This window comes from Molothrus ater, chromosome 2 (genome assembly GCF_012460135.2).
Source record: "Molothrus ater isolate BHLD 08-10-18 breed brown headed cowbird chromosome 2, BPBGC_Mater_1.1, whole genome shotgun sequence".
Classification (NCBI taxonomy): Eukaryota; Metazoa; Chordata; class Aves; order Passeriformes; family Icteridae; genus Molothrus; species Molothrus ater.
Window position 1 is genome coordinate 71,999,632 of NC_050479.2, and position 62,813 is coordinate 72,062,444.

General features: G+C 43.5%; 1 protein-coding gene across 1 annotated transcript; it reads right to left on the reverse strand.

Moving 5' to 3' along the window:
* Window positions 1–30,698: 30,698 nt before the first annotated feature.
* FGF9 (fibroblast growth factor 9) lies at window positions 30,699–60,507 on the reverse strand. The gene is made up of 3 exons (XM_036404128.2): window positions 59,388–60,507; window positions 52,780–52,883; window positions 30,699–34,171 (listed from the first exon to the last, which is right to left on the reverse strand). Exons 1-3 carry the CDS (start codon window positions 59,662–59,664, stop codon window positions 33,926–33,928), a joined length of 627 nt encoding a protein of 208 aa, XP_036260021.1. The 5' UTR covers window positions 59,665–60,507; the 3' UTR covers window positions 30,699–33,925.
* Window positions 60,508–62,813: the final 2,306 nt, after the last annotated feature.

The following is a 62,813-nucleotide window of genomic DNA, read 5'->3' on the forward strand; positions in this document are numbered from 1 at the left end:
CTCTACAGAGCTACTTGGGAAACTTTACATAGCATTGCAGTACACAGCGAGATAAATCCTGGTTATACAGGGCCAGCATTACCCCTGCTCATTGCAGCAACTGGGAACTGAAGTCACTTAAAATGTAGAAGGAAGCATCAGGTCACAGAATGCCTCAAAATACTGAGGAGAAAAGAAGGGTTTTCAAAAAGTATTCATCTTCTCGGAAACTATTCCCAAGTTACAAAATAACCAGTGATAGTTAAAAAATCTTCTTCTAAAATTCTCTATACTTAGGGCCTTGGTAGTTCAATTATGAAAACAAACAGAATTCATCTCACTTTATGGTAACTCAGAGTGGTTAAGGACAAAATTTCCAACAGTGTTTCAAAGATGGTTTTTTGAGAGCATCTGTATTCCTGACAAAGAGTTTGCTCCACTGCTTTTCTTTGGTGGGATTGAAGGAGTTCTCTTATATTAAAAGTTTTATATTTTGATGGATACTGAAATTAAAGTCACATTTATTAAATCACTGGAATATAGTAAATGCAATTGAATATGGTTTAAATTAAATGGTTTTTGAAGGAAAATCTGTGTAATCATTGTTAAACAATATTTCTTCAAAAGTATAATTGCTGTTTTAATATACAGTTCTTTGCATGTCTTATATGAATTGTACGGGTTTGCTGTGTTAAAAGACCAAAAGAACCATACAAAATATTCATGTGGAAAGTACTCTCTTTCTTTGCTTTTTAAGCATTTTTCTCTTGCTAGTTCAAATACTAATTCAAATTGCATAAAATGGAGAGAAAATCCCTGAACATCTGCAAACAGGGAAGAACTTCCCAGATTACATTTATTGGATGTCCTTAACACAGCACAATTACACATTTTCAATGGAAAAGATGACCAATCAGCTTAAACTGCCCAACTGAGTGAATGGAGTCAGCTTCTCTTGAACCAGGAAAGGTGGATGAGGCCTGACATAGATATTTGTTTTATTCTAATAGGTTTCTCCAGGATGTAACCATTATTTATTTAAAATGGGAGTACTGACACATTTACAATGAGAGAAAAATCATTTCACAGTTTTATTGAAAGGACTCCATCAATAACACTGAGAGAAACAAATTAATACTACAGGCATTTAAAAACTAGTGATAACAACTCATGAATCAAATCACAAATGTAATGATTATTTAATGACAAACTGCACAAATAAAATGTGTGTTATTTCTTCTGCCTGGTTTCTGCTGAGGCACCTGCTGTAGTGTCATACAAGATATGCTACATGGATGGGGATGAGATGGGCAGAGAATGGGCTCATGGAGGTGCAGTGGGTTATGCAGGTCAAGGAAGCTGCAGACCCAAGGAAGACAGGGAGTAGAGATTTTCAAGGCCTGGTTTTGGAAACATCTCTGTGCAGCAGTGCCAAGGATGCCTTCAGCACAGAAAGGAAGAGCACATAAATGAGATCCACTGCTTACACTGGGAGGCATCTCACATGCATGGGAGGCACTTTCTCCTTCAGTGGGCAGGGACCACTTAGAAGGTCTTGTCTCCATCAGTGAGAAGCATGGACACCAACATTGATAGTGGGTATTGTGGCAGGGCCAGTGGCTCAGTACTTCCAGGGCATGGCTAACTGCTGACCCAGGGATGTGCTACCTCCTGCTTGAGCTTCTTTTAGTCTTTCTTTCTCCTGCTTGTGTTCTTCTTGTGAGAGGCTTTGTCTATCACAGCATCAATTCTCCCTCTCTTCTTTGCAGCCAGTTTGGTGAAAGTGCTCTCAGACAGAACTGACGGGCACTTAGAGGAGTGTTTGTGTCAGTACTTCCCAAGCCCTCTCCCTTATCAGGTACTCAGAGTTAAGCACATGCTTAAATATTTTACTGGATCCAGGCCCATTCTCACACACATAAACCAGACAGGGACAACTAGAAGTGGTCAAGAAATGATGGGACACTGCTCACCAGGAAAGCATGTGAATTGCCATTAAACAGGCGATAAATTGCAAGAATTCAAAAAACACCAGTGCCATAATCCAGCTGTTAAGTGACCATGTTCCCAGTGTGCACACACTTCCAAGAAAAATTAAAATATGGACATGAGGCAAGCAGTTGCCTAGCAGACTGCTGAGTGCACGGGATTTATGTCTCAGTAGTTAGTATTATATTACACTCACAAAGTAGTATCCAAATATCAGCAGCTGTGTCTTGTATCCATTATTTCCCTTCTCCCCCAAATATAAACCTTCCTCACCTTTTTAATTAGAAAAGCTGTTTGTTGACTATGACATGGAAACATTTTACGTGTTGTTGTCCAAAACTGCTGTTATTAAATAAGCAGGAAAATATGTTTGGTGGTAAATAGCAATGACCTTTAAAACAATGTCAAGCCCACACATCCCATAATTTGTGCATAGGTATGTGTTCCTTTAAGTCGCTGTATATTACCAGTAATGTGACATAGAAAGCTGCTGTGGAAAGTATCTTTGGTTGAAGAACTGTAGAGTAAATAAATAATTTAAAACTGAAGTGCATAGCCAACTTACCTTGTAAACTGCTAAATTCAAACCGGTTCATGGGAGGACTGACTCGAGATGTATAAAAATCAATTTTTTTTTTATCATGAAAAATATTTACAACAGTTAACTGAGGTCAGGACATCTCTTATTTTCTTGGCTGACTCATCCATCACTTGTGCAGCAGCCTTCTCATGCATAACAGAGGAGCACCAGTGTCACGCAAGCAGAGAAGTGGCCCTGACAAATGCAGGAAGAGATGCTGATTTCACCTGTGTAAAATAATGTCATTTTTCATAAAACACCTACAGAAGAAAACCCAATTAGGCTAGAGTGCACCCTAGCCTTCCTCCAGGCCATTCCAGTGAAATGCAGAGGTTGTGTGGTGTTGCTCCAGGAAATCAGCAAAGATTTTTCATGTCATTATTTTTGTTGGTGCCATTTGTTTCAGTTTCATTTTGTATTTAGAGAGGAAGGAGAAGAGACAGAGAAGGATGAGCAGGAAAAGTTGTCCTTAGGGCAAAACACTTACTGTATGAAGGGCAAAATTATTTGAAAAGTACTGTGAACTTTTTTTAAGAAACCTCAGCAAGCTGATTAGATGCAAATAAAACTGTGTAAGAGACCCTGAATCTCATGTCTCGCATTTAACAGACCCTTTTATAAGGAAGGGTGTGCCAGGGTGTGCAGGTCTGCACGGACAGACCTTGAGCTCAGTGCGAGCATGACGCAACAGCAAAGTGTTTTACAGGACACTTGTACCATGGGAACTGCACAGGCAGGGCAAGGGTTGGTAGGAAGAGCTAGCAAGGTATAAATAAATATATGTTTGTTAATGTGAGAAATTCGTGGAGAGAGGGCCTGTAGCGCTCTCTTACAAGGGATGGACAAGAGAGCAGTGCAGGTGTGTAAAGGTGGGTCTTCCTAAGTACTTACCCACTGGTTTGGTAGAGAATTTTTCAGCTGAGAAATTCTTTACTGGGAAACAGTGATTCAAGAAAATCACTGTTTTTCACAGACACTTACCTGTTCCGGTTAAAGTTTACTCAGGAACAGGCTCTGAAGGACTAGATGAAAGCTAGGGACAGAGAAAGGGAAGGAGCCCTTGCAACATGTTGGTATTCAAAGCATCCAGTTAGCAGGAAATAAAAGGGTTTGGCTCAGTCTAGATCAGAAGTCAGAGCATGAGTTTCCCTCCTCGTGAGTGAGTCCAGTGACAACTATGAGATCCAGGAGAGCTCTTTTTTTGTGCTTTTCCCAAGAAAAGCAGCAATATATCTTGAGGATATGTCAAACTTTTTTTAAGTCTCAGAGCTTCACAGGATAAGAAGATCATTTCTCAGCAAAGATATCCAATCTCTGGTAGTTTTCATACTGTAGTGTAGTGTCTCTTTGACCAGGCACCCAAAAGCCACAACCAACCATTCCCATGAGAGAGTGAGAGAGTGTGCTGGGAGCATGCAGACCCTCCTGAGGGGGCCCCCACTATCCTCTGGATGCACTCATAGTGGCAGCAAATTTTCTGACAGCTCTACTTGGGCCGTTTTGAATGGCGGCAGGTCATAACAAGCCGAGGATGAAGGAGCTGTAGGCTTCATTTCAGCAGAGGGGACATTTCAGCAGGGGAGCTGCTTGTACTGAGCAATGCAAAAACCCTCCAATTTTCCCAAACTAAGAAGGAAGTTTGGAGGGCTGGCTTCTTGGTTCTACAAATTACCTGCATTTTGAACTGCCTTTATCTCTTGGTAAGCATCATGAACTACACTCAGATGCAGATGAGATGAGCAGAAATGAGACACGTGCATGTGCTATGCCTATTTCCTCATGCTGAACGTCTGGTCCTGTGGTAAACACCAGCCCAGGAAGGAGCAGAGAGGTAGAAGCAAAGTCCAGGAGCAAAGGCCATACCCTTCAATGTACAGCTCATGGGAAATGCAGCAACAATCCAGGAGTCAAGATTGAACCTTGACTTCTTCAAGCTGTGAACAGTGACACATGGAGGACAGCCATGCATCTGTAAGGCTGTTATTCCTTCAGTTACCTGAAATTAGTTTTAAGCTGACCCATGGTCAGATCATTGTGGCCTTCAGTTGATACATATAAAAGGTTGAGAGAGATTTGGAACACTAAAAACCAACTGGACTGAAATTTTTCATTTTCTCCCCACCCAGACATTTTTTTCTTAAGCATGTTTCTTATTTCGGTCATACCAGAGATCCTGGACAACCCAATCATGTCCCAGTATGACCTCTGTTGCTATTGCTCAGGACTTTGCTTCTTCTGAATCACACTCTGCCACCAACATTAACTTCCAAACACCCCTGTCTTGGTCAAGCTCCATTTCTCAGCAGAACAGCTCGCCCCAGCCACTGAATGCCATTGCTTTTCTCCTTGAAAAACTGTCTCTCCTGTAACTATTTCCTGACTAAGTTTCTTCTCCATTGCTGCCTCCTCGCCTGATTTTTTTTGCCTGTTTTGCCTCTGCCTGTGCTAAATAACACACTCTTACTGAGAACAAGACCTCATTTTATTTGCTTAGTAAAATGTCCATGTACGTGGATGGATATGTATAAATAATTAATACATGCCTTAATCTAAAGATTATGAAGAAGAAGGTGGTGATTGCTACAGAAAGATTAATGTGGAAAAAATAACCAGACTGTAATTTTCTCTAGAGACCTATGAAAGAATTAACCCAAAGAAGGCCCCCTTAAGTACTTTTGCAGATAGACCAATGAATTCCAGGTATGGCTTTGCTTTGCATTCATTTTCCTTTCTTCCAAGATATATCTGCCTATCTTACATGCACACGTTCATATCCTTGCCTCTTCCTCTGTGAATAGTTTCTCCATGCCATTTCATCCTGCAGCAACTGTAAAATAGTGTAATTCTTTTCACAGTGCAGGCAGGGTAGCTAAAGGGCTCTTGCAGAGATCTGAAGTTGTACAGCATACAGCTCTTGAAACAAGAACTGTGAGCTGCAAATTGGATGCAGAAACACTTGCTGGTCCTCAGCTTCTTCTTTTCTAAATGTGTACTCAAGCCTCGAGCTCAGTTCCTGCTGGGAGGTAGAATGGGCAGATAAGCACAAGCAGGGCCTGTCAGCAAGTGGCACAGACCCCTCCAGAACAATTTGGTCAGCCCAGAGTTCTGCTCAAGTCAATAAATCTTGGAGAAAGACAGAACTCATCAGCAATAAGTAGCCTTGTGCCCCCCAAGCAGCCTCTGTGCCTCCCAGATCCCAAACCTGGCACTTTTAAGTGCAGCTTACTTGGACTCAGCTCGAATCTGCTGGACATTTAGGAGACTGGAGGAGCTGTGTGGTTGTTGGAGTGTTGGAGTGTGGTTGTGGGTGTTGGAGTTGTGGGGAGTTGTGTGGCTGTGTGGGTATCAGAGAGCAAAAATGCTTTGCCCCCCGGCCATCAAAAGCTCCAAGAATTCCCAGCATGACTCTTCAGTGACCACAGACAGCAGCAGAAATCTCAACCTTGCTTTCTTTCCTGGGCTGAACCCTCTGCTCCTTCTGTAAACCTTCCACTTGCTTTGTCCTTTCCTCCAAAAAGCTGCAAGAGCAGAGTCTGGCTGGGCCGAGGGGACTGGGGGACACAGAGAGGAAGCACCTGCAGCTGGGGCAGTCAAATCCAGCCAGTCCAACATAGCTGGGAGGGGAAAGGTCTCTTGTCACCCTTCAGTCTTTCTCAAAGTGCCTTACAGGGAAAAAGTAATTTTATAATGGCTGGAGCTTTTTGATGCCAAAGAAGAATGAAGGAAAGTTACTTAAAAGCCAAGATCAGCCTGCACCAGACATCATGGTAAGAGCAGCTGAGCAGAGCTTGTATACCTTCCACCCACAGTAAGACCTTCACACTGAGCAAGACTGAAGTTGTTTGTCCTCAGGGCTGGCAAAAGAGCACATACAAGCCTGAGGTATTACTCCTAGGACTGGATGTCAGTGCTGGTGAGGACTGTAGTGTGGGAACTTGGGGAGAGGGTACACAGCCGGATCAGGTACCTCAGGGAAAGGCAGCTGTGCCTCGTCTCATGACCCCAAGGAAGAGCAGAGGACAGGTAAAGCTGGCACAGAGAAGGGACAAATCTGGAAGGATTCCAGGCAGCCCACCAAGCCCAGCACCCCTTTTCCCCTGGGTCCCTCCATGAGCACATCACTTCCAGTTCTTGCTTTCCTTCTCTTTATGCCAGCTTAAGTCTGGGGTAATAGTCAAACAGGAAACTAGATACAATCAGGGAGCACAGGCAATAATGCAAAGCACTGGGGACTGCTTCCACAAACCTGCCCCCCACACTGATATCCCTGTGAACCCTTATTTAATCAGGTGTCTGGTAGCCCATGCTTCCCTTCTAGCCCTTTTGAGGGTCTCATTGTTCCAATGGCACAACTTGCTATTTTTCTCTAAAAGGATTTTGGTCTTCCTTTCCGATCTTTCTAGAACTTGCTCCTGATGTCACAAAATCACCTTCAGTATTTTGAATACAGTAAATCACCTAAGCCTACTGACTCCACTTTTTTACAAAAGACATTCAACTTCTTTTGACTGAAGTGGGAGCTAAGGCTATTCAGTGCTTTGCAAGATCAAACCTTAAAAGCAGGCTTAATGATAGCAGCTGAAGCTCAGCTTTCTCCTTTGGTTTACATCAAGTGATGACTACCATTTGTTCTTTTTTCTATAAATTTTCAAATCTTCACCAAAGATACTGGTTTCCTTGCTGGTGTAATCTACTCCATTCCATTTATCAGCCTATTAAAAAAAGATTGGTACAGTAATTTCTTATATGGATTAGGTGTTTCAGATAATTCCCAGATACTGCTTTTCTATTTTGCTGATTTCTGGGCTCACCTGCAAGCTTGCCTTGATCCTTTTCTCTGCTTAGCTCCTGTACATAAAAAGGGAGACTCAAGCACACATTCCTCAGTAACAGTTTACATTAACATCTCTCTGCTTATCCTGTAATTACAGTGTAGGTACTCTGGTCCCTTGCATTCATGTTTGTCAGAGTAGAGGGATCTTGTGTGTACCTGTTTTATCTATCACAGCACCAAGAAAACACAGACACTTTGAAGTACACATTTGGAGAGTGCACAACCAAACTGTTCATAAATATGCCGCTTAATCACTCCACCCATGGGTGAAAAAGGCTGCCTCGGTCTTGAGAAATGTTTGGTGAATAGGGCATTCTGTGTTACTACTTTTCAAGATCCAGAAGACAGATGAGGCTGTGAAGATTGTTGTTATGTATAATTTTTGGCCTTTTGGTTTACAATCAATGCCAGTGTTTGGGATACAAAAGAGTCACCAGCAGTAAATAACGGTTTCTGATCACACAATTAAGTTCTCATGACTACATAATAACTGAACCGTGTTGCAGTTTCAATTAACGTGATGGTCTCTGTCTCCAGTCCAAATATGTTGTCTAAGTCATGGTGCATTAAGTTAACTAAACTGAATAAATAGATAATGGCATTAAATAACTGCTAGGGTAAATAAAATGTCTTTTAAATTAAATGAGAGGACCAGTGCTCCCTATGTGCTTGGCTATACTGCGCATTGTAGCATGCCAATAGAACAGTTTAGGAAAGAAAGGTTCCACCCTGCAATGTGCTGCATGTTCTGGATGTTCTCCAGACAAACCCTAAGTACAGTCTGGAATTCAACTAAATTAATTAGCTTCCAAAAAAATACAGCTATCTATGCACTCTTGGAGATGAAGACCATGTTCCCACAATTTTTCAGGATCCAGACCTTGACAAGGAAAATTTCAATATTGCAACAATAAGCCCCTCAGACTAACATCATCTGGAGCCATGGAGTGGGAGAGAGGGAGGGACCTGCTCCCAGGAACAGCCTGTGTGCAGAGGCTCCTGTAGTAGTCAGTATTTCAGGGTCAGATCAAAAGGGATTTAAGCTATAGCAGAAAAACAGATGGGGAATTGGTGAGGTGGAAAGAGAGAGAGTGCAATTAATCCAGACAGCTGGCATGGCAAAGAGGCAGGCCTGACCACCAGCAGTGGAAGGGAGTGTGGGGAGAGCCAAGGGGTGGCTGCATGGGATGTGCTGGGTAGCACTGATAGGCCTGAATGGATGTGAAAGACACGGGCACAAGAGGCTTCAGAGCGTGATTTTTAGAGAAGAAAATGAAAATGCCAAAGCTCATACTAATTCTGAAGACCTTGTTTTGCTGGAGGTGGGAACCTCAGATCTCAGTGAACCCCTGAAACAAATATGGAGACCTCTGCTTGTGCAAACAGCAAGGGGACAGGCAGCATCCGCAGCAGCCTGGCTGTGGGGCTCTGGAAGAATGCCCAGGAAAGGAGCAGGAGTTAGGAAAGCATGAAGTTTTCAGCATTCAAACAAGTGATTGTCAGGCCATACACTAAAGGTAGATCTGGATTTGTAGAAAGGCAGCTTTCCTTTTAGCAAACAAGGCATCAGTCAAGGCATCCTCCTGTGACTGCCATGCAGTGTCTTGCACAGGGGCCACCAACACAGCAACAGGGACAGACAAGCAGAATTTATCTTAAAGTCCACACTGACATGGGGATGCAAAGCACTGTGAGAAAAATCAAATGCAAGAGCCACTCTGCCCACAGGAAGCTTCCTGGTATGCCAGGAAGCCTGTAGGCTTCTCTGGCCTTCTTGGGATAAGTTTTTACTCTTGACGCACAGAGAAGAGTTTACACAGTGGAGTTTGAGCTATCGCTTTCATAAAAGCAAATGGGGCCCTGCTGTCTATGGAGAAAAGCTTGAAAATTCTAAATCAAAAGCTTCAGGATCCCAGCCTAAAAAATGACAATATTTACTTGTTTGATGACATTTATGGTGCTTGTGGTGGCTTGGGAGTGTGGGGGACAGGCATTACAGCAGCAGCAGACAGGAGGCTGAACCAAAACCTCCTACCCCAGGCACGTGGGCAGCTGAGGTACTCTCCAGGGATGGTAGCTAGTGATCTGTACACAACAAGAGCCTGCAAAGCAGTTCCTGTCTTTGGCTGTACTGGGCAACAGAGCGAGCTCTGATTAATCACATTTTAGTGGGTGGAATGACAGTTTCCACTATTCAGCAAACATTAACTTTAATCAGCAAAGACTTAAATTTTTTTCTCCCTCTCCTTTTAATCAGGAATGTATGTGCTAAACAGTTAGCCTGCACTCAATATCAAAGGCTCTGCATAGTGGAGAAGGCTTTCTGAAGACCTATGAATTGCTGTTGAAGGGGACCCTGTGATGTGGTTACTTGCAATAGCAGAGACCCGATTCAGTGACCTTAGAGGTTCCCTCCAGACCTGTCTATTCCTTTCTCCCTCCATACAGTTACATTCTGGGATGTTTCATTTTTAAATACAAATTCCAAATGAGCTTTCATGAAACAGTTAAAAACTGCTGAGAAATGTATGAAAACACAGATTGTGATCTAATTTGTGAAAAGGACTTCAAAAGATGGACATTCCATCATCTGATTCTCTAGCCAGTCCTCCAGAGGTAGCAGCAGAGCACTGTGTCACTGTAAGAACATTAAAAGGTATCTTCTGCCTAGTAAAATGACATGCAAAGCTAGGGAGACTTGGGAGACAACAGAGCTGTGAGGATACAGGTAAGCGGGACTTCGCCCCTCTAGTTCTTATTAGAGCAATGTTATAATTCATATTAGCTCAAAAAATACAGCAAAATCAAACCAAACTATGTCTTCAAGTTCCTGGTTTAATAGGATTCCTTTTGATGAAACTCTCTAGAATTTCAAAATCCAAACATAGTTAACGCTATTCTAGTTATGGGTTTTACCAGATGAAACTCGCCAAGCAAATATGTTTGCTTACATGTTAATTTAGCATTCTACAGTAAAAATTATTTTTTGGAAATAAATTAAGAAAAGAAAACTCTGTGAGTCTAAATTGTTAATGGTTTATGCCAGTAGTTTTGCTGAAAGCAGCATAATTAATCCAATTTTCACCAGTTGTATGGTGTGAAGTAAAGCCTATATTCTAAGCTGTTAAATCCTTTTTAGTAGTATAAAAATCAAACTTAAGCAAATTTTCTTTTGTGCCACTTCAGTGTAGAAATAGTCATTTTAAATTAAAGCAGTCAAAATCAACACTAAAGGGGTTTTGATGTGCAACTTAATTCTAATAAATTTTAATGGCTCTTACTTTTCATACATAGCATGTGGAACTTGTTAATTAAAAGCTACTTCCTTGTGTTAGGTCTTGATCACGTTCCAGCATCTCTCTTAATGTACTACTAAAATCTCTCTTTGACAGCCCAGAGCTGGGAGGCACTGAATGCCATCAGCTCCCAGTGAGCTTTCCAGGTTGCTTTGCACTTCGGAGGTTTTACATGGTTTAAAAGTCAGACTGAACTGCTGTGATCATCCCTGTTGGATGGGCACCTACTCCCTGGCTCTGCACATCCCCAGAGGGCTCAAGTCCAGGGCTCACCAAAATTAGATTTTGAGTAGTTAGGAGCAGACACAGAGTACACATGTTAGTCACACTTACCTGATGGCTCACTGGTTTTGCTCTGGTATCCACCAAAGAAGAAATGCAGTTACTGATATCAAATCTCAGAGCTTTTGAAAATGAAGGTATTATTTTATCAGCTATAGCGAAAATTTTGAGGAAAACAGGCTACAGAGAACTATATATATATATATATATATATATATCCTATGGCTCCTGCAGTAGCTTATTGACATCTGTTCTCTGTCCTCATGCAGATCTCCAAAGGCTGTTCCTCCTCTGGTCAGAAGGCCCTGTCCCTGGCAATTCAGGTTTAAGTGCTGACTGCACAAACCAAGGGAGGAGACTCAGCATAAAGCCTAGCCAGGTTCCCAAGATGCCTCTACCTCCTCACTGCTTTACCAGAGCTCACTGTGGCTTCTGCTCTTTTTGCACCCTTTCCCTTCATCTAGGCCAAGAGTCTGCCAGAGGGAGAGGTGAAGCTAGGCTCAGGTATTATCTCAGGTCAATGCATGGCACTCCCAGACCTTGCCAGAGCAAGCCCAGCCATAGTGCACTGGACATCCACCTGGAGTCCCTGCACAAAGCTCAGCACAGGATTTACTCTGATTGTTCCTCGGTTAAAAGCACTGCCTTCCTAAGGAAACCACAAGTAGTGCTTTAAGGTTTCTAGTCTTGATTGAAAGCCATCAAATAAAGCCCTTCCAATGATTAATTGCCCCTGTGAACCCAGTGCTCAGGGCCTTCATGCACAGATTCCCCATCCTCAGGTCCCATCTTGGACTTGCATCTGCCACCAGCAGCACAGTGAGCCTTTCATGCAGATATCTGCAATACCAGTTTCCAGCCCTTCCTCCTCCAGCCACTCTAACCTGCAAGGTCCAGTTATTCCTTGGACTGAGGAACAATGATTATGGCTCTGCAGCTTGGGCGCCATTGGAATCACAGAAAACGAGATGAAGTTTCTGCTCCTGTGCTACTCTAATATGAAACTGTAGAATAACGAAATAGAAATTCAGGTCTTTATCTCAAATCTCTTCCTGCACAAGTAAACAGCTTCCTCTGTAAGGAAAAAATGCTCCATGAAACCTCCTTTAATTAACTCAAACTTGGAGGTAACCTCAATTCATAAAAGGGACTAAATTAAATACTCTTTATCCCTGCAATTTGAGGTGGGGGGAATCAGTCAACATCTACAGTCTGCCCACTTGCCTTCCTCTGTCTTTCCTGCCTTCCCTCACTTCTGAGCAGTTCAACTTTGCTTAGCCAGGTACTTGGAGAGCTGGAAAACCAGCAGCACCTGGCACAGCCAGATATATTTCGTGGAAGCCCAGCTCTGCACACAGTGGTCCCTGGCAGAGAGCAGCAGCCCCACGTCGGTGCCCGCTGGCCTCTACGCGGTCCAGCGAGGGCTCTGCTGAAATGAACTTTCTTGAGGCGAACCTGCGGGTGAGTGCTAAAGATCAGGATGCTGGCAGGGAAGATGTGCAGCAAAGCATAAAGGAGCTTTTCTGCGGAAGTGCTCTTGGACAAATATGCTTAACTCTGAGCAAATGCCAGACTAGGCAGAGAGGGGAATGAAAGCTGCCCCGTTAACCAGGGAAGAGGCAGAAGTTTCCTGAGTCCCAACCAGCAGCAGCTGGCAGGGCCACCTGAGCAGCAGAGCACCCAGCTGCATGACCTCATTGGTCCAAGGACAAAATCTATTAAAGAGCTTGAAATTGTTAGCAGGATCACTGGGGATGTGCTAACAAGTGAGCTCCCAGCATGTACTCATTTTCCTACAGCCACTTAGCAGGGGTCATCAGATAGTGATATTTGCTTACTACTGAGCTGCACTGGATTAAAACACTCTTCCCAGTGACATGGGGGGCTTTCTGGCACCCAAAATATTTTTTTTTTTCAATAGCAAGTTACCAAGATGTATTACACATGGCAGGTTGAGATCAATGCTATCGTTTTTACCAAACAAATAGCCATGCATTGCAAAAGGTCAATAAACTGGCAAAGGAAAATGTACAGCTAGTCATAAAGAAGCTTTTCTGTGGAAGTGTTCTTGGATAAATAAACATGAGTTCTTGTAAACACTGTGTACTTTCCAGATGCAAATATTCAGAAGGTGTGCTCAAAAAGCCTGAGATGTTGTCCAGCTCAGCATTTTATTAATTGGAGACGGTGAATTTTCGGTCAGTTATTAAGTGAAACTTAATGTGAAAAAGTGTTTGTTTGCCTAGTCAGGCTTACTGCTTACACCAAGATGTTGATAAGAGCATTCAGAACAGTAAAAGATACTTTGGATGTTAGAAAACACCTTGTGCAATATAGTGAGATTAGATATGGAGCAGGTTGCAGGACACAGGAAGGAAGGTAGAATGGTGGGGTAGCAGTTTACAGAGTTCAGACAGGGGTAGGATTGGTTTGGTTCTGCAATATTGTTTGGTATCTTTAGAAAATTTTAATTATGTGCTTTTTCAAATTTTAGTTTTACTCAAGCCTGAGAGTTGTTTGAAAACAGGATTTCAACTTGTGTGAAAGATGAAAAATTTAATCACAAGAAAGTAACCCTGCTGGGCTGGGAGGGTGAGGTATTGTTTCAGTTTAGGGGCACACCTGAGGGCACAGGTTTAAAGACTCTGGGCTCTTTCAAGAGTGTAGAGGAGGTCTGAAGCATCATTGGAACAACCAGTCCCTCCACCAAAGCAGACATCTGTCAAGGGCTGGCACCTCTGCCACAGCCCCATGGGGAGTTTTGGTGGGGGTACACTGTCCCACGCTCAGTGGTTATTAAACCCAGTGGCTGTTTTCCTAACTTGTCCTGAGAGTCTTAATTACTCTTGCTTCAAGCACACAGCCACCCTGCTTCATGAAAAGCTGGACAGAAAGCACCTGTTGGGGTTATGCAGTTCACCTCCCTCCTGGTTTGAGATTACTCCTACTGCACGCTTCCTGGTTTTTATTTTCCCCCAGAATAACTTCAAAACCTCCATGCAGCACATCTTCTGCACCCTCCTCCACAAGCTTGGCCCTAAGGTTTGGGAGAGCACACAGCTCTTCTCTGCTCATTCAGAAGCTGGAAATGCACATCCTGTACCCTCTCAGCTCAAAAACTGAACTCAGTTTGCATGTCCGTAGAGACTGTGTAAAAATAACTGAGTGTGTTTAGATCCAAACCAGCATAAGATGCATCATACAGAGGTCATCTGCAGTCTGCAGCTTAAATACAACATGGGTGTAAACAGATCAGAGATGCATCACAGAGCCTTGTCATGCAAATAACTCCGACATCCATGTATGGCCTTTCCTCAGGTTTCCTTCTCCAGCAGGAGGAATTTGAGCCTACTTTTCCCCCCTGAGCAATTCACAGGGGTTCCCAGCAAAGGCACTGCCAAAGGGCTGAGGTTCAGTGGTGTGGGGGAGCGAGCCTCTGCAGAATGTCCAGCTGTGCACAGAGCCCTCCAAGGGGGCTGCCTCAGGTGTCATGTAGCAATACATCCCAAGACTACTCCTGGAATGTCTCTGAGGCACTGTCCTGGCCCCCATTGTAGATGTTTCCCAAGCCACTCACATCACTCTGGCAGTGACCAGAAACAGAAGTTGTTATCCTGCACTGTAGGAAGCTCTGACCAAAACCCACTACAGTGTGTAACCCAGAATGAGGCTCTGGTGCTCTCTGGCTCCTGCCAGCACTGAGTGGTGCCACAGTCCTGCTGCTCCATCAGCAGAAGCTTTCAATGTCCTGCCTTGGTCCCCTTGCTGCTGCCCACATCCTGCCTGGCCATCCCAACACGCCTCACATCACTCATCCCACAGCCATGCCAGGAAGACCCAAACACAGGACTTCCAAGAGGAAGCTAGCACCATTTTAGTCTCAGTGTAAATAGTTTTGCAGTGCTGTTTTTGGGCCCAGGGAATTTCCCCCAAACAGGGAAGAATCCAGGAGAAGATGAGGAAAGCATGTGAGACAGGATGCTGAGTCAGCAGCCTGACATCTCCATAATGGATGCCAGAGGAAACACATGCACCCACTCCAGGCAGCAACTGTCCAGTGAGGAGGGATCCGTGCACACAACTTCAAAGTCTTCAGCCACAAGACCCATTTGGTGCTGGCAGATTTGCTGGTGGCAAAGCTGGGCAGATCCAGGACACCCGAAGCTGCTGCAAAGGGCACATTCTTGCTCAAAAAGGTCCAAAAACATCTTCTACTCCTGCAGCGTAGGCCATGTCTCTGCTGCAGTGATGGTTGACCTTGGAGGATGGAAGTAGGAGGAAAAGTTGATAGACACAAGGGCAGCTTGCTTTTCTTCTTGTCGTGTGTGGCTTTTTTATTTTTTAATCCATTTTTGTACCAACCATTCCCCTACTGCTTCTATGGCTTAAGAAAAAGCTCATTTCCTTTCTTCTTTTAGTCAGAGACCAAAAATATTCACCAAACTCTAAGAAAAAAACTCACTGTACTGTTTGATAGAAACACATTATCTTTATCTTATGAAGGGTCATGCTACCAGGGGTCCCTCTTCAAGGTGAAATGAACGTTTGATACTGTCCTACTTGTTCCCAAGATGTGAGGACTTGAGCCTCAAGGCAGTCTCAGTATAAGAAACTGCTGAAAAAATTGAAATATCTGTCTAGATCTGGGGATTTAACAGATTTCTAGAAGTTCTCTTTTGCTCACAAGCCCACATTTGAATCAAAATCAATTCTTCCTCTCTCTTTCCAAATATTAAATCTGACTTTAAGGAAAGCCTAAAGGAAAAGCATAAAGTGAAATAAGCAGAAGCAGAGAAAACATAGTTCTCACAAAGAACAGCAAAAGCAGGAGAATAAAAGTGTTCATTCTGAAAGCCAGGTAGGCTTCATGCACCAGTTGTACACTCAGTCCCTCTTTAGATCCCACAGTTGTTCACCACCCACCTGACTATTATCCTCCCCCTCCATCTGGGGGACTTTCCATCTCTTCCTCCCCTGGATGATTACATGACCTCTCATCACTAGGACGAGCTGCCTTCCATTAGCCCAGTCTCTCCTCCCCTCCTTATCCTCAGAAATCTGGCAGAGACTGCTGACTCCATCCTTTTCTCCAGAGCAAGGCTGTCCTCCAGAAAGTGTCTCTGCCTCACCTCAAGCATGTCCTGGAGGTACCTGCCCCAAGCAGGCTGAATTGTACCTCAGTTTAAAGCCCAACATAGCCTGAAGCAGACAACAAGAGCCACCTCCTTCCTATTTTTGACCCTGGATCTTATACTGGTAAACTCCAGACATCGCTTATTACACTACTTTAGGTCACAGCATTCAAGATTTTTTAGTTTATTGACTGCTGACACAAATTCTTTGTATATTGTGACATTTTTGGCTCATTCCTCACTTCTTTATGTTTAGAGCAGAGAAACAAAGGAAGGGGAGGGTGGAGTAATCTTACACTCTCTATTAAAAGCAGTGATGGAGCATTCAAAGCAAAGCACATAGCAGAGGGAATCAAAGGCTGGAGAAAACAGTTGGATGTGTGTCTCCCATGACAATTTTTTCCCCTAATGCATAGCAAAAGAAAAGGGGCTCAGAATTCACACATCATGCAAACTACAAAAATTGTTGAGAATGTACTAATGAGAATTAAATGCTGGTAGGTGCTCTCAGATGTCATCTGAGAAACTGAAGTGGTGAGTACCAGAAATAGGTTGCCAGCTGTCTCTAGTCATATTCTTTGTACAAGAATGCTAACAGTTTCCCCCTCCTATACACCCAGGGACAAACTCTGCCATCGTGTAAATCCATGCAAGCCTCCAGCTTCTCCAGGACTGCACAGCTGTAAAAGGAATCTCACAGTTTTATTAAAGGCTGAGAAAAAACATTTGGCAGTGCTGCCTGCTGTCAGCTACCGCCTTTCTGGGAAGCTCTAGCAGCCCAGCCTGGCTTGCAGCATCTCATCCCCCGCGCCACACTCAGCACATTCAGCACATTAGGAGGACAGTATTTTAACTCCCCACACTGTGGGCAAAAGTGCCCCACTCAGGGCAAAAATGAGACAGGTGCCAGGCATCTTGAGTGTCAGCCAGGCAGTTTACTCACAGTTGCATTATTCCCTGTGTTTGCCTCCCTCTGAGTGGTGCAGGCTTCTCCTCTGTGCTGCACTGCAGCTCTGCTGTGCTTGGCTGCTGCACGAGGAAGCCCATCCCGCTCTGGCAGAGTGCAGATCCCACTGCTGCCTTCTCCACAATGCCCAGCACAGCGGGTGGAGCTGTTCTGAGGTGTCCATCCTCAGGACCTGCACCCACACAAATCTGAGAAAGTTATTTCCAAAAGCTCCATTGTTCCTGGTGATGGCAACAGCTCAGGTCTCACTGTGGCAGGCCACATATTTCATTTTGGAAATGATGACATGTTGTTGATTCAAGGCTGGACACCATGTCTTGTTTCAAACTTACAAATGTCTTCCAGTAACTGTATCTCCAGTTTGAAAATTGCCTCACTGGAATATTTTCTGTATCTAGCTTGGTCTCAATCCTCTTCTGTGTACCAAAGATAGAGGAATAATTTTCAGTGCTCCTTTATGGTTAATAGTTACTGGAAAAAATTCCCCCTTCCTCTTCTGCAGTTTCACCAATTATTTCTGCTTCACACCACATTTCTAAATAATTTGCTGTCTATGAATATCCCCTTTCCCTCCACTGTTCCTTAATACCCACACTTTTTGCAACTTGAGTGAGTAACCAAATTTCAGTGTCCTACATGTTCTCTCCATTGGGAAGAAAATGACGCAAACAAGAATTTCTTTTATTTTTTGCTGCAGTCCTATTTATTTAGAGACTTTACATAAGGTCCTTCTGCCCTGAACCCAGCAGGATTCAAACCTCAGGAGATGGTTTCTTTGTTCACTTACCCAGTGATTATCCAATCCGCCAAGGCCCCCTAAAGTGAGCCCTCCCAAAGTGTGTCTTGCCCCACTCCCTTAAAGGTTTCCCCACTCACCCACAGGCTCTGATCCCTTCCCCACTAACTCACCTCCAGTTTCCATTTCTTGTCCCATACAGGCAGCTACCACCACACAGATTTTCCCACACAGGCTTCCTGGAAGGCCCCTTCCCACCAGTCCAACTGTGATTTCAAGCTTCTTTAAAGCCCCCAGTGTTTTAACAATCTGTAAAGCAAAAGCTACTTCAATCTCACATTAAGCTTGAATTATATCCACCAGGAGCAATAAGATATCTCCCAGGTTATCAATTTTAAAAATATTCTCTGTATTTTATGAGGTAATGAGTTATCTCCCAATTTTAAAAAATATTCTCTCTATTTTACTGCTCACCTCTCTGTCTTTACTGGATCTGTGGTGAAGTTCTCAGCATCTCAGTACTGATGGCAAAGGGGACAGCATTACCATGGCTGGGTACAGCCCAACACGCTGGATGCTGTGTCAGCTCCCCTGGAGTCAATCTGACATTTTTAAGCAATGAAAGAAGCTTGTACTAGGCAAGCTGTGCACAATGAGCAGGAACCTTTTCTTCAATAATAACCTCTAACAAATGGGAATTGAAAAAAACGTTGCCAAGATGTTCGTTTGAAGGTGGAAAATGCTGCCTCCTAAAATTAAATTGCACAAAGCTGGACAAAGAAAGACAGCAAACCACGTGCCAGACAAACTGCCACTCAGCTAATACCTTACTTTCTAAATATAAAAACAATCTACTGCTTACACTGACAGTTCAGCACATAAGCAAGAAGGCAATGATGTATAACACCATACTGAGCTGAGCCTGCAGAAGCACACACTCAACTTAGCTACCTCTCTGTAATTATTTATGAAAGGGTGCTGGGGAGACAGGGTAAAACATGTCCAAAGAAGAGCAGCAGCAGCACAGAGGTTGCTCAGCTGAGCCACTTTTGTCCACAGGGTTTCTCGAAACTCACAGCTGTGAGTGGCCCCCACCAGTGGCCAAGAGACTCCTACCCCTTGCCCTCTCAAGACAATTTGTTGCTCTGTTCCTTTATGCAGCTGTTTACAAACACTTCTTTAAAAATGTCTGCAAGCCAATGCAATAGCTTCTGATATGCTTGGCCACAAAGGCTCTCCCAAAATTTTTCCTGAAACCCATTTCTGGAGAGAAGCAAGATAGAAAATGTTGATCTTTTCTTACCCTTATCACCCCACTCAGTTCATTCAGCACTGTAGAGAGCCTTCTTCAGCCTTAACCAATGTTTGGTACAGGACACCCTGCAGATTTACATGTTTCTTATTTTATTCCATGTCTCATGCAGGCAAAAAGTTACAGCAAGAAAAAGGAAGGAGCAGATATTTTTCTTACTCCTAGTTCTGTACCCTTTAGTTTCTCAATTGGCCAGTACCACCAGCTCACCATTGCTGCACTGGACTTCCCTTACCTTTTTAAATTATAAAAAAATCAATTCACTTTTCTATGAAGCTATTTTTAGATCTAGTTTTAAAAAAATCCATTCATAGACATTCTTTGTAGCTACATTTTATTAAAAAATCTTTCACAAAGACTGTGATTCATAATACCTAAGCTCACGCATAAAATTCTATTGATTACCTAGCAGTTTACAGAATTTCATTATTACTTGAATTTTAAAGCAAAAACTCAAATCTTGGGAAACTCTGAAGATTTCAGTTTTATGTTAATACAAAATCAAATCCTTTTCCCTAAAGCGATAAAATGGATTTTCTTTAGCCAGCACTTCTGATCAATTTTACCCTCATGCTGCTCCAGCATCATCATACTTTCTCATCCTTCAGGTCTTTATAAATTTTCAAAGCTACACTCTGAAACTCTGAGCGCTAGAAGCATCATGATCAATCATCAGCTCCAGTATCTGCTGTGGCAGCTAAAATTGGCTTAAACTGGGAATCTGGAGCTGAGAGCATGAAGTGAGCTGAGAGTAGTACTACTTCTAAGTGTATGCCCTTAACAAAGGAAGGTAAGACATGAAAGTAGATTTCACTTGGTGCTGAAGTTTAACCTTATAAAAATTGTCAGTTCACTAAACTGCAATTACAAAGGTTCCTAATTGTCCTGGTTTGTGTCCCTATGCCAGCTGAACCCAAAAACACAGCTTACCATGAACATGAAGGAAGCCAAACATGAAAGCTCTGACCATGCCTGCACGTCAATGACCATTTGCACAGACAGGTTCTGCCAGCAGCAGGGTCTCAGTGACACCACATTGGTTTGGAGAGAGAGGAAACATAGCAGTTTTCTGAATATTCATCTCTAAATTCCAGGGAATTGTTGGCATTTAAGACAATGTAACATGGCAAATATGTTGAGAAGTTACTTTGATTAATTAGGTATCTCCTGCATTTTGTGTCTTGGCATTTCATGACCCCTTTCTGGGCTAGAAATATTTTAGTACATCAAGGCAGGTAATTTCAGGATCAGTTCTGTCAGAGCAGAAATGGAAAACCTGCAGCACTGACTTTCCAGAATCTTTTCCAGTGAACTAACCTGAATAAACCAAGTTTGGTTTCACAGTTTCTTTCAGCTGGATCCCCTGCCAGTATGAATTTCAAAAGCCTGCATCATGATTCGAACATGTTCCTATGCCAAGTGGTTTCCACTAAGTTAACAAAAAGAAGTGCTCAGCCCCATGCTGCAAATCTTTTCACATTCCAGAGGACTTGAGTAAACGGGCACCGGGTGGTCATTCACATACTCTGTCTAGCAAAACAATGTTCCCAGCTTACTTACACAGAGCAGAAGTGTTCTAGGAATTTGCAAGTGTGGTGTTCTTAGAAACAGTGACCTGCAGCCACTTCTCCTGAAAGCATAAGCCTTACTGGTGGTTTGGGGACAGATACTCATTTGCACTGGAAAGGTCAAACAAGTTTGGGGTGAACAGATTCAGGAGAGCAATAGTGCTGCTCTTCCCCTAGGGGATAGCTCAGTGTTGTTAGCATAGCTCACATCCTGGATGCAGGATTGCTCATATGGGGATGTCCCCAGATGTCCATCTTTTTGTCCATCTAGCTGGAGGCTGTAGGTGAACAGGGGCAAAACCTAAAGATCCCATGAAGAAAATACCTTTAGTATCTATAAAGATACCTTTGGTATCTATATGAACAATAAGAAGACACTGTCAAATGGAAAATGTGAGAAACCAGACTCCATATGGAGCTGGCAGGAATGAACTGTTTGTAGCACTGAGCCCTTAGTGTAACTCACACTATACACATGCAAGTATCAGCTCCCTGCACTCCCATTTTTGCAACTGCAATCACATCATAGTAGGGCTCATCAGATACACTGCAGCTTCATTCAGAATATTTCCACCTTTACCTTTACCACCATTTCCTCCACCTGCTCAGTCTGTGAGGAGGAAATGCCACCTCCTGTTTCCTTCAGTTTTAAAGTAATGTCACATCAGACAAGACTCACAAATTTACTCTTTCTGGTCTGCCATAACAAGAACAACAAAACAATTCAACATTGTGTGACTCAGTCCTTTAGACCTCCTTGTGGCCTGCATGAACTTCCAAAATCCCCTTTTGGGTTTCCCCATCTTGTAATTCCCTCACAGAAGAAAAAGATATGAAAAATAAAAGTTGTGTGCATGACCTTCTGTGAGCTCAGTCTTGTCTTACTGAAAATGTACAACTTAAATATTGTCTAAATTTTACATATAGAAAATATATTTTTCAGACAGGACTTTCCTCTTGAACTGTCTAGCTTAGCTGAAGTTTTCTCACTGAAGATTTTGATTACTATTGTTCTTCCACTGACAGTAAGTGAGGACTCCTATGCCTCTGAGATGGTGTTTTTTCATTTCAGAGGGTTTAAATTATTAAAAAAATCCAGTGAGAAGTTATCCTAGTTGTTACACAATGTCCTTTGAAGTATTTCATTGGGGCTTTTTTACATCTGCAGTTGGTGATTTTGGATATAGTGTGTCAAGTTAAAAAAATACACATCACTTTGAAATAACAACCTTTGTGTATATTTACAATTAAACTAGCTTGTAGAGTAACTTGTATAGCTTCCCTCTCTTTAGATACAAAAGAAGAGAAACTCAGACCTTGCTGAAGCCAACAAGAAAACTCTGATTGGCACAAACAGCACCAGGTGCTCACCTGTAATCTATATCATAAAACCATAATTGGCCATCTCCTTTAAGACTAAACTAAGAGGAATGTTGAAGGTCAGGACGAAGGTGTATTTGCAGCCTGCATAGTTTCTGTACACATTAATAGTCCTTCATGGGTATTATGTTCACATTTTTCAGAATGTATTTGTGGTATTTTATTTGCTAAAGCCTGGTCAGGTGGTCGCTGCTGTCTGAGACAGACAATTATGGCAGTCCCAACCATACCTAACCAGCAAAACTAAACAGAATCTGAGCTTGCCCAGGTAAGCTGTACCTGGTCAGGAGCAGTGCTGCCCATTGTGTATCTCTCTCTATCTGTCTTAGTGACGACACCAGGAAACAGAGAAAAGAAACACCTCTTCAGGAAGGGTGACAAATGCTGAAAGAACACGGTATCTACAGCAGCAGAGCTGTACAGTTTCCTTAATTTGCCTTCTTTTCTGTCCCAGCAGAAGAGGAAGATGAGTTTACAGAATGGCAACTGCCTTACCCACAGGGAATTTGCTTAGCTGAATCGTGACTCATGCTGCTTGTCTTTCCTGGAGTTAGGAGCTCTGCTTTTGCTTATTCACTGCAGCAGCAAAGAAAATCAAAGCTGGGACATTAGACAAGACACAGTCTTATGCCTGGCAGCTGTTGTAATGTTTGACTTTTGGGATCAAATCATCAGCCTAGGTAGGTATTTTTTGGAGGCTAAAAGAAAGGCAAGCAAAGGGTACCCTAAGCAGAAGCTGAACTAAAGCCTATCTCCAAGCCCTCAGGACCCTTTCCAGTGTCCCTGAGGTGCCCTGGGGCACCTCAGGGACTGCATTGTCATTGCTGAAGCTATTGGCTCTGCCTCTGACTCTGAGAGCAGCAGCCTTGACCACCTTGTTGGGCTGCAGCACTGCCCACCTCAGTGCCACAGGCCCAGGCTCACAGCTACTGCCTCCCCACTGCCTGCAAAGTGAAGTGAGCAAGTTTCTGTAGCACTAAAGCAGTAAAGGTCACATAAAGGGAAATTATATTTTGGCCTATTTCTCTGTACTTTGATTTTTAGACACCTTTTCATGCAATTCACACAGGTCAGTCCAAACACTGGCAGCTCAGAAGCTCCAGTAAAGCCAAGGCATGTGAAACAAAATAGGATCATTTCCCCTAAAATTTCCCTGGTCCAGTTTCCACAGTAAGTATGCACCCTTTTCCAACTACTTCTTCTCAAATATGTGTTGTCATGAACATAAATTAAAATCAAGCCTGCTGGCTGCAGAATAATTAGCATACTAAATGGGTTTTTGCTTTCAGAGAGAGGATTTTGTTTCTGAAGGTCACTTTCTTCTGAAGGAGCCAACACACTCTGCTGCAACACATTCTGCTGCAACACACTCTGCAGCAAATGCAGAGATTTAATCGTGTCAACCAAGCACTTCTAGCAGATCTTCTCTTCCTTTGGATGTGCTTAAATAATTGGACACAATGCTCTAATACTTTAAAGCAGGGACAAGGAAGAGGATGAGGGTTTAATAATTGCATCTCATGGCACGAAAGGAACTTTGCTCATTGGAACTCCCCTTATTTTTTATAAAGGAGATGGGGCAAGTCTGCAGTGTATAAAAAATGGGAAATGCTGTGCCCAGTTTTGCACCACACACAGTTCAAGAGGGAAGCATGAAATTGAGAAGGTTTAACCAAGATATTCACAACAAATGACCTGCAAGTGCATAGAAGTTCCTACTGCTGACTAAAGGACAGGGATGATGAGACCCGAGTCAAAATAGGAGCAGAAAATAAATCAAGGGGAAGCCAATGGAATTCCAAGATTGTGTAAATAAATGGGTACTTAGTGAGCAGAAGTGGGAGGGTCCAAGTGACAGAGCCACCACCATTCTGTTTCCGCTCACTACCAAGTAGCTATTCATTTTATTGTTTGTTGTTGAAGTCATTTTTCCAATTATTTAGACTCCAGAAGCAAGAGAGTTGGGGTTTTTGTGTCCAAAAATTGCGACATGAATTCAAGTATTGGCTCAACTACTACTGTTCTAGTCCCCTTGCAATGATAAGATTTGTGCAGCTTAATTTCCTAAATTGCTCTGTAACACACTTCCATCCATGTCTTCCCAGAACCAATGATCTCCTCAAGGAGGGAAAAAGTGGGCAATTGCCTTTGGTTTTTACTTGGAAGTATAAAATACAAAGAAAAGAGGAAAAAACTCCTTGATCTGTGGACTTGCCTGATAGCTTGCCCAAAAAACAATAGTAAGATATAAATTTTCCCATTTGTCTTGATCAAATAATACCGCTAGAAGAAAACCTCCTATTTAAACCAGATGTTCATTCTGAAATTCGGGGAGCTTTTGCTGAGAGAGAGAGGTCAGGGATAGATGCCAGCATTGGAATGGCTTTGGTCCTGCCCACCAGTGTCACTGTTTGAGTGCATGGAGGCCAGGAGGGCTGGTCTTTCCTTGCTCCTCTGAATCAGTGGGCCACCACATCCCTCCTGTACCAGCCCTTACCCCCAACACCCCAGGATGGGTGAATCAAGGGCAGGGAGATTCCCCTATCAGGTACTGGGCATCCTGCCTACTGCTGCCCACAGAGACAAACAGCAGGTCCCAGCAACAGCAGTGGTGGAAGAAGCCCAAGGTTACCAAGTCATCCTACTTGAGATGTTTGACTTTTGGTTCAGGCCAATCTAGAAGTAAACATCTTATTTTCTTTTAATTTTCTTTGTGGTGTTCACAATGTTGTTTTCATCCTATTTATTGCTATGGAAGGCAATAGCAAAATAATACATCCTAACTGGCTATTGGAGACAAAGCAGTGAAAAAGCATGACCTTAGCAAGGAGGAACACCTTCCTAAGAGGAACACCTCTACAAAAATTATTGTTTCATGCCTGTGACAAGGAGAACTGTGGAAGAGAGGAAAACTTCAAGGCTATCCTACCTCCTCTCACTATTAAGCCTTCGTCAGTTGTACTGATCATGCAGATATTGATTTCCTCCAAGCCAGGGCTTAGCCTTAAACTCACATAAAGATCAGTTAGGCACAAATTGCCTGTATCTTAAGTAGCTGTCTGTGGTCAACTGGGAATTTTGCAAAGAAGGAGCGCAGACATCTCCTGGTGCCAGACATGGCCCTTGCTCAGCAGACAGCTTTGTTGTGAGCACCACAATCCAGCACACACCTCAGCAGACCAGGCTCTGCAGCACCCACTCATGTCAACAGTGAGGCTGTTCAGTCCTCAGTATATGGAGAAGAAGTTTTCCAGCCCCAAAACAGACCCTCTTCTCTGGTCTGAGTCCTTTTAGCACCACTTACATTATGGAGCTGACCCTTGAGATGGATTGCTCATTAGAGGTGTGCAACACATGGTCTTCTAAAGCTGGTAAGAAATATCAGTTAGCTGGAAAGTGGAGAAAGTGTGCTTGGGGGAAAAGGGGTAGCACACAGGCAAAGCAGGGAGAAGAAACAGAAACATTTGTGTTTCTATTTCTATTACATTCTGTTTTTATTACATTTCAGACTAACTGTGCTAACTTCCCCCGGCAAACCCAGGAACTTTCTTGTCCCCCTGCTTAGATGAGCCCTGTTTTTGACAGGTCTCTTTGCTGCCTCTCCCTCCTCTCCACAGGGACATGGCTTCCCTGTTTCAGAGAGACTTTCCCTTCAGTGCAGACAAGTTCCTCAGCTTGTCTGAGTGAGCACTTTGCCTTGATGGAAGTTAACCCTGGAGTTGGGCGGCAGCAGCTGCAGGGAGGTTTGAGAGGCATCTGCAGCAGGTGGGGAGGTAAGCACTTCTGCTGTGCATCAGAGGCCTGGCATACCCGTGTAACAGCTGAATATGGTCTCCAAGACTACATCTCTGTGAACAAATCACATTTTCCATTAAGAAAGAAATGGATGCTCAGCTGCACACTACTTCATGAGCCATGGAACACTTACCTACCATCACAACTAAAAATATGGCTACAAGTAACACAGCTTTGACTTCAAAATTTCAACTCGGGAGTATCTTGGCTAATTTTTAATTGCTTATTTAAGCAATACAAGAGAGGAAGTGGAAATAAACAGGTTCACATGTACTGTCAAGCCTGTTCATCTAGTTTTGAGGGGAGGGTTTAAGATTTCACAGCCACCAAATTTGTACAGCAAAGACTGTTCTTGACACCTGAGATCAGAACTTTGCTTGTTTTCCACTTTGCTGCTACAGAAGAGTGGGGATACTCCTGGGATCCCACCTAATCTAATCAAGCAGGCCTGTTTGTTCTAAAGAGAAAGAAGGCTATGAGATGCTTCTAGCAGAGTACCTGTGTCTATGTAACAACTCACAGAGAGTACAGAGGGAAAACACCAGTCTACTCAGAGCAGCCTTCAGACATACACCAACAGTGCATTTTTCAGATAGATAATAAAGCCATAAAAGTAGAAACATTAATTAGGTGCATGGAATATCGGCTGAGGTGGGAAAGATAAGAGGTGCAAATTCTACTGAAGTCAAGCATGAACTCCTTCATGTGGTCCTGGAATGAGGAAGGTAGTCTCTTGCTGAGGGAACTGCTTGTGCAGTACAATAAACCAAAAGACAGCAGCTTCCTTTCTACACCAAGCAGCCTGGCAGGCACATTGTTATAGAGGCTGGAACAAGCAGGGACATTCCACTTGGAAGAGAGCAGGCTGATCTCAAGCAGCAGGAAATGTCACTGACGGTGGCAGCGTGTAACACCATCCCCTTAGCAGAGCATTCGTGGAGTTCACTGTACATCAACTTCACAGACATTGACAAAAGCTTTTGCTAAGATGACAGATAATATCAATTGGAAAATAATGGGATATTAGAGAATCCCAGAAAGACAGTTAAGAGTATGGAAATCTGTTGAGAGGGATCAGAGCATGAGCAAGTTCACATTTGCCTCCTTCAAACCCACTAGAGGTAAGGGGTAACATGCAGTTTTCTTTTCTTTCACTGTTTCTTCAAAGTTTTTTTACTGAGTAAAGACTGACTTGATTGGTAATGAGATTACACTGGACTCAATCACAACTACAAAGTACAAGTTTCATTGATAGCATCAGCCTAAATACCCAAATACCACAAAATTATATTAGGAAGGTTGAGGTGATAGGAAGAAACACCTTAAAAATACTGGAAAGGTGTGGGTTTTATTAGAAGGAGGAGAGCTAATACAGGAGAGCACATAACACAGCAGGCTATTTGGGAGTGATTCCCATGCACATTGAAGAGGCCAAAAGATCTGCTTTCCTCCAAAGGACAGTGGAGTGGATGGGAGACAGTGAGGAAAATATCCTTAATCGAACTGGGGACGTGAACCTGACTTTCATTCTTCAGAGAACAGTTCAGGTCTTACAACAAAAGAGATTGACAACCAAATTGTGCCTCTTTAACACACATTTCAAGTCCTTATAATTCAATGAGTTGCCAACACGAGTAATTCAACATGGCTGATCAAGAGATTTCAAGTTAATAAGGTGATGTCTACAATGTCAGTTTAGGTGTTAAATTATCTTAATGGATAATAAACCAAGGCTTGCACAGAACACTTAGTGAAAGGAGAAATGGAATGGATACACCATATCCAAATAAACTGACATTATATATTGAACACCCTTCTAATGGTCACAGTAGGGACCCAAACCATCCTGAATGGGAAGATGCAAGCACTGATTTCTTCTGGAGCCAAACCACACAATCTATCAAAGATGAAAATGCACAGAGAACTGTTTACCAGCAAGTCTTCTGCTTCCCAGGAATGAAGATAAGACGGACCTACCATGCAAATTCCTTGTGAAGGTTTGTGAAATTAACTCCAGTCCAAGAATAAAAAACATGGATTGTAGCAGAAAGAAGAGAAAAGGAAAAATAAGAGTCCTGCCTGAGAAGTTACAGCCTTGCCAGCCAAAACATTAGAGATTTAGAAAATTGGCTTAACCGAAGAAGCCAGAGATAGATAATTTGACTGCAACCACTTCTGTGTGTGGACATTCATAACAAGCATAAAGATTTCTAAAAAGCAATAGAAATCATGCTACATAAGAAATACAAAAGAAAGAAGTATGCATTCAAGAGCGCAGCTGTGAGGGAGTATTTCAAGACACTGTTTCAATGTTTACATCTACTCTCTCAACAAGGGTAGAAATAACAATAATAATTTTAACTAAAGCTACCCTCTGCGGGGGCAGGGGGAGCTTGTCAATAAAATGAATGAGTTCCAACATTACAGAAATGCTCTTTTCACCTAGACTGACTGCCTCCAACTGTAAGATATACATAAATCCAGACCCTCTGGACATGGAAAAAAATATCTACAGGGCATATTTTGCATATCAGCATAATTTGACTGCCTGTGATTTCTCAAAAAAACAGAAATGTGAGAAACTTTTTGACAGTTCAGTCTAATTCCAGAATTCTTTTGGCTATGTAGTTGCTAGTTGTGAGTGATGCACATAAAAATAATTTCCCTTAACCTAAAGGAAAAGAGGGTCAGGTTTTTGGGCTTGTGGGGGTTTTTTGAGGTTTTCTGCTGTTGTTGTCTTTTGGTGGGGTTTTTTAGTTTTTGGGGGTGGGATTTTTTTGGTTTTTTGGTTTTTTGCTATGAAGTGAAATCTCTTTTGCATCACTAAACAATATAGAGCTAAAATTTATTTTATACACAGCTCTCTGTGACAGGATATTTGTGAGAGGTTGTTCAGGCAACAGATGCAGGTTTAATAAAGCTGGCATGACTTGAGGATCATTTGGAAAGATTTCTCCCATGATAACAACAACATACAAGGTATTAAAGTACAATTAATGTTGTTGCCCTCCATGTAATAGATATGGTAAGAAAAGGTCATCCTATGGACTGCTAACAGCTACTCTGAGCACAAGAGCAGCATCTTTGCAAGGCATGTGATCCTCTATCCTAACCCAGAATCACATGGCAATTTTCCTGCCCCAGGGTTCAGACCAGAATAACTCTGAAAAATTATACAAAGGCAGCTGGACTTCAGAAATCATGAATGAAAATATAAAATAATCATTTTCACTATCATTGGGTAGAAAAAACCACACACACAAGATATTAAAGGTAGAAAACCATGAGGAGAAAAAAGCAAAAAGACTGGGTTTTATAAATTACTTTGCAGGTGGAACTTGGTTGTTATTCTCAGTTAAAATTTCCAGAACACCATTAAATATTTTCTGCTTTCAAACTTCTGGCATCTGACTGGCCAGACACCTTCACAAATTTTTGTTTCTAATCACTAATTGTCTTTTGAGACCTAGATTTAAGGTGCCAGTTATCCATGATCTGCATACTTTAATGCCAAAGAGTTCAGCAACAAGCTCTAGAGCAGGCTGTTCCAGCTTCTTGACAAGAGGAGATGAGTTTTTACTATTGGAACTTACTTGAGGGCCAGTTGGGAAAACCATCTTGTAGTGGTATGGAAAGGCGAAAGATAACAAAAAGGCAGGACAGAAATGACTTATGAACAAACTATGGAGAGCTCTAACAATTTAAGAACAGAGATAAAATTCTGGAAAACAGAAGCCTTCTGGTTTTATTCTCAGATCAGTAAACAATGGGCCACGTGGAATAGAATATTGAGGATTACATGGTTGTCTACTTCTTTCCCCAGTTTACCTACAAACACAGCTGCCTGCACATACACAGCTAAATGAGTAGAGGTCTGAGTTTCCAAGATTTTCATCAAAATTCCAAAGAATCTGGAACCTCTCCATTTCTGCAAAGCAAACTGCAGTTTTAAGGAGCCTGGTCTCATCTCGAGGTTTCCTCGTGTACCTCATGGGGACCTTGTGAGAATTCACTAGGTGGGACAGGAGTTCATACAAAAAGGTATTCAGCATGGCTCACAGCCTATCCATTTCTACTCCTATAATCATGAGTAACAGAGCTGAACCTTAGAGACACTTCCTTGCTTGGTACAAGAGGCAGAGCAGAGCATAAGCTAGGACTGAGAAGGCCATGCTGCAGAAGCATCTTCTCTTACCTCTTGCAATATTCTGTACACAAAGAAACTGCCTCAGAAGCATCTTTTTAACTCCTTCCTATTTGCATATTTATTAAACTCACATTTATCTTATTTTCAGGGGGGAAAACAGAAGAGCTTGATTTTTTAGGCCAGAGTCTCATCTCCAGCCTCCACATCTCATGTCATTTTCAAAATACACCCTTTTTTTTTCCGTCCAGTTGGCAGGCAGTTTGAGTCCTGCACTGGTTGGTAGAAACTTAAGGCAATTTTCCTAGGATTTTTCTCTTTCAACTCTGCACTGCCCAGCTGTGCCAGGTTTCATTCCCCCCACATATGTTTGAGAGTGCTGCCTTACACATTACCAAATGCAGCTCCACACCAGCCCATATTATAACACTGGTCTGGATCTCCATCATCTTTTGGGCCATACTGCTTGCCCAGACAGATATGCTTCAGGTGGAATGCTAATACAATTCTTGCCAAAAAGACATCTCCCTGCTTTTTTGCAAATTAGCAGAAAGGCATAGAAAACATTGATGATTTTTGTCTTCCTGGAATATTCTCACACTCTTTCTAGGAATAAGCAAGGACATCTCTCTGCCATCCCATTATTACACATGTGCACAGTTATAAGAAAATGCTCTGAAGGGACATCAAGCAAATAATACCAGTTTTCAAAATTCTATAGCAATATATTTATACAAATTACAGAATTCTGTATGTATTTACACACCATTACAGAATACCAAGTAAAAATAACACCAATCATTCTTTTCTTTTTCCCTCAGATTTTTCTTCAGGTCAATTTTAGAGCTCGAGAAAGGTGCCAGATGGGCAGCACTAGAAGGTGAAGACTTCTCTTTGTCCAAGCACAGGAGGAGAGGCACTGCAAGCCTCCCTGCTTTGCCGTGTCAGCTCTCTGCAGCCCTGATTTAGCAGGATCACATAAGGAGCAGGAGGGTGTCCATACCCCTTCACACCTTCCTGGCAAAGGAGCTGAGCAGCACCCAGGTGACAATGGCTTTGCCCATCCCCCACCCGAAAAACAAACAGAAATCGCTCATTTTACACAAGGGACTGAACAGAATCTGTTGTTCGCTACCCTGAAACAGGCCAAATTTGACCCAGTGAACCTGCAGGGAGTGGCAAACTGCCAGCTCCTGGGCCATCCAGTCTTGCAGTAATGCCTAAGTTAAATTACACGTTTCTATATTTACATAAAGTCAGTATTTACACACCATTACGGGTTATTCGAGTAAATCGGTTACAGTTTATTTAGAAGGACTGCCATAAACTCATAACATTTTTCTTGAGTTTAATCCTTTCTGTAGAAAAATACAAAAAAAAATAAATTAAATAAAACATGTTAACTAGTAGTAATGATTAGCCTATGACTAAAAAAATCCAAGTCAATTTAACATTAAGACTTTAACTGTGGCCTAATATTGCGGCCTCGACTCAGAGTCATTTTAACCTTTGCAAATAATTTCCTGGTGTATGTCAGATTTACTGAAACAGCAGAGAGTTGCAACCTCCCTTCCTCATGGTGGGCTTGATGCATTTACCACAGAGCAGTGAGCCTTGGTCCTGTCCAGAAGCGCCTTTTCTTCTCCTACAATCTCTGCATCACCCACACGAATGGTCCGGCACCCAACCGACCCACAGCAGCCAAACCATCCGAGCCCCAAAGGCTGGGACACAAATGTGTGGGCTGCAGCTGAAGGCTGCGAATTCCCAGGCAATAACAGTCCCTAGACAGGTACCCTACAAATCAACTAATGTAATTTATGTCTCTTTATCATCCATGAGCAATCACAACAAAACGCCATGTTGTGTTTGAGATCACTGATATCGCCGGTTGAGACATGGCTCCTCCTACCTGCTTCAGCACGGACAGGGAACGTTTGTTCAGCACACTGAGCCAGAGGTCATTCCAGAACAGAAATAAATTTCAAACCATATAAATCAGATGGACAAGGGTGCTGTAGAGCAAAAATTTCTTAATTACCAGTAGGCTACAACCTTTTACATCACTCCTCCAAAGGAGCCCCCGTGCGTATGCAGACAGCAAGGGTGTCAGGACCAGCCCTGCTCCCAACATATCCAATGGTGAAGGCTACACTCAACTTAATGGCACTGGATTGAAATCCTAAGGGATAAAACAACTACAAAATGCATTTTTCATATGGATCCTAACATGGTTTTCGTCTCTTTTTTTTTCCTCTTTTCTTCAGAGTATTAGGGGAAAAAATGCCTCTTCCTGAGGGTTAATTTCCAAATGGTAACTGCTAATCAATGTGTTCGTGTGCTTATCTTAAAATGCTACATACCCTTAAATATTATATACTGTCTCCTCACTTAGGGTTCATGAATATTTGAACATACTTTAGGAAAAACAATAAAAATAAGTCTAATACTGTCCCCCTCATTGTCATTATTGATAGAGATTTATTAGTTTCATTTTGCAAGTTTTACTTTAGGAAGGGTGCTAATATCATGTATTATGACAGTTCACACTGAAAGCAATTTTCCATAAAAGGTATTACAATGACCCCTATGGAACTTGTATAATTTCATAGTAGATAGTCAAGTGCACAAATAAACATGTTTACAAGAGTGATCCTGTTAACCTGGTTCTTGCCCTCTGAAATATTTATGTGTTCTTTGTGGAATCTTAAAATTAGTATAATTGTTGTTGGTATTACTTATGTTGTTTCTGGCATTCTCTTTAGGAAAAAAAATAGCATATTTATCATTTAGCTTTGGTATAATCTGCAATAGGTTTTAACAAGTAGAATATATTCCAACCCCTATATTTTCCACAGCTGTGAAATTTACAATGATGTAAGAAGTCACTTTATCAGAGAGGAAATATTACAGACACATAAAAAAAAGTTGAAGACCCAGTTTTCTCTTTAATCCTCTGGGGTAAGCTATGAAACAAGCAGTCAGAAGAGTGAGGACTCAGTGTCATGAGTGGTGTGCATACTTGTACAATAATACGGGCACAAAAGAGATTGTCGCCTTTAGTACATGAGGGTCACTAGAATTTATTATTGTTATTACCTTTTTATTGTTGGCTTTTTTTTATCCATGCACCTTTATATTTACTTGCATGAATTTACCACAGGTTCATAGTGGCCTTTGCCATTTCAATGCTTACAGAGCCTAAAGCTTCCAAAATGCCTATCTGGCCTGTACATATTTCATTAAAAATAAACTCTATATAATAAATAAATATATAAAATAAATAAAATGTTGCCTTTGGAATTTCTATAAATAAATTTAACTTTTTATTTTTATTTTTTTTACTAAGAGGTCTTTGCTTTAAACTCAGTGGGGTGAGACCCAGAGAGCGATTAACTGAAAAGTCTCTTGTTTAAGTAAGACTGCACCCTCCATGCCTTTGTAAATGCAGCGTACACTTGAGCAGGCCACCAGCCAAAAATCCTGATGAATCGAAGTATGGCAGCTATGCTGATATATGACGAAGTACAACTGATCAAAAATTTAAAAGCGTGTCTATTCCCCAGCATGCATCAGGCCTTCCTCCTCCTCCTCCTCCTCCTCTTCACCCTCCTCCTCCCCTCGACTCCTCTCTCTCACGCTCTCACTCCCATTCATCCTCTCCCTTCCTCTCTCTCTCGCACTCACTCTCTCGCGCTCCCTCTCGTACTAAATCAAGCGAGTGGGCATAGGCTCTCCTCCAGGAGGACAAACCTTTAAGTGCAGAACAAAATCAGCATGTTCCATCCAAGCCTCCATCATACATTATGCATGCGACAAAGTTTGGCAACAGTGGAGCTGATGTGATGACACAGCTAATCAATAAGAACCCACCGCATGAAACCTTTATAGTGGTTACTTTTTAAGGGCTCAAGTGAAGGAATTGTCTTTGTCAACTTTGGCTTAAAATATCCTTATATAGTTCTGGTACTTTCTCAGGGTCCACTGGTCTAGGTAAAAAATGTGTAAATTTTTGATGCCGTTTAGTCCTAGTCCCTTCTCTTGGAGTCCCATCTTTATTTAACGCAACGTAGTACCGTCTTCCAGTGTCCACATGTTTATATAGATTTGATGAATATGTGTTATACCAGTTTTCTTCAAATTGCTCTCTGAATACACACTCCTGGGTTAATTTTTCCTGTGGAAAGAAAAGAAAGAGCAGTAAGGAGACAGCCACTAAAATAAGCTACTTGTTAAAGAATCACTACTTTAATGGCTTGAAACTGGTATCTCCTCAATAAATTGCAGAATAAACTATTTCAATTCTCCCAGTTTTAGCTACGAAGATCTGTATTGCTGGTGTTTCAGGAGGCAGTCAGAAGGGTGGATAATTCTATGTGAAGCAAAAATGACTCTCAAAGCCTCACTGCCCAAATCAATACCATAACAACAAAGATAAAAACAGATACTTTTCATTTCTGAGAGCTCCCAAGCAGCTCACAAGACCTTACTGGACTTCTGTAACAAATTGTCTCAATGGTGAGTGCAGGCATTCAAACAAACAGATATAAATAAAAGAAATTAGAACCAGTTTGCAGGGCTGTAATAAAATTTACAGTCTTAAAATCTCTATGTCATTTCAACGCATGGAGAACTTGGTGCATTTCATTAATTTAAAGACATGCAATTTGCTAGCCTTCATTTGATTTATTATTTGTATCATGAAGACACAACCCAACAGAGCTTCAAACCGGAACATGAACCCTGTGTGCTGAGATGAAGTAAGCAAGGAAAAGCCCTCCAGGTTTGCATTGTCAGGGTTGTCCTTGTGTCCCATCCTACTGAGGACAGGACCCACTGAGGATATCGACCATTCATCAGATCCCCCTGCCACCATAGAATCCCACTCCTTCCAGTTGACCCACTTCTTCAGTCTGTGCGTTGCCTTCCACATCCTTAAGATTGCTTAAATTTGCTTTTTAAAAAATTGCTTAATAGAGTGCTTAAAACACAGCACCTGATAACCAGACTCATTTTAGGAAGGACTCACACAAATTACTGGGAAAAAAGGTGGTGAGCATGGGAGAGCTGATGGAAAGCTGGCAAAAACAAGCCTGAAAATAGTCTTTTCATCAGGCACAAGAAAAGAATAGTGATAATTCAATGTATTTTTTGCAACAAGTTCTCATTTCAATAGCACTCACATCAACCATACCCAGCTTCCAGCTGAGGATCCATTTCTAATTATTACAAGTTTCCATACAATGCATGTGTTTTACAGATATTAAATCTTAAAACAGTTCTTTTAGATTGGAGCGTGGAGATGGGAAAAAAGAGACCAAGGCCCAGATGCAGCAATGTATGGCACCTAAGGCATAAACCTGTGCCTGCACACAACTAAGGAGCCACAGCTCAAGCACCCCTAAGAAACCACCTTCCATGACTTTACCAAGGAGCTTCCCAAGGTTTACCACCACCAAACCCAGCAGCTTTCCTGAAGCTGCAGGTGCCTTTGCAGCCACCTCTGCTGCTTGAGACCTCAGCTCACAACCCTTTACCAAACCAGTGTGCTTTGGCCCAGATGTTTCACTGCTGCGTTGTGTGGCAAGCACTCTGCTCCCAGGGCAGCCCACTTGGGCTGGGGACAAGAGAGGCCCAAGGAGCCCTATATACCTTACAGAAGACAGCCAGGAAGTATTCCTTGTGGGGGAAACAACCCTGTGCAAATGGGGAAAGGAAGCCAACACCCCTCTGCACCTGTACAAACTGGGTATTGAGCTGCAAAGACAGAGTCCTCCTCAAGCCCTCCCAAACACCTGAAGGTTTGGGATTTGGAGGGTTATTCTAAATTAAATTTGTGGCAACTCCAGTAGGCAAGAAAGGCAGCAAGTAAGCTGCTCCTGACTTCCCCTTTAATGGGTACCTCATTACCACTCATAAAGTAGAAATCCCAGACAGGACCTGGTTTCACATGTTCAACACCTGAAAATTCACTGTGGCAGTGACCATATCCCTTTGTGGATGTGATAACTTTTTTTTAGAGTAATTCCTGACTTTGACATTTTTAGTTCAATTTTTTTTAGTTCAATTTAATTTTTTTAGTTCGGTTTTTTTTACTTCAGACAGAGCAATAGTCTACAATGGTTACAGGCAAAAGAAGCACAAATCTGTTCACATTAAACCCTTATCTGTGGGCCATACCCTGCAACCTCCTATTGATAATTGCCTCTATGTCCTTTGCCAGCTTGAAACTGCAGCCGCATTGAGCATCACCAGACCAGCAGCAGCTGCCAGTTACACCCATTGCAGTATTCCCCTTGCACAGCCTCAAAAGTACAAACTATTATAAAAGGTAATCTGCTGCAGAGAGGATTATCTTTAAGTATAGATTTCATTAGTGGTTTATTTTGCATGAGGTTTAAAATCATCTGTGTTTGTCCTAAGGCAGATTCAGATGCTAAGGAGTATTATATACTGGACTTATATAAGTTTGTGGGGAAAGAGAAACTAATTCAAATTGTTTTCCTGCTCTCAGAAGGCAATAGGATCACATGACAAGCACTGCAGAAGAACTCCCTGCTAAAAATAGCAGCATTTTAGGAAGATATTTCAGTCCTGTCGTGAATTCATTAATTATTCACTTCATCTGCGGTTTTTTTTAGCATCATCATAAATTTCTATCTTTGCAAGAACTACTTCCCCATGCCCTGAAGGAGAAATTTTAAAATAGCCTCTCTTTATCTGGCAGGTTTGATGGATCATGACAGTGCTGTGGTACACATAACTAGCAGACCCTGAATCAGGGTTTGCATTGTACTGCACTCTGGATGAGTTAAATGGATTTCAAGCTCACAAATTCAATCTTCATTTTACAAGCTTATCCTATTTTAACTTTCTATTCATTTACAAGACAGCTACATCTCTTTTGTCCTTCAAAATTCTCAGAAATTCATGTACAAACGTGAGGCAAATACTTCAACATGAACATGACAGAGCAATCAGAATGTGGGATCAGGTAGGCAGGACATTAACAATTACCCTTTAAAAGAAATTAAATTATTTCTTTATACAGTCAAGCCTTTTCCTTCTAGGAGACTTAGAAATTCTGGTTGTGGTCAGACACCATTGGAGTAAATCAGTGTTGACAACTTTGGATCAGATCCTGTAAGTAATGTGGCACACTGAAATCCCATAATATCCTTCTTCCCATGCCCTAGGAGATTCTTACAATGATATCTCATCTAATACCAAGACAGACAGAAATCAGCATCCACCAGAACAGTCATTTATGCAGAATCCTTTGGTCTGGAAAGGACCTTTAAGATCCCAGAGTCCAACCATTAACCTAACCTTGATGAGCCTACCCCTAAACCATGTACCACCATAGCCCTTCATAGCATTAATACCTTATGCTCACATTTTAAGTATGCATGTCTTTATTCCAGCCAGAAATGAGCATAACACAGAGGTGAGGCTGGTCCATCCTGCCAACATCACCCTTTGTCTCTCCATCTTAGGAAGGGAAAGTCTTGCTCTAAACCGACTCTCCCAGTATGGAAAGGATATGGTGTTTCCTGATCACATTTCTCCTTCTGGCTATGACTTTTAGAAAGTCCCTCTATGCACACTTGAAGAGCAAGATTTAGCCCTACAATACAGCAATTTTTGCATACCTTTATTCCAGCAACTGACTTCTCTATCAATTTTCCAGTGCAAATATTTCCTTGCACCATACTTAAAGTTGCTGGACATCTTTGTCGAAAGCTGACACAAATACCAAACATACCCAACTGGAACAGCTATGGAAAGTAACCTGCATTCCTGTGAAAGGGGAGGCTGCCTGCCTTGCTCAAATCATTTAATTCAGGGCCAAATAAGGAGGTGACCTCAAAATTATATAAATCAGATGTTGCACCACATTCCACATGTTTTCTGTGAGAGCTGTTCATAGAGTATTCAGCTACGAAGTAATTGATTTTCATTTTGCTACATTTCCATGCTTCACCTGTTTGGTTTTTTAACCTGTTACTTAACTCAGAATGTGCAAATTATCGCATTGTACAAAGATGCACATATTATAAAGACAAAACCCCGAGAAAGATTTAATTCAGAAAACTGCTAATGGCTGGTCAGTGTTAGCAAGCTCAGGACCCCTTTCCCTTTTTACATTCTCCACCACCTAACAAGGAAAGAAAATAATTATGTTATCCTATCTCCAGGCAGATTGACTAAAAGTCAGATTCTAAAGTAATAAAGTGCATGGTTACAGGCATCAAATGAAAGTTCTGCTAGCTTGTTTTAAAATAGCTATCCATGTGAAGTGGTTAATTGCAAATAAGTAGAAACACGTAAAACACATGTATACTGCTCAGAGAATGGTTTCATGACTCTAAAGAATGTAAGACATCCGTGCTGCTTGATACTTGAAAGAACAGTACAGGGTCCAATATAAAACACATCAATACTCTTTCTTTCTTTCTTTTAAATAACCCTATGGAGCTAAAACTTCAATTTACTTTGTAATCTGATAAAAGAAAGCCTCTTCAGACCATCATTCCTAAAATCACAGCAAGTACCTTTCATGCCAAGCAAACTACTCTGTTCTATGCCATGTGTAGTTCTCCCTTTTGCAAACTGCTACACTGATTCAGCAGAGACAAGAAAACACCTAATCCAGAAGTCCAAACAACTATTAACAAGAAATATATCTGATGTAGTCAACACTTCCTGTATACCTGCTGCACACTAACACCTTGTTAATCCACCCTGTCTTAATAAAAGTCATGTTTATATGTATAATCTCCTGAGTAATTTCATGGAAATCCCTTATTATGGCTACATGGCATTACTGAAAACTGCATATGTAGTGAAGGGAAACAAAGAAAAGCCCTATTCTCCTCTGAAGCAGTTTGCTTTGCTGCTCTGCCTACCAACACACACATTTTACATGCCATTGGCCCTTCCCATGCTGTAATGCAAACAGCCTCTAGAACACACTATGTTCAGCTAATAATTAACACTCATCCAGAGCTGTCATAAATAAGGGTCTAGCTTAGCATTTGCTGTGGCATTTTCTATACTCTCATGCTCAGCCTGTTCGTTTCTGGCTGGGTGAACCACCTCCAGCCACAATGAGAAGCCAAATACCAGTGTCCAAGCAGCACCACTTTCTTTTCCAAATTAGACCACAGTGTGAGTCAAGGCCTGCACACTGTGTGTCTGACTTGGTAAGTGTCACAGAGCTTTCTTTGATGAGTTTCTCCAAGCAGCCTCTTTTCAGAATGCTTTGTTTGATAATTTGACAGAACATGAAATAAATGGGGAAAAAAATAGTCTGCCAAGAGGACTAGCTGACTGGTTTTTGTGTTTGTGTCAGTAGCTCTCCAAAAGCCTTTTAGACAGGAAAGCCTTTTTCTTTTTTAGCAGGAAAGCCTTCAGGGCCAGAGGAGAGACAAGCAGTCAGGCACCAATGCTGCCACTGATATACATTTCATATTCCATGGCACATTAAATAAGATGAGGGAAATCAGGCAAGGTGTCCCTGGCAAAACCACAGTTAGGCAACTGCATTCTCCCTACCTGAGGTCACCTTGTACTCTCACAGAGTACATCCAGTATCCATCTTACTTGCTTCCCCTAAACCTCTTAGTTAATTTGTATAAAGTTTTTATTATACATCAATCCCCACTTACAAAATAAAAATCAAGCGCATCTGTTCTGTGCTGCTGCCATGCAGAAGTAATGATGGTGCTTAAAGATTAGCATCTTTCATACAAAAAGCTTGTAAAGATCCCAAGATCCAGCAGAACTTGAACCCCTTGGGATCATGATTGCCAAAAGCCACAACACAACACCTACATAGATGCAGACCCTGTGGTACTTCCAGGTCCTGATGCAGACAACAGAAAAGCAGCACTTCCTGAGCACGGTAAGCAGACTCCAGTACCAACAGTAAAATCCCAGGACACTGTCAGTGCAAGAGGGATTTCAATGCTTCAGCCCTTTGTCCCATTGCCACTCTTCTCCTGCTCCCTTGCTCTCCACACTATCAAGAACCTTCTCTGGAGAGACCAGGCTGGCACAGAGCACTGTGCTACACCGGGGCTGTTTACAGAGCTCTTCTGATGTGAGCTGCAGGATGAGATGCCAATTAGGCCTCCATCCATTTTTGCCACTGCCAACTCCTCAGCTCTTGGTTTTACTGATATCCTCTCCTTTGAGATTTCAAGTTTGCAGCATCTGTCAAGCCTTAAGCATGCCCTCCTTGGACATGAAATCATTATGGGACGAGCAGCCCCACTGTGCCTGAGGATAGGCAGCCCATCAACAGCCATGCCGAAGTTCACAAAGGCTGGGTTTATATCTGCTCAGCCAAGCGCATGAGATGAAAACTCATTTTCACCTAAACACCCAAGATCTGCTCATGACGCTGTTGGAAGTCTTGACAAAACTCCAGGGGCAGATCTCAGGCTACATAAGCTGTCACAGTGTCTTTTCTCTGGAAGCTGACGAGCTTCCTTCTCCACACCACAACAGAACAGGACCAGGACAAAGTCGACTCTTAGAAAACAAATAAACAAGCAGGTCTGTTCCCCTCCCTTCCACACCAGCAGATCTGGGCCCACACTGTGTCATTTACTAGTCACACTTCTAACCTCTACTTTATTTTTGATTCCCTTGGCACAATAAAGAACTGCAGTCATCAATGTTATCTAAGCATCTAATTCATAACGCTTGGCTGAACCCTTCCAAGAATCAGAAAGCAAGGTGGTATTCAGAAATCTGATACAGGGGCCAGAGCCAATTTTTAAAGAAGATGGGAGAAGGGTTCCCGTCAGCTTAAATGGAACATGGATCAGCCTTGCAATGATAAAAAGGCAACAAATATTTTAAGACATTAAAAGAACCATTTCAGGCATGCTCAGATTTACTGAAAGCTGTAACTTGACCTTCCCCAGCTCCCCACTCCACAAATTCTCTTCTATCAAAAGACAACCTGTATTTCAAAGCAGGGCTGCCACCCTACAGCTACACAGTCTTTAGCCTGAATACCAGTTAAGGTTTTACCCAGACAGAGATTTGTAAATAAAACATGCTTGCCTTAAATCTAACTAAGATGGAACAAGTGTTTTGTCAGTATTTTTTGCCTTGTTCTGCAGTTCTCTAAGCACGGAACACAGCTTTAAAGAACAGATAGACCTCATTCAGCAAAAAGTGCTGTTTAAGTGAGCTAAACTCACATGCAGAAAACATTGTAAAGTGAGGGATAAGAAGTACTTAATCTGCATGAGCCTCTACATTCAGTGAGTACCCCACAAAAGAGATTTATCCACCATTAACGAAGCACCTCATCTCTCAGCTACCAGGTGGCATCATAAAAAGAGCAGAATGCTCAGGACCCTTCATGAAACACTTTGCCACAGGGACCAAATAATTGTTATACATATGTAGTGATATAAATATACATTATAAAAGTAATTCATGATTTATTCTTTCAGCAAGATGATTTGGTCAAGGACTGATGAACAAAAGCCTGTCTCCATATTTTGCTATTAATTTTATGCAAAGCTACCAGCTAGGTACTAGCTCAGCGAATAAGGACATTACTGATCACATTGTCATTCTGGATGGGGGTCATAAAACAAATACAGCATCACAAGCTATCACATTTTGGAAAGATCCTCACTGAAATGCCACATAGCCACTGGGGTTTGAAAACCAACAAGCTTCACAGAAAAATTTTTAAAACTATGTCCTTTGGTGGGCACTACAACAAAGGACTGGCACACTATGATCTTTACCTAGCAGGGCTCAATTGCTTATTCAGTTTCAATTGTTTAAAAATGAGGCCTTTTGATTTCCCACCTTGTTTGGACAGGAAGGAAGGCCAGCATGTCAAATAGTTGCTGCTGAAGAAAAGATGTCATACTTCCTTTTTCAGACAGCAGTGCCCCCTCCCTTGGCAAACACTTGTCATAAACAGTCTCTCCAGGGGTGACTTTTTGGACACTTCCCCCCTTCCTTTTCCCAGGGGCAATCCTGCCAAAAAGTCTTGGATTTAGTTACACAATTTTAGTATCTTGCTTTCTGAGTAGAATAAAGGATATTTCCTCAATATCTCTCAGAAAATCCATACATCTTTGGTGTTGCTATGCCATGACTTATGTTGTCAGTGATACAGCTGACCCAGCCTTTGGGAAACAGTGGAGGCTCTGCTCCTTCATGAGACCCCTACTCCTCACATGTGCACCAGTGGGCCTGTCTTTCAATGGGTAAAACTTCAGTCATGCACTTAATTTCAGCTTTGATGAAAGAAGTTGTCATTCTGTCTGTAAAAACCCAAAAGATATATAGTAACAACTTCAACAGAACTAGTGACTGAAGAGCTCAAAGACCAGGTTGTTGTTCTTCCAGGCACCTGCAAACATGGATCTTCCAAAGAAATCAGATTTTTAAAGTAAAAAAGGGGAAAACCCTGCTATTTTGTTTAAACTTTACAACATTTGTATATTCTAAAATAAATAAAAAGATTTTGCTGAAGTCTTCTCCAATAACTTTCCTGTTCTGAGTTCAGATTATACACTATATGATGTCTTAACAAAGGCATCAATGGGACAAAATCCTCCTTGTCATGAAAGAGTAAGATTATATGTTAAAAGATTGCCTCTAGATTGCAGACTCTCATAGGCAGGAACCCTGTCTAGATTTAGGTTTTTAAAATGATGAATACAATACAGCTCTTATCTTGATTGGGATCTGCTGACACAACCATGAAACTAATTGGTGGTTTTACAGGAGCAGGTCCAATCCTGATTCCATTGAAGGCAATGGTATTTCAACCATAATAGAATCAAGTCAAAATTTCTCTTGAGTCACAATTGTCTCTATAATTGTGTTAAATCTGAAGAGCAAAGTTGAGCAGATTAAAGATGTGCAGCCTGGGCCAGACCTCAAAAGTATGCAGCGTCCACACTAGAACACAAGTTTTACCTGAGCAGCAGCCTGTGGAACACATATATAAAATCTTATCCTCAAATCAGATATCTGCCAGTATAAAATGAATGAAAAAAGAAACAAAAGGTCCTTATAGAAGGGGAAAATATGGATTTGCACTATAACAAGCTTTATTTCTCAAGGTTTTGAATGTGACACAAATGAACCACATTGCTGCACATCACCAAATCAGCCTAAGCACATTCAAACTGCAAAGCAAATCTCAACCTAGTCAAAATCCCTAATGAAGTCCCCACAGGGCAAACGTTTTCTACTCTCTCTTTGAAATTATGAATGGTATTATGAATGGCAAAGTGGGAGAGAGTACCACATTCACATTGCACTGGCTCCTGAATCAGAAACAGAGCACATCTGATCTTTATCTGATGCAGTGAATAATCCCCAAGCACATCTCAGTGTGTCACTGCTGCTGATGCTTTTAGCATGTCACTTCAACACAGTATTCTCAGATCAACCAAAGGCACTGAACCTTTTCACACCCCTGTATCATTGCACAGCCAGCCCCAGAAAGGCTCAGGGCTGCAGTGACAGGGAACAACACAACTGCAAAGAAAAGAATCTGAAGATGTCCCACTCTTGCTTGCTGGGTATGATTTGGGTTAAAGTGCAGTTATGCCACTTTAACAACTCCCTGCTGTTGAAAGCATGGTGTTCAACCCATCAACCATCCCACACTGCACCTGATTCTCCCACTGAGCCCCAGTGCTTGCCCAAACAGGCAGCAAGCCAGTTCAGGAAGCTGAACATTTTCCTGTGGCTTTATATCCCTCAACTGATCTCCTGACAGGTCAGATGAGTGCCAGTGTTGGAGCATGGAAGAAAGCAGAAGCATGCAGCACTAGCAGGGAATCAGAACTGCCCTTCCTGGAAGAGACTTCCTGCAAGGTCACATTGGCTGCCTCCTCAAGCAGCACCTCTAGCCTCCTGCTTTTATGAGAACACAAAATTTCAGACATCTTTAGTTAGGGAAAAACAAATCATTAAACTAAGGTTTGAGTAGGATCTTACTTTACCAAAGCTTAGCTTTTATATACACATATAAACACATAAATATATGTATATGTATGTATGTGTGTATATATATATATATATATATATATATATATACAAACATACACACACATACACACACACACATAATTTATATAGAAGTTACTCATACTGTCCTGTCCCAGGCATGTAGTGAGAATCCAAGATCAACATAGAATTGCAGACCAAGGCAGGGAGATCACTGAGAGTTTTGTCCCAGAAAAAATTATCTTCAGACCTAGTGAGCATTTGAAATTAAGTCTCCTGAGGAAGACCATAGACTTAAGGAAAAGTGTAGTATCTATCTCACAGAACAGTACTAGTAAGTGTCCCTCTTTGGTGACAGTGTTCAAGTCTATGAAATTCTGATTTAAAAAAGACTGAAGCCATAGTTCAAAAACAACCACAAAAGTTGCAGTTTCTCACAAAGCTTTCTCCCATATCACCTGTGTCAAGTGTACTGACCTATCATTTCTTCCTAAACCAGTGCCCACATCTCAAAAGACCTTTTATTCTATAGATTCCTTCATACCTTGCTGAGCAGGTTGCAGTTCCTGCCTCATTCCCCATGCTGGTGCTTGTGGGGAACACCATTTAACAGTACCTAGCTTTCAGGAAAACTGCCCATCCTAATTCTAAGATTGGTTATCTGCAAGGGTAAAGTAAATGACGTAACTCAAGTATATGGACTTTTCTCAGATCTATACTCTCCACAAAGGAAATTTCCACAGTCACAAAGCTGTTTCTTAATGTACAGTGCAGAGAAAGCATTTATGTCTCATCTACACCTCCCTGCAAAAATCCCTCTGGACAACTCAAAAACCCATTTCCTCACAGCCTGAATCTTCCTCATTATGCAGCCTAAGCTTTCTTATAACCCATTCAAACCAATCCATCTCGTACTCTATTTCAAGGACTTCTTTTTCCTCCCTAGTGTTACACCTCAAAGTGTAACACTTACAGAGAGCAAGAGCATACCCTCTCAGCTTTCATTCTCAGGCTAAGTCAAGATCTTTAGAGTCCATCATTTGATAGTCTTTTCATCCCTCTGATCATCCCAGCATGCCCTTTCTGTACCTGTTTTGGTTTCAATTCATCTTCTTTAACGCAGTGACAAACTTCATTTTGTATTTAGACTGGATCCTCCTAGTGTTGTATGGAGTGGCACTGATAGAGCTCTCCTCGTGCGTAAATATTTTAGGTACCAAGACTATTCTGTGAGTTTGCCTCCTCTGCAGAAAATACTTCCCAGCTTTGCAAAATTTTCAATAACACACCACTACCTTTTTATGACAAGATGTTTAATGTCCCTAATAAAACCAGGGAATAAAATCAGTCCAGGGACCAATCCATAAAAGCTTCACTAATAGCTTCATTCCAGTCTAATACCTTTCAGCACTCCCCATTGCTGTCTTCTCTTCAGAGTTTTCACCATCTATCATACAAGTCTTCTAATAACACTCATTCTACCCACTGTAACAAACATTCTCTTTTGTAGGTCATACCTAACACAGTCCTGAAGATTAGCACTATTTTCGATTTCTAGAAAAAGGTATTCCTACCAAAAATAAAATACCATGCTTGCCTGAAACTATTTATCCTGCTTCAGTAAATTCATCATGCATGTACTTCCTCTACTCTTCCATTTAAAAGGATGTTCCTAACGTCCCAAGGGCATCCCAAGCCAGACTGATAGCCCTGCAGCCAAACACAAAGCACACAGCCCCAGGTACACACACACTGGAGGCTGGAAATTGCCTCAGAGGGAAGCAAACACTCCCTCACCCAGGGTTTGCTCCCACCTTTGTGCTGCACCTTCCAGTGACCTGGAAGGGAACCACTGTGGCTGAAGCCCTTTTGCTTGGCCAGATCTGTTTTCCAGCTTTGTGCCTCAATTCCCCAGGCAGCAAAGAAACACTTGTGCCAGCAAAAGGGAGGGGATGGATGGTTGGAGGGAAAATAGCCACTTCTTTCAGTAGCAGTATTGGCTGCCCCTACTGCCTTTGTTCAACCCACAGCAGGGAGCTCCCCAGACACATGTTACCACCCAAAGGATTTTATCAGAGACAGGGCTAGCCCAGTTAGCATCCACACTCAAACTGTATTGCATCTACACTCCCTCCTGAATACATCATGTTGGTAAAGACTTCTGTTCCCTTTCCAGGTTTATAGCTTAAAAACTTTTCACCTTATAAAAGTTTAAGTACACATTTCAGGGCCCAAATCAGCTTTATTGCATCAATTTCCATTTCATGCCCATTCTTCTACATCTCTAAGACACAATCTTTTCTGCAACCTGCTCTTTTCCCATTCTCTGCAGACCCTCTGCCCATCGGGTTTTTGCTCTCACAATCTTCAAATCCTTCCATGCAGTTTCACCCTTGCTGGGATACCACTTCCACAGGATTTCTGCATGTCTGACAAAGTTTCAGATTTCCTTAACATTCAGAGCCATAAGCACCTTTTTGAACTGGGCCTCTTCAGTTTGCCCATCAAATTAAGTACAGGCCTGCTTCTTGCAGTCTCCTGCTTAAAGCAGATTTACCCAGGGAGACACGAGTCACTGTCGTCAGTAAAAGACACCATCGGGTTTTTGATCATGGGAGTGCCAGGTTTTCCTGAGCAAAGCTGCTCGTGCAGAAAGCCTGACCACTCCTTACAAGCCAGCTGCCATAGGAATCACCCTCTGTCTCTCCATTTATACCATTTACCAGAAGCCACTTTATTATTGTAAATAATAATACTAACACAAGCAGAAGGGCATTAAACCAGGTGCCACAGCCATTATCCCTCCTGGGATTTGACCACTCTCAGCCTAGAAGTCTCTGCCTTCACTCAAGGAAATTGCTTTTAATTCTTCTTCCAAAACTTGTGCACTGAGACTATTCTGTTTCTAGGCTTATGCCAACTGTGGTACCTGGACACTGAGAACAGATAATTCAGATTATTATTTTTTAAAAAATCAATCTGAAACACATGGAATCATTTTAGATCAGAGGTATTTAAAAGGAAAGTGTGATGGTACTGGAGGGTAATTTATTTATTTATCCAGTTCTTAAACACCTGTAGTAATTATATACCTGGCCCAAATGCTGTTACCAACATGCACTTTCAACCTGCTTTTTTCTTCGTGTTGTTTCCGTGCACCTTGACCTACCATTTGAAAGGCTGAACAATTCCCTTCCTTTATTTGCACAGGAACATTAAAGATATTTTTAGAATGCAGCCAAAGAAATCCTTGCCTACACCAAGCAATTTTCAGTAAACTTTGACAAATTGTCCTTTTTTATCAGAAAAATTTCTGTTCACCAGTCTTTGTAGCTTCACAGCCCTTCCAGGACTGTGGGGACCCAAACAAAAGCATAAAACACTGCAGGTGCAGCCCTGCTGGGACAATAAAGAGGCATATCGTCACCTCCCTGCACACTTACTGGGAAAACATGTTTCTTCAAGGACAGTACTCTCTCTCTCTCTCCTCCTCCTCCACCCTCTCCCCAGTGTTTCAGGAGCAAAAGGCTAGTTTAGTCTCCCAAATCAAGCCTTCAGTTCACTTTTTGAAGGACAGCAATTTATGACCCTGTTAAAAGCGTTCCTACATCTCACCTTGCAGTACACACCCTATAAGTCTGCAGCCCAGAGGTGTGGAGCTTCCCTCCCTGGCTCCTGATCTGAGCTCTTCAGCTCTGTCCCAACTGCTCTGTGAGTAAATGAAGCTCTGTATGCTGCCCTGAGCTCTCCTTCCAAGCACTCTTCCCCGCTTCCTCAACAATTCTTCCCTCTCCACTCCTGCTTTCCTCTCCCCACCTGCACAGCTTTCCTGGTGGCTGCTCCAGATCTTGCAACTACCAAAATTCCTCCTGAGCACCAACCTGAGCTGTCTTTTGCCACCTGCCAAGGGCACAAGGAGCAGTGGAGGCACCAGCATTTCACAGAACGGTTTGGGTTGAAAAGGACTTTTAAATCTCATTTAGTCTAACCCCCCTGCAATGCACATCTTCAGCTACATCAGGTTGCTCAGAGCCTGGTCCAACCTGACTTCGAATGTTTTCAGCAATGGGGCATCTACAGTGTCTCTTGGCAACCTGTTCCTATGCCTCACTACACCCACCACCAAAAAAAATTTATTTATATTCAGTCTGAGGAGAGGAATGGGACAGGTGCATGTCTGTGGGAGATCAGTGACGTGGGTGGGCATGGCAGCGGTCAGATGCAGCACAGCTCTCTGCTGCAGAAAAGCCCAGGACAGCCAGGGCAGCTGAGGCAAGGGTGTCCCATGTTCCTGCTTGGTCTGTGCTTGAGGTAGCACAGAACTCCATCAGAGGATAGCCTGCAGTTGGAATATTCATTTTTGCTAGGTTTTCAAATTAGTATTTGACCGTATAATGACTGGCATGACATAAACTCAGCAATGTACCTTGCCAGAGTGATGGGAGCACTTCTAAATACTGCTGTATAAAGGATGGAAATACAGCAAACCATTTAAATGATTAACACAGTTACTATTACACAGGCTGGAAGAAAATTAGAGAGTGATTCACAATATTTTGTTACTGTAATAGTTACAATAGCTGCTAATATTCCCAAGGGCAGCATGACAATGGGAACAGCCTACAAAAGCATGAAGGTTGTGGGATCAGATCAGAAAGACCTCCCTCCCTCAATGGTATGGCCCTGAGGAACACAGCTAAGACACATTTGCTAATGTCCTTGCCAGACATGTTGGTAAAAGCTGTTTGGCACTTGGGAAAGAAAAGGTCTTCATGTCTTGTCTTAACCCCCTTTGGGTCCTATCTGTAGTTTGCATTTTTGCTCCTTTCCAGTGGCAAGCACAGTAGCTGCTGTGAAACACGATGAGTCATAGCTGCAGGCTGCCAGGGAAAGGCAAGGTAAAGGGAAAGCAGGGACAGATGAGGCAGGAGGGAAAGCTGCTGTCACTAACCAGGCTCTGAGTCATTGTTAGGTAGCTACCAATGGTTCCCCTGCAGCACCATGTGCATGGTGCCTTTCAGCTTCCCCTGGCTAAATCCATGGCATGAGGAGGAATTTGAGAACAGCCACGTTATGTCACACATCTGCCTGAAAGCAGCATGAGAGGCACTGTGCCCTTCTGACCAGAAAATGCAGTAGGACCTGCCCCCTGTGAGAGTGGGGAGATGGGAAGAGCTTGTCAAGCAGCTAATCTATGGGGAGAGCAGAACTTTGAGAAGGCCAAGAGGGATGTGACTGGATCAAGATATGCTGAAACTGCCTCTACTGTTGTCTTTCATGAAAACTGGCAGCAATCACCCATCCTGGCTGCTCTGCTTTGCCATATGTCCCATCTCCAGTGGCATCACAATTATGCCGGGAAAAAAATCTTCCTGTGTCAAATGTTTCAAATACAAATATAGAAGGATAGAGGTCTTTTAGGTCACTGATTTGGTTCATGCCTAATGTATTTTTCATGCAGTAATTAGAATATAAATATGATAGTGTGAGACACAGGGCACATATTCCAATAGTGTCAAGTACTGAATGCCTCACAAGCTGTGAATCTAAGCACCTACTTAGATCCCCAATGCTGATGTAGAGCAAGACCAAGTATTTCTTAGGCTGCTGCTCAGTTGTGAGTGGGTTTCCCATCTTAGGAAACACAGCCACAGTGTCTTAAATGTACCTGCTAGGTGACAAAGCTGATACTGCTCACAGCCCTTAGGGAATAAACCAAGACAGAGGGATACACCTCACAGCACAGCAGCACAAGGACAACTTACTGGTGCTACAGAGCAGTTCAGCTGAAGAGATTGGTCTGCTTAATGCAGGTGAAAAACTGATTCAACTTTTTCACAGTCTACCACACATCAGTCTCAAAACTCATTTCTTTTAATCTGATCTACTTTGCCAGAGAGATAATTCTGCACTGGATTGTGACTTGCTTCTGGTTCAAGCAGCAAATTCATTCCCATCAGAGAACTTCACTTTCAATTAATTGCATTTTTTTACCAAAACCAAAAGCAAAACACTGTCACTTAAAAATGTCCAGCCAATTATACACAAAAATCTGCTCTGAGGCCTGCTTATCTCAGTGTTTCTAAGGGAGCTGACAGTTGCTGAAATATAGGCACTAGGATTGCTAGTGTTGACAAGGCTTTAAAGCATCATCACACTGAGTAGCCATTAGAGGTTATATTTCATTGGAAGTAATGTAATTCAATTACCATCACTCTTTAGTATGTCCCATCTCTGGAGGCTGACAATAAGCCCTATCATCCATCAGATTTTAACCTGAACTTTGTATTCTAGCCTCAGAGATTGCCAGTTCTCCATTATGAATGGCTTCATATTTTTAGTGTCATTTCTTAGGAAAAAGAGGTTATCCAATTATACTGTACATCCATTTGCCTGCTTGTCTCTCCTTAGGTTGTCAACCAGTTTCAATTAGAAGGCAAAGGTCTTCAAGAAAATTAAGTTCCTATCAGTTTTGCAACTAATCAGAGCCAGGGTAAAGAAGAGAAATTATTTGCACATCCCACTTGGGAGTGGTGAGCTATGTAATCCCTGCAAACTGACAGTCTGGTGAGCATGGACAGCTAACACTGTCCTTTCTCCATACAAGAAACACAAAAGGCTAGGGAATTTGTGCTACTGCAGGGACAGAATGTCAGAGAGACCCATGCCTTGTACTGTGAGACACAGCTCCTTAGGAAAGCAGGCTCCTTTAGAACTGCTGTTCATGAACAACTATTTTATAAATTCAGTGAGTTTACTAATTTACAAAGAATTTCTTGTGTATATTTCTTCAGCAAAGATTGTCTTGACTAATTCACTCTGACAGCCAAACATATTGCAAATACAAAACATAAATTGCACAGGAAAGTTATGTAACGTTTGCTTTCCCAAGTCTATGCATTTAAGTCCTATCAAAAACCACATTTCCTGTCACAGAATATCTGAAATGCAGAGTAACTGATTCACTGTGTTTATATGTTGAAACAATTACTCTTACTGATGACTATCAATATTACTGATTCATATTACTGTTGTTGTTCTGCCTTTTTGCTGCCTAACTGAACCTGATGTACTTTGCTAGTTCTTTATCACATTCATCAGCTGCACAAGGATTATGACTTATGACAACTTGCTCCTCACAGGCAACTGGTTTACATCTGTCATTGCATCAATTCCTTTTCTCACTCCCTCTCCATCCTTCCAAACGTTACCTGCTCCTTATTGACATTTATGCTAAATTCAGTTTCTTTGGCCTTTCCTGCTCACTGGCTCTCACCACCTCTGCATCTCCCCCTCTCCCATGTTCACTCATCCTCCATCCCAGCCTTGCCCCTCATTTTACCACCTCTTTTTCTGCCTCCCACATACACTGCATCTCCCGGCTTCCTCACCTAGCTTGCTCTTTGTTGAGAAGATAATCCTCTTCATCTCTCTCACACAAAATTTTTCTAGAAAGAGATCAGTGAACCTGGACACCCTTATGGAAACACTTCTGCTGGACTTTCCCAGTTTCACTTGCTCACACTTCTACATGGATAATATACATGGAAGTTGGACTTCCCTCTTATCCCTTCTGTTTTCACCTGCCCATTCCCAGCCATCATCTCACATTTTCTCCTACTCTCACTGCCATCCCCACCCTTCTCCCTGTTACTGCTACTCCCCTGTGACACAGGTGTCTTCAATTACATTCAAAGCCCTTCTCTATCACGTTAACTTCTTTTTGAGTGTTTCTCTTCAACATTTACACAATCAATGGATCATTGTAGCCTTCTCCTCTGCTTCTAATAAACCCCTGTAAATGCACAGCTTTACTTAGCTTCAGATATTCTCTTTTGCCTCAGATATTTGTTTACCCTTCAATCCTGCCATCCTTTTCCTCAAATACAACTGCTTCTCTTGTCCTTGTAAGCTTTGGAGGTTGATATTTACCTGCTAGAAGAGCTTGCCTTCTACCATCTGGGGAATTATCTGCCAAATTTCAGATGAACCTGCCCACGATCTACCCAGGGTATGAAGCTGGTTGTACATCAGATGCTTCCAATAGTCCCAGGTAAGAGCCACGTCATACTGACACATGCACACATACACACACACTCCCTCTCTCTCTGTTCTGCTGGAAGACAGCCCATGCTGCCAAGAACAGTCACCCATCAGCTGCAGGTAGGCTGGCAAACTCCCACATCTGAAATACCAAGTTTTACTCCTCCCTCACACCCGTTACTCACTCCTGCTGCCATCCCTCAGGGAGCACCAGTGAAACTTTCAGGACAAGATCACCAAGCCTCTTGCCCTCATTCCTATACTTTTTATAACTTCTGTCATACTCTTGTTTCTCATTCTCTCATCCACATATGCCACCCTTTCCCTCCTCCTCTACCTTATTTTGTCAATTCCTAGAAAGCTCTCTGCCTACACACAAAAGGAATCTACTTTGTCTGGATTTAGGTTTCCACTGACAGGAGATATTTACAAACTTTAGAGTACATCCTTTAGTCTTCAGTGACCAGATCTGGCCATCAGTCTCTATTGTTTGTATCTAAATTGCCATTCATCTGCATTATTACTCATTCCTGATTTTGTCACCTTTTCCCTCTCCCACATTCATTATGTCACCCACGGGGTCTTGTTTTGAATTAGATTGCAAGATATTCAGAGCAGAAAGAGTGCTCATACAGCACACACACATAGTGCAATGGGAGCTTGTAGGAGCTAGCCAGTGTTTCCCCCACAGAGTGTAAGGATTATAACTGCCCAAGGCTAGCAGGAACTCACCGAGCCATACAGTTCTCCTTTCTCATTCATTCCAAGGTAAAGTCCACTGTCGACTCCTCGGATGCTGACCAAGCCCACTGCTATACTGATAAATTCCAGTATACCTATGAAATGAAGGAAAAAACAAACAATGTATGAGTTGTTCCTATTGGAAGATTTTTTTTTCCCATATATGACTTATCCCTGAGTGTCAAGCAGCTATTTTCAAGGCTTTTTTCCCATTTTCTGAGTTATTTGGAAGATGAGGACAAAATTAATATACAATACTTCAAGTACTTTGGGTCTTTGTTAGAATGATGCACTGCAAACAGCATTAATGTATCAAATTTAGAGATTGCCCCCAATCTTTCTCATCATTCCTAAACACGTATCTTAAGCTCAGTTATTCTGATTTGCACAACAGATAATATATTCAGAAAAAAAATAAAGTTTTTAGTTTGCCAAAATTAGCAGGAATGAGGAACCTATGAAACTTGTCTTGCAAAATAAATTCTGAAAAAACGCATTTTAATTGGAATTGTGAAATAAAGCAATGTTACACATGGAACCAAAAGATCTCCTTTCAGACATCAATGAATCAGAAATACAGGGAAAGATTTACTCACAGTATGATCTTCCAGAGGCTTGAGAAATGAAAATCCTTAGTATAGTCCAGTGTCATGCATTTCTGTTTAGATAGTAACCATTCTCTCTGGTGTGTTATCATTTACTCATCTAAAATTCAGACATTAAAACATCCTACACCTAAGTGTAATAGTGCGTACATGATTAAGTTTTCCCATGCAAATAACAGCAAACTTACACCAACATTTGTTCTCTTAGGAACAAGAATACTTCGCAGAGAAGCACTGCTTTTGCAAATCTCCAAGGTTCAGCACCCATGTGCACAGTACAAGTATCTGTATCAAGTATTGGCTCATCTGGTTCTGAGGGTTTGGGGATTTTCTAGCAGCCTTCCCTGCAAATTGCTTACCTCTTCAGTGAGGATGCTACTGCTGAAATCTAGAATAAGCCTAGTAATCCTGTGTTAAAAAATGGAAATTTCTTCCTATTTGGGAGTGCTCATCTAACACTGTAATGGTCTCACAGGAAGTTATCCAGCAACATTCAGAAGCATGCTGCTGTGTTATGCTACTTTCTGAGTCACAAAATAAGGTGTGTCCTGCACAGAGTAGCATTTTCAATACATTATATGAATTTTCATGTATAAGTACACTGCATAACTATTTTTTAAAGCTTATTGGAAATTATATGTATATGAAATAATGAAATAACAGTATAGTGTGTGTTGAGCCTCACATGGCCAATAAAAAAGCACTTTCATGGCTTTTTTAGACAATTAATTTGGCATCTCCCACAAAATAGTTGTGCACTAATCAATAGCAGGCATGAATTGCAGAGATTGAACACAGCACAAGTTGAAGCCAATAGGGAAAATTTATAGCCAAGCTAATGTAAAGATGAAAAGTATTCCCTGTAAGGGAGTATTGATCATTACCTTATATATTATTCAGCACTACAAACACCACAGTATTATTGTTTTGATAACCCTTCTTTAAGGCCTGGTCATTTTAAATTATTCTCTACATATGCACAAATAAAAAATACTGGGAGGAAATATTTTGCCACTATGTAATTATTTAAGTAATATAAAGTGGCAGCACGCCTTTTTTCTGGTATATGTAGTGTCTCAGATACAATTGATCCATTGAAACAATTTTAAAATTCCCATTATATCTGGACATGCAATACTTTCAGATTTCTTACTAAGGCTTTTTCTCTAAAGCTTTTACCAAAATATCATATTACTTGATACATGTTACTACACAATTTTAACTGAGTTTAAATCTTACATTAAGTGTGTATTAGACACTACTATAGCTAAGTTAGTGAGTCTGGCATTTTTCATATCAGTCCACATGTAGTCTTTAATTGCTGTCATCATTTCAAATATTTGAATGCATGCTGCTTACTGCATCAAAAGAACAAAAAAGGCACTGTCATGTCCTATCGTAAGTGCAGAAAATTAATTTAAGGTACTTGGCAAAGAGCATGCACATATTTGAGATCAGAATAAAGACTTCTTCATTTGAAATACTCAAAAGCCTACTCACAGCAAGTTTTATGTGCCATATTAAGTCCTTCAAGAGATTATCTGGGGCCAAGCATCCAGTCTTACAGAAGTCTTGTCAGCTAAAGGATTGTATTTGTCCCACAGTTCTGTGCATGTTTTCACTGTATAGTTTCTATAATATACAGACAGTACTTAGGACCTGAACCAGATATTAAAATAGACAACCCTCTTCAAAATGAGGCTGTATCAAATGAAAATCAGGACAACTCCAAACTTTGAAAGCTAGGGCCCTATTTATAGCTAAAAAATGTGGAAAGGAAGAGAAGTAGAGAGGAAATAACTCAGTACATGGGGTGCTGAATTTCTTCTCACTGCATTGAACTGCATTTCCTTAATAACTGGTGTTATTAAGGAAAATGCTCGAAGATCCATTCCTTCACAAGGATAGGAAGAAAGTTTCAGGGAAGCTATTTATTTCCTACATGCCCACATCAGCCCTTCACACACCTTCTTCTACGTGATCCAGCTCAAACCATGCTGAATGGTGCAGGACACCAGCCTGACATAAATGCTGGCCCTGCTCTCCTGACACGCTCACAGGTGAGAGGAGGTGTGTTGTTCACTAAAGTAAAATTTTAATTTTCATCTGTTTTAGCTCTGGTGAAAAGCAGGCCTACAGAAGCATTTTCCTTAGCTTTTAGGCAATGAACACCTCTGTAACCGCAGTTTTATGTTGTTGCTGGTTTGCCCTTTTCCCGTTTTTGTCTCTGGCTACACGTTGGCTTTCCTTGTATCAATGGAGTGGAGCAGTTCAGCTTTCCCTTAGCACTGCAACAGACCATCTATGACAACGAAGACGGTGAGCAAATATCTCTGCCAGCCCCCTCTTTGTACGGCTTCCAGGGGAAGGGGAGCGCAGGGGGAGCACTGGGGGACCCTCCGGCCTGTTCTCTCCCCGGGCTGCCGCGGAGAGCAGCGGGGCGAGGGAAGTGGAGCCCTTGGTGTCTCAGAAGCCGCCGGGAGGTCAGCCCAGAGATGGGGCGAGGGAAGGAGCTTCCCCTGCGCCCCCCCGTCCCCGGCGCTCCCCTCTCGGCCTCCCGCCCGCCGGCCGAGGCTGCGGTGCGGGGCTGCGCGGAGACACGCGGGGCTGAGCCCTCCGCCGGGATGCGTCCCGCCTGTCGCAGCTGTCACCACCCCGCCCGCTCCCCCACACGATGCCAATTAAAAGACGGGAGCGCAGACAGACACAGCACTCCCAGGCAGCAGGGCCCTGCTTCAGTTTCAGGCTCTCACAGCGCCCTTGCCCGCCCCCCCCCCCCCCCCATCCCCTCCCCTCTGCAACGCTCAATAGCGGAGGAGACTGTCGGGCCTGCTCGGCGCCTTTCCCTCCGCCTAAAACCTGGCCCACGATTCCCAGTCCCGGGGGCCAGCGCCTTCCCCGCATGCATCACCTTCCCCCCGCCCCGCCCCGGCCTGCTGGCTCTCCCCGGAGACAGCGCGGGGCGGGGGGCAGGCCCGCCCACCCGCATCCAGCAGCAGAGGGGCGGGCAGCGCAGGGACCCCCGGCCGGAGCCGCCCCCGCGCCCTCCCGGCGCTGAGCCCGCCCCGCCAGCCCAGCGCCGGAGCAGGCAGGGCGGGCCGGGCAGGCGGAGGGCGGGCGGCTGCGCGGCTCCCGCAGATGATGAACGCAGCGGTTCCTTGTAGCAGCAGGTCCCGGGGAGCGGAGGTCACCTGCTGACAAGCTTTTTTTTTTTTCCTTTTCCTGCATGCTCCTATTTTTTTAATGCTGTGCATGCAGTACTTGTGCTGACGCACAGAGACACGCCTCTCCGCTGTTAAAGAGTTCCTGAATTTACAATGACTCTACTGTCTAGCCAATGCCCTACACTAAAGGAGACTGCATCAAAAAATTTTCTCTTGTGACCCGGGAGAGATAAGGCTTTGATCACCTGAGATCATATTACGGGGGGGACCCAGCCGGGTTCTCCCGGGGAGCTTTTCTTTTGGAGATGGACATCTTGCTGCAGGAATTGCGAAATGCCAGGGCTCCCAGAACCGGGCGAGTATAGACACACAATATGGCTCGGTTCATTGTATGCAATAGGCACACATCCAACATAGCATCACAAAAGAATTACTCTTATCTGATGTCTCTCCAGAGGTGTGTGCGGGGAGGGGGATTCCCACAGGGCAGAGCCCAGAGAGGAGTTTACGCGCAGCCCCCGGGGTTTTCTCTTTGTCCTCCTTATTCCTGGAGAAAAACTTCCTTCTGACGCGTACCCCCGCATCCACACACGCGCACGCAGGTTTCCCGCACACGCTCGCAGGAGACCATGTGAGCTCGCTCTCCCCAGGGCAGCTCCCGAGTTGGGATGCAGACCTCCCCAGGATCATCAGAAGATTTCAAAATCACCAAAACTCAAATAGCACCAGCTATTCTGTGACCTTCCGGCAAACACAACAGCAATGTCACGGCAACGATACAAAAGTACCTTCCCGCAAAGAAACCGGGAGCCCCTAGGCATCCCACGGGTTTGCCGTGCCCGGTCTTCCCAACCCCGGAGCGAGCAGGGGCATCACCGGCGCGCTGCATGGGGAAAAGAGTTACCACCGAGACGCGTCCCGGTGGGGGGAAGAGGGAGATCAAAACGACAAGGACAAAAAAAAAAAAAAAATCTATTTAAAGCCAAGGCTCTGCAAGGGGTGGAAGAACTGCCCCTCGGAATTGTCAGCTTCCTACAACTGCGGCTGGAAAGCCATTTTTAAAAATAGACGCCACGAATAATGTGGTCACCGCCGCCCTGCGAAGGGAACAGCTGGCGGCCCTCCTCCGGGGGCGGCGGGGCCCCGCGGGCGGCCAGCCCCCCGCCGCCGCGGCTGCCGGTGCGCGCAGCGCCCTACACCTGCTGCGGCCCCGCTCCGCGCCTCGCCGCCGGCCCCGCGCCCGCCGCCCTGGGCCCGCACCGCAGCGGGCAAGGGGAACCTGCGGCGGCGGCTCGGCAGCCACGCGCGGCGCCTGCCCGTGCCAAGGAAAACGCCTAGCTGCAACACACCCCCACCCACCCCCGCCCCATTCCCCTCACTACGCGTCTGCCTTAAACACTTTCCGCACTTTTTCTCGCCAGGAAGCGTGGATGTTGCGCCCCCGGGAGAGCCGCGACGCTGCCCCCCACCCCGCACCCAGCCCCGGAGACCGCGGGCGGGCGGCGTGGGAGGGAGGAAGAGCCTGTAAGCAGCGTGAGAGTGTCAGGGAGCAGCGGATGGAGGGGGATGGAGGATGAACCTGCGACCATGCGGGAGCCTCAGTCCTCTCCTCCCCCGTCCCTCCCTCTCCGCTTCCCTTATGAGCCCTTTGGAGATCATCTCCTACAACACCGGCATTATCTAAATAGCTTCACAAGGCAATAAAATGCAGCTTAGATATCGTTCAACATCTGGCATTAAAATACAAAGAGAGAAAAAAAGTCAACACAGGACTTTGTTTTTATGACCGAATTTAAGTGTTGTCAGGTCGGTTCACTCACAAGTTAACTCCTTCCAACAGCTGGGAGCGTGGCGAGCTAACCTGGCATATTTTCCGCACCCCTCCTTTAAAAAAACCCCAAAGTATCAGCTCAGCCAGGCTGTTTTGGTCACTTTCATACATTCAATCTGCCGGGCCTTGAACAGACTCCCTGGCAGCCGGAAAGCTCCAGGTCCACTGGACTCGCGTGTGCATGTGCGTGTGTGCGTGCACAGGCTCTCCGGAGCGGCCGGGGCCAGCAGCCCTCCAGCCCTCTCTGCTGAGTCACAAATAGTGTCCCCTGGAAGGGAAACCCAGGGAATGCTCTTTTCAAATTCGCTGTGACACGCCACACAGCTCGAGAAAAGCAGGTTTTGGCGCAGGATTCCCTGCTGGCTCCGGACCCCACCTGCGCTCCCTCTTTCCCGGGGCGCCTGTCACCGGCACTGCCGCACGGCTGCGGGTGCGGGCTCGGGCGGGCGGAGAGCCTGGCTGCGGGTCGGCTGCGGGTGCGCTGCCGCTAAATCCTCGCCGAGCAGCGAACCAGACAGGGTGTGCAATTCGGGCAGTTACTAGGGCAGGTAATCGGCAGAGAAAACGAAAGAAAAGCCCTCGTCAATTTGCGTATAGGACGAGAGCCACTCCCTCCAGGAAACTCGGTGAATTTTAAATTGTGGTGGTTAATGATTAAAAACCCTTTAAACTCGCGAAATCAAATCATTCAGCAGAAACGTCCCGAGCAAAAATTCCACCACCGCCACCACCGCCTCCCAGTACGCGTCTGCTCTTAAGCAGAACTTGGGGCTACACAAACATCGCTACCGAGCACCCGGCGAGGGCTCCTGCTCCGCCGCGGCGGTGCCGCTCGTGTACATCTGCACCCCCGGACACATTCATTTTTCCCCTCGGCGGATCAGCCATCAACACAAACCCCCCTTCCCGCCCGCCTCGCACCCCCCACCGTCCCCCCGCCCGCAGTTCTGCCCCATTATTTCATCACATGACCACTAAAGGGTTAAGGAAAATACCTACCAAATCTGCTGTGGTCTTGCCTGGTTCCCTGGATAGTACCATTGGGGAAGATTTCTAAATGAAATCCAGTCCTGCAGTATAGCTGCCTCCGCCTGAGGATCCCCTTTAAATGGTCCAAGTCCGTGACCGCAGGCCCCCTGGGTAGCCCACCTGCCTCAGACTGACCCAGGTGGTCACTTAACAAAACCGGACTATCCACCGGCAAAACGGGCACATTCCCAAAGGGTACTGCATCCTGCACACCGAAATAGTTCCCAACTTCACCTAAGGGAGCCATCAGAAGATTCTGCTTTTAGAGAATGAGAATAAACAATAATGATGGTGCCAAACCCAGGAGATATAAGATTAGGTATATTCCACTCCTCTCCCCTCCCTAGCGCAGTTACAGAGAAAATGTTCTTTCTTCAATCCATTAAATGCATAAATAAAAGTAATATTCTGTTTTGACTGGTACAGGTTCAAGGTCAAACCAGTTAGTCTAAGAAACCACCACTTTATACTCACACACTGACATATTTATAAACATATAGATGTGTATATCTATATAAATGCATATATCCCCAGCTCTTAGCAAGCAATACGGTCTTCAGCCCATCCAACTGTAATAAAGAAAAAAATCCGTAGTTTCTCCATTTGGTTTAAGATAAGAATGACCATAGCAACTTAAATACCTAGGCGTTATAGGGATTTTTTTTTTTAAGATGCACAGGCTACGTCAGGATTTATGGATTCTGACTCCAGAAAGGCATGCGCTGTTTTTACTCTATAACAGACTGCATACATCAGCATGAATCCTGCAAAGGGGGAGGGGGGAAATCTCACGTTGTTGGCTGAGATAAATCCAAAAAAAAAATGGAAAAAAGAAAAAGGAAAAAAAAACTTTTGACGTCCAAATCTATTATCCAGAATTCTCAGGAGGCTCAGCAGATGTCCACTGGTTTAGGATTATTGACGATCCACAAGCAAAGCAGCAACATACAAGTGCTTGTGTCTTTCTTGGCTGGCTCGAAACAGGTGTTGCTTCTGCAGGGCTCCCTGTGAAATGTTGTACTCCAGCACTGAGCTGCAGCTCTTGACTGTGGATCTCCATCCAGCACGCAGAGTGGCGCAGGAAGAGGCATTGGGCTGGGTTTAAGGTAGTCCTGATTGCTGCTGGAAGGATTCTCCGAGGTCCTAGCGCTCAGCCCTACCTGCTGCAATACCGAGCCGCTTCCAGCGCTCGGCACGGCGCGGAGCGGCTCTTGCTGCTCTGCGGCAGCGCGGCGCTCGCCGGCAAATAAATAAATAAGTGGGCGAAACTTTGGGGGAGGAATAAAGCGACGCGATGCTAAATATACCGCGCCCGCCCGCTGCGGGAAGCGGGCTCCTCGGGAGATGCCCGCATAGCCCAAGTCCCCGCTGACATTGGCGGGGGGAGTGGGGCGGGCAGCGCCCTGCCCGCCCAGCCCGAGCTCGGCCCGGGGCCCGGCCCCGCCGCAGGGGAGGCGGAGGCGAGCCCGCCCCGCACCGCTCTGCAGCCCGGCCCCGGCCCGCTCTGCCGCAGGTAACCGGGCTGCCGCTGCCCCAAGCGGGGTTCAAACTCAGCTCCGGCGGGCGAACCGGCGGGGCGCGGGAAGTTGGGGAGCTGGGGCGGGTGGTGCGGGTCGGTATTGCCCACGCCGCAGTTTTTGCCTTCTCCGCTCTGGCCCCCCGCCCCGGCAGTCCGCAGCCCTCCCGCTCTGCCCCTGCGCTGCCGGAGACAGTTTCGGGGATGCCGCTGGCGGTGCGGGGAGCGCCGGGGCCCCGCCGCCGCCCGGGACGCCCCGCGGGCCACCCGTGGCTCCTAGCTCGGCCCCAGTTTGTAAGAGCGCGGTGGAGAGAAGGGAAAAGCGAGTAGGAGGTGGTATGGGGGGAGATAGGGGTGCAGTGCGAAATATGTGTTCTCTTTGCCCCCAACCTCTCCCCCACCCCCCAAAATGAAGTTATTTAAAACTGTCGGGAGAGACTCAGCAAGTGGAGAGAGGGTTTCTGTTCCTTCTTACGATGCCCAGAATTGGTGTTATTGTGGTTTTGCCCTTTGAAAAGAGCTGTGTGAATCAGCAAAGGGCCAGAAGGTCTCCTGCATTTGCAAAAGCATTCTTGAGCAGAGCTCAAGGACTGGGCACGATGCGGAGCCTTGCACGAGGGAGAAGACATTCTGGCAAACCCTTGAATTGAGGACAAAACCTAAAGACAGGCTCATTTGGGAATGGTGAGGGGAGAGAGAGAAGCAGGGAGAAAAGGAGGAGAAATATAATATCTTGGGGGCTGGGGGAAGAGATTGCATGGTGTGAATGATGATGTGCACCGCTGAGGTAGAGGGGTCCAGGAAGGTCATTGGTGGAGCCTTGAAAGAGAACTCTAGAGAAGAAGAATTTTGCAAGGGGGTTAATTAAAAATAATCGACTCTGCATGTCCTCCTGCTCGATGGGCATGCGGTAGAGGGGGTGACTCTCCTTGCCTTCCCCACCACAAAAGCCAGCAGTCCAGCTCTGACTGGTGCAGCTTTCCTGCATCCCTCCGCTTGCCAATGTGACTAAACACAAGAGGAGGGAGAGAGACTAGTTTCTGTGTCTAGCGGGGAAACTGCAGCAGGGAAAAGCTGTGTCCTGAATCCACACGGACCTTCAGGGAACTGACTCATGCCAGTGGTGCAGGAGCCACCCCCTCTTTTATTTGACTCTAACAGTCTTTATTGCAATTTGAAGACAGGATGCAGAAGCTTCAGAGCAGGGTCACATCACTCTAGTTCTGTACAAACCTACAAAAAGAAAGAGTTGCTGCATGTCAGCCCATGCATTTCAATACGCAGGAACAGAAAAAAAACCCCAACACCAAAGCAGAAAAGTCCTTGCTCTCTAGCAAATAGTTCCAAGGCATTCTTTTTTTTTTTTTTTCTTAGGATTTAAGGACACTGCTCTCACACACTTGTTATATCAGCGTGAACAACTGCAGAATGACTTGGGAAAAACTGCAGAACTCACCATGTCAAAAATCATCATTCTTTATCAAGTGGATCATGGCAGTACCCAGAGGCCCCATTCAGGGCTCACAGCTCCATTGTGTCGGATACTGTAGACACATGTAATAAGAGAGATGGTCTATGCCCAAAGAGCTTATGATCTTAACCCATGATGAAAGACAACAGGTGTATAGTACAAACCCATGGGGGAAGGATAAGGGAAAAAGAGCCTTGAGAATAAAAAGCAACAGGCCCAGCCGGTGACAAGTGTTTGGTGTCAGAAGGGAGTTTTAAGGAGATTTGAAGGAGAACAATAAAGGAGATTTACAGTTATTAATGGGGAGATTTTTCCATGCATAATCGCTAACCTGGAAGAGAACATAAAATTGCTTGTTAAAAAATTGCACTGCAGAAAAGTGAAGGTTTGTGCCACAGGCAAAGCAGAG

What these genes read in the sequence shown, in the direction of transcription:
- FGF9 (XM_036404128.2), bottom strand. Translation starts at nt 59,664, where the DNA reads ATGGCTCCCTTAGGTGAAGTTGGGAACTATTTCGGTGTGCAGGATGCA. An exon ending in GCAAGACCACAGCAGATTTG is followed by an intron (nt 52,884 to 59,387) that starts GTAGGTATTTTC and finishes TTCATTTCATAG; the next exon opens with GTATACTGGAATTTATCAGT. An exon ending in AAGGAGAACTGTATGGCTCG is followed by an intron (nt 34,172 to 52,779) that starts GTGAGTTCCTGC and finishes TTCTTTCCACAG; the next exon opens with GAAAAATTAACCCAGGAGTG.